Source organism: Vicia villosa, linkage group LG4, assembly GCF_029867415.1.
Source record: "Vicia villosa cultivar HV-30 ecotype Madison, WI linkage group LG4, Vvil1.0, whole genome shotgun sequence".
Lineage (NCBI taxonomy): Eukaryota > Viridiplantae > Streptophyta > Magnoliopsida > Fabales > Fabaceae > Vicia > Vicia villosa.
The window spans coordinates 101,681,063-101,753,151 of NC_081183.1; the positions used below are offsets into that span (position 1 = coordinate 101,681,063).

Here is a 72,089-nt window from a genome sequence, read left to right on the forward strand (position 1 = left end):
TTTAGGCCTTTGATTCATTGATATACATCAATAACATCATTCCAATAGTGATTTTGATTTCAAAATATGCTTTGAACATTGCATTAAGGTTACCAGTCTTGAATGAACATTTTATTTGCAAGTAAGCACTCATCTTTTAGGAAGTTCAAACAGTTAAGAAACTTGATCAATGATCCTATCAGGGGCACGTTACTTCAAGATCATGTTTTTTAAAAGGTATATTGGGGGCAAGTATTCCCAAATTTCATTTCAAGGAATGAAGCAACGATCAGGTAACAATCAGCCAGTCAGGGGCATTCTTCTCTAACGATCCCCAAGCAGTTTAGCAGTCCTTCCCAGAAGGAGCATCGATGTTACAAAACCATGTTGGCAATGTGCTTGTGTTGAGGAATCAGAATTCCAATCTTCCCTTACAAAAGAGTCTACCTCAGCTCTCATAACCGATTGCATTACATTCATCATTCACATATCATGCATAGAAAATTCAAAAATCATGCATCTAAACAAAATTCATACTCATTTACATCTTTACCTTGAGATCAAAGCCCAACTTACTTGGCATCTACCAAATGTTGTTTGTCCTTTCATTCAAAGCTAGTCATTGGATTCATAATCTTTCTTTCGTCTGAAGCCTGTTATCAGATGACATAAATCTTCATTGTCATCCAAAGCCTGTTATCGGATGTCATTGCCATCTGAAGCCTGTTATCAGCTGTCATAATCTTTCATTGCCATCTGAAGCCTGTTATTAGATGTCATAAATCTTCATTGTCATCCAAAGCCTGTTATCGGATGTCATTGCCATCCAAAGCCTGTTATTGGATGTCATAGTCCTTCATTGCCATTCGAAGCCTGTTATCGGATGTCATAATCTTTCATCGCCATTCGAAGCCTGTTATCGGATGTCATAATCTTTCATTGCCATCCAAAGCCTGTTATTGGATGTCATAGTCCTTCATTGCCATTCGAAGCCTGTTATCGGATGTCATAACCTTTCACTGCCATCCGAAGCCTGTTATCGGATATCATAACCTTTCATTGCCATCCGAAGCCTGTTATTGGATGTCATAATCTTTCATTACCATCTGAAGCCTGTTATCAGATGTCATAATCTCTCATTGTCATCCAAAGACTGTTATCGGATGTCATAACCTTTCACCGCCATTCAAAGCCAGTCATCTAATGTCATGTTTTTGTTGTCATCCAAAAGCGAGTAATTGGATGTCACAATCCCCAGTAAAGTGTTTTCACCTCATTCAACGTCGCTCTTGAATTCATCTGATTATTGACGTCGTCTAATGCCACCCTTAGACATTCATACTATCCTTCTACCCAGAGTTTTTATCCTTTGTTTAAAAGTCTCTCCATCCTTAATTTGTCTCTTGCGACACCATATTCCCCACATAATTCAGAGTGTCTCATATCATATTGCATTTAAAAAAAAAAAAAAAAGTTCATTGCATTCATGTCATAAGCATCGTTGCAGCATATTAAGACAAAAATTGTGTACTTTATATTTAAGTCTCTTCATATCTTCGATAGAAGAAACTTAAATAGGGGCATCTGTAGTACCCCAATTTTTGACCCGCATATTTTATTCATCTTCAGTTTGTCACATTCATACTTTGCATGCGTTCATCGTTTAACTGTCGCGTCTTTGCGTATTTAAAAGATAGCTTTGCATCCAAGTTTCATTTTATTCTTAGACAATAAAAGATTGTTTATTTTTATTAAAAAAATTTAGTTGTAGATGATTTAGATTAATTTGCATTTTTATTTTAGTTAAAAAGTATGTAACAAAAAAAAAGTTTTGACATTTAGGGTCCAATTGCACCTTTTGTTTTTTATAAAGCCCATCTTTTAATTTATTTCTTTGTTATTACACCACAAGTAAAGATAATAATAAAAAAAAGAAGAAGAAGTCAAAACGTTGCAGCCAAGTCTTGCCACGCTTCTGCTCCACCACTTCTGCCCCACCAACTTGCTGCAACAACAGTCCAAAATTTGCATCAAAATGGATAAACATATCTGCATACAAAGAAAGCAACAAAATCAGAGCACCAATTTGTTCAAACGTTTCAATTTCCCCCCCAATTTTCATCAAAACCCTAATCTACTATTCTATATAAACACCAAGAATCAGCACACACAAGGGGAGAAAATCGGCCACAAAATCACCTCTCAAACAAACCAAGAAAAACCACTCTAACCCCTGCAAAACACTTCTGCAGAAATCTCTCCTTAACCTTCAACCAAACACACTCATACCCTCAGCCACTCATCTTTACCATCACTCATCATCAATACACACAAACTTCAACCTCACCTCAATCTGAACCGCAAACCTCCCTACATACCAACCTTCCCTAACCATCCTTCACTCAGCCTAGACAACAACACAAATCCACAACAACAACTCACGCAACAACCTCACTCGACTCACAACCTACAACCTCAAAACACCTGCCTAGTGTCCCTCGCGACCACACATCCTACACTATAAACAGAACCACAAGCATCGTTTCAGCAACGTACAAATAGAAGTATACAACACAACACACAGAAGCAACAGAGTGCGTATCAGAAGAAGAAGAAGTTTGAATCAAACGTGAAGAAGAGAATACCTGGGTTTGCTTTCGTTCGTCACTGCTTTATTTCCGTTGATTTTAGATTATGCTTCATCATTGTATGTGAAATCGATAAAATCTAATGAAATCTGGGTATTGGGATGTTGTTGGGTTTGGGGTTTCTTACTGCCTAGTTGTTTGACATGCCTGCTTTGCTTGTTCAATCGCGAAATCGGTGAAGAGAGGGAGGTTTAGATGAGATCGCGAGAGATGCGAGAGAGAAAGAGAGTTACGTTTCTGCTTGTAACCCAGCTGCCGTTTTGGAGAAGGTGAGGGCCATGTGGACTCGGTTCAACCGCTCCAGCCCAAGGATCCTTGTGGGCAGATTGCTTATGCGCTTGGGCCACATCCCACCGACCCATTTGATTTTTGTAAATCTTTCTTCTCTCAATTTTTTTTTAAAAATATTAAAAAGTTTGTTTCAAATTTAAAGTTTCCTTTAATTAGTTATTATTTTCATAAAAAGACAAAAAACATATATATTCTTTTGTACATATATAATTTCTTTCCAAATATTTTTAAACGATATAAAAATAGTTTCTTAATCGAGTCGAGTTTTGAGTTTTAATGGATGAATCAAGGAGGGTTCGTACGTACTTGTACTATTTGTCCTAAAAGTATTTGGGTGATGGCCGTTAAGCTTTTATTCGAATACTTGGATTCCATTAAACGCTCCATAAAACTCGATTTAATTCACCATTTTCTTTAAAAAAAAACACTTTCATTTAATCAAATCATTTTATCTATAATGGAAAGAAGAGTTTGTACGTACTTGTACAATTTGTTCTTTAAACATTTAGACGATGGCCGTTAAGCCTTTGTTTGGATGTTTAAACTCCATTAAAGACTTTATAAAAATCAATTTAACAAACACTCTTTCAAGTATCTTAAGCGATGACCGTTAAGCTTTTGTTTAAATACTTGGATCCAATTAAATGTCTTTCAACTCATCAAATCATCTTCATCCCCTACGAGGAGGTTGTACGTACTTGTACAATTTTCTCTTTCAAACATTTGAGCGATGGCCGTTAAGCTTTTGTTTAAATGTTTGACTTCTTCTAACAAACAAACTTTCAATTCATTCATACCCTTTTACATTCTAAAACACTTTTTTTCATAAAACGAGACACTTATTCAATTTCAATACGAACATACTTCCACATGTGAAGATCTAACATCATCCACTCGAATGCGATGATGGCCAAAATCATGTCTTATCTTGATTTAGTTATCCATTCTTGTAGTGATATCATATCCATGTGCGCGTAGTATTTCCATTTGAAAGCGATCGAGTACCTCTCGCTAAAATCAATCAACAAAACATTTCGTAGTTTTAGCCCGAACTACGATTGCTCTGACTTTCCCATTGCATTAGGGAATACGTAGGCACAAGATACAAATGTCTTGGCGAGCACAATAATAAAAAGTCTTTTTTTGTTTCTTCATTCTTTCCAACCTAATAAATAACGCAAGTAGATATAAGCTAACAATCAATCACAAGATTAACTAAATGGGTCCCATCGAGTACGATGGAGGTGAGGGGTGCTAATACCTTCCCCTTGCTTAACCGACTCCCGAACCTAAATTTGGTTGCGACGACCATCTTATCCATTTCTCTTTTTTTATTAGTGGGTTTTATCGATATTTTCCCTTTCCTTCTTGGAATAAATAAAGTTCGGTGGCGACTCTGTTGTACTTCGAATGCGCGAAAACGGTCGAGTCACATTTTTGCCGCTACACTAGTGCGTAAAATAAAAGCTAAGGAAAGAAACGGTTGAAAGATATAAAAACACTTAGAAAGGGGAGGTTTGAATAAGTGTAGCTTTAAAACTAGTAAGATAAAAACTATTTGCACAATGATTTTTATCCTGGTTCGTTGTTAACTAAACTACTCCAGTCCACCCCCTTGGAGTGATTTACCTCACCTGAGGATTTAATCCACTAATCACACTTGATTACAATGGTTTTCCACTTAGAAACACTCTAAGTCTTCTAGAGTATCCTGATCACAACTTGATCACTCTAGGAACAAACTGCTTAGTCAACTGCCAAGACTTGCTAGAGTATACTGATCAACAACCTGATCACTCTAGTTCTTACAACTTAATGTAAACAAATTCTTTTAAGAGTTACAATGCTTCTTATAAAGCTATTATCACAACTGTGATTTTCTCTTAAGTTTAAGCTTAAATCTCACTAAGATATTACAACAGAAATGTAGTGAGATTGATGATGAAGTTTGAGAGCTTTTGAATTTGACAGCGTTTCTGTATAATGCCCAAGTGTTGTGTTTATCTTCTCATCAGAACTTCATATTTATAGGCACTTGAAAAGATGACCGTTGGGAGCATTTAATGCTTTGCGTAATCCGTACAGCATAGCATTTAATGTTTCACTCTTTTGTCAACTACCTCGAGCCTTGTTTCCGCTGTGTCTACTGACGTAGCCTTTAATAGCTTCTAGCGTTCCTTTTGTCAATCAGCGTAGCCTGCCATCTTGTACTTGCTTCTGATCTGATGTTTGTGTAAACAACGTTTGAATATCATCAGAGTCAAACAGCTTGGTGCAGAGCATCTTCTTGTCTTCTGACCTTGAAGTGCTTCTGAGCGTGATACCATGAGAACTTCAGTGCTTCTGCTTCTGATCTCAAGTTCTTCTGATGCTTCCATAGACCCATGCTCTGATTCTGCTTGACCATCTTCTGAGGTCCTGCCAGACCATGTTCTGATGTTGCATGCTGAACCTTCTGAGTCAGTGCTTCTTGTGCTGATTTTGTGCATACTCTTTATATAATTCCTGAAATGGAAATTGCATAGTATTAGAGTACCACATTATCTCATACAAAATTCATATGCTTGTTATCATCAAAACTAAGAATATTGATCAGAACAAATCTTATTCTAACAATCTCCCCCTTTTTGATGATGACAAAAACATACATAAATGATATGAATTTGCAATCAGAATAACAGACGGCTAAAGACAATTACACAGCTATAGCATAAGCATATAGACATTGTGTGCGAATATGTCTCCCCCTGAGATTAACAGTCTCCCCCTGAGATAAATAGTCTCCCCCTGAAATAAATACTAAAAGAATTTTATAAATTAAAAGACTTCCGTGAGTATTTCAGTTGAGACGTTCACATATGCTTAGATCTTCAGAACATTCATAGCTTCTGATTTTTGCTTCCATAGGACAGCTTCAGAACTTGAATTTCTTTGATTTTCAGAATATTCATAGCTTCTGATTCTTGCTTCCATTGGACAGCTTCAGAGCTTGAATTTCTTCTTGAATCATTGCATGCTAGATTGTATCAGAACATTGTTGAATGTACCAGAGCATCATCAGAGCATCTCTACATCCTGAAATGTTACAGAACAAACTAAACGACAAAAGTCAGCATGAATGAATCAGAACATAAAATATGTATCAGAACATATAGTATGTATCAGAACAAACAATCAGTAATGTTACAGAGCATATTTTATAACTAAAAACATGCATCAGAACATATAAGCAATAAGAATGATTTAGAGCATATTCTATCATCAGAATATCAGAACATTCTTCCTTCTTGCTTCTGATTCTCGAAGCTTTATAGCACTCAGCCTGCTTCAATTTCCATGAGCTTGTTTCTATATAGAATTTCTTTTCCCCATGTCTTTGCTTCTCATGTTGAGCTTTAAAGAAGATCTTCAATTCCTGAAAAACAACACTCAAAGACATAGAACTTTGCAAGTTCTGTTAGAAATGTGGAGCCTTTCTCCCAGCAACTGATAAAATAAATCAGATCACTTATCACATTTTTCTCCCCCTTTTTGTCATAACATCAAAAACATAAAAGATTCAGATTTAAAACAAGACAAATAATATGAGAGAAGAAAAAAGATAGTTTCATTGATAGCACAGAAAAAGTTATCAGAAGTACAAGAGGGCAAGAAGATGCATAGAAAACAGATGCAGCAAACAAAAGAAAACTACTAAGACTCAATGACTAAGATGACCCTAGCTTTGACATGATCTTGGCCAGCATATCATGAATCCCAGTGTTACTCTCAGTCTGCCTCTCCATGAAAGCACGAAACTCAGCATTGATTGATCTTTGCTCATTCTGGTTCTTCTGAATGACTTCTAGTGTCCTTGCAAGACGAGAAGGTTCATCAGAAGAAGCTTCACAACTTCTTTCCAGAGGGATGGCATTCTGATTCGCAGCTTCCATAGTCAGATCATTTGCAGGATTTTCCTCAATAGGAATAGTTTCAGCAACATGATCTTCAGCATCTGCTTCTTCCATAGAAGCATCTCCATACTCTGCAGCAGGAACCTCAGAATCTCCATTCTTAAGAGCTTGAAGAATGGCAGCCAGATTCCTAGGAGCAAAAGGACCTTCAACTTCTGGTGGGTCAACAACTTCTGGAATGACCAAGCTTGGGTCTTCCTCAGAAGGATTTTCCCTCAGAAAGTCAAAGAGTGACTTGAAATATCCAAGCAGAACTGGATATTGAGGTCTCCAGACCACAATCTCCCTGCAAGGGTTTGCTTCCATTGCAGCAGCAATTCTTCCTTCCTCAAGTTCACCAATGAACAGCTTCTCCTCAAAGATATATCTCCCTCCGAGACGAGCGAACCAAAAGTCTTCATAACTTCTCAGAAATCCACAAGGCCGTGGAGCAGCTTCTACACAAATTTCCTGAAGTTCTTCAAAACAAGCATCTGCTTTTCTTCGGAAGATTCTCCAGAACTTTCGCATAGCAACATCGTTCATGCCAAAACTTTCATCGATTCTGAAAGTATCAAAGACTCTTCTGAGATTCCTCTTTACTAATTCAAAAATTACACCAATAGGGTATTCTTGGCGGGATTTTATTTTGGTTATTGGAGAGTCAGGGTTAGGGACAGAATAGGGTTGAGGTTCTCTATCCAACCTAAAAGATGATTCTGCTTCGTTCTCAGAATCTAACACTACCATTTCATCTTCAGGACGAGGCTTGGGAGTGTAATTGCAGTCACGGAGCAATTGCTCATGTGATGCAGTATCTGGAAGATCAGAACCACATGGGTTGTTTTGAGAGGTGGAAGGAATGGGTTCAGAGTTTGCATGAGGAGGTGGTTGAGAAGTGGATATATTAGTGTGAGGTGGAAAGAGAGTTTGTAGGGGTGGTATATCAAGAACAGTGTTTTCAAGGGCCAGGTCAGAAACAAGGTTGGTTGCGGGTGGAGAAGGAGTGGGAACATCTGGAATGGGTGAAGGAGGAGGAGTAAGGGTTTTGGTTACAGGAGAAGAGGGAGGTGTGAGAACATGAACTTTTATGGGTGATTCTGATGGGGCTTTATCTGGTTGATTTACTGGTTCAGGGGTTTGGGCAACAGCTATTGGTGCAACTTCTGAACGTAAAGCAGGAACAGAATCAGGTTCAGAGAGATGTATACCTTTGGATACCTTCTGAACAACTTCGAACACAACCTCAAGCTTCTTCCGCTTCTTACTCTTCTGCTCTACCACAATCTTTGCCTTTCCACGAGAGATTTCTCTCCTTCTGGCAGATTCCAGAGCTTTCTTCTCATTAACAGCAACCTTCTGACCTTCAACTGCTTGAGTTGTTGGTCCTTGAGAGATTTTAACTTGCTGATTCACAGCTTCTGCTTGCTGATTCACAGCTTCTTGAACATCCTCATCTTCATCAGAGGCATTAATTATTAACTTCCTTTTTCTGATCTTCTTCTTCTCAACCGCTTTAACATTTTCAACATTTTTATTTGACTTCTTCTTCTTCTTCTTCTTTTCAGCAGCCTCCTTCTTATTCTTTTCAAATTCAATTGAAACAGCCTGAACAACTTCAGCAATAACTTCTTCTGGAACAACTTTTTCAACAGTAGCAGCAGCTACATTCTGAACTACCTTCACCTGATTATCAGAAGGATGATCAAATTTTCTTTTGGTCCTTCTTTCCTTCTTTTCAGCTGCTTCAGGAGCAGCTTCTGAAACATCTTCCGAGGCAACAACCCTAGAAGTAGAAGTTTTCTTGCGACCCTTTTTAGCAGGAGCACCTTTTTCTTGATCTTTTAATCCTTCATCTTCCTTGAGTGACTTCAGATATCTAGCTCTGACTCCTGGTACCTCACTTCTGAAGAAGGGTTCAAAGTCAGCAAGAATAGGATCTCTTCTGCTTCTTGCTCCAGGAAGAGGTTGAGGGGTTTTGATAATAGCATCAATGACACTCATCTTTCTCAAAGTGAGAGCATTCAAGCAACTTCCCGTGGTAATGACAAGGTCTTTGATGGTACCTTCAGCTTCCAGGTTCTCAACAATCTTGGAGTGAACCAGAAGGTTTGTAATGATTCTTCCAAAAGGAATGATAGTACAATTCTTCACTCTGAAGGCATTTCTGGAATCCCTCACCGCATTCCACATGTGATTGAAGATTATGTAGATAACGTCAACCTTCTTTTGAGTAGCAATGCAATACATAATGTATTTCTGCTCATTGTTGACAAAATCTGCAGCATGTTTTCCTTTCCTGTGATAGAAACAACCCAGAAGAATCTTGGTCCAGATTTTATAAAGATCCCTCATGTCCTTGACACGTTTTGTCTCCTTTACGTCTGTGTAAAGAGTAGACAACACATCATCCCAATCAGCCCTTTGATCAATTTCAAAAGCACCCTCAGGGTTTCTTAGATCGAACATCATTCTAAGGATGTTCTCAGTAACGACCACGAACTTCCCAAGGACGAAAGACAGAATAGATTTAGGAGCGACAACTGCATGCACCCAAAATTCCTTTACAAGATCTGGGTAAACAGGTCCACAGAACTCAGCAAACAGTGAAGCCCACCCTTGAAAAATGATATCTTCCTTAAGACGAAAGTTATGTTCTTCAAGACTATCAAAGTCTATCATGAGTTCACAGATAACTTCCAAATCCTTCTTGGGAATAGAACAGGCAATAACCGGAGTGATTTGCTGATTTACTTCTTCTTGAAGATGGAGAGGGACAGATGAGCTAACATTGTGAGATGATGAAGCAACTAATAAACAGAACTAAAAAATGAAGAACAATTTCTGGGTTTGCGCTTAGGGTTTGAGAAGAGACTGAAAAGGTTGCAAAAATGCATGCAAGAAGAAAGAGAGAATGGGAGCGAAAAAGATAAACGTTATGATTTAAAATGTATTTATAGAGACGGATTTGAAAAATAATGCAATAAAATTTTAAGAATGAACAGTTACAGAATCAAAAGAAATCAATTGCATTAAATGATGAGTGACGTTAGGTGAGAGATCGTGGTAAATGAAATGATTTAACACAGTTACCTAGGGCGGCGTCCCATCAGATTCTTCACGCTTTTTACTCACCGTACAGACACGTGTTCACCATCAGAAACTACTTGATGACAGGTGTGTTGTTCTGAATAGAACTTTACACCTTCTGATTCTGATCACTGCTTCTGATTGATATTCTTTAGAAATGATCTAGTTCTGATAGGATCATCTTTCTTTCCAAGGATCACATCTTCTGAATGAGATGAGGTGAGTCTAGAAGATCTTCTGACTGTTGGCTCTTCAGAAATTCTAAGATTCTCTAAAGAAGCAGCAACTTGATCTTCTGATCCACTGCTTTTGAGACTTTCAGCTTCTGGAGCTTTGCTTCTTGGTTCTACAGCTTCTGATATGTCAATATCTATATCTGCAAAATTCTCAAACTGCTTTGGCTTTTTACGACCAAGCTTATCATCAAATCTGATATTGATTGATTCTTCTACAACCAATGTTTCAGTATTGTATACTCTGTAGCCTTTAGAGCGTTCAGAATATCCAAGAAGAAAACATTTTTCTGCCTTAGAATCAAACTTACCAAGATGATCTTTAGTATTCAGAATAAAACACACACATCCAAAAGGATGAAAATATGAAATGTTAGGCTTTCTGTTCTTCCACAATTGATAAGGAGTCTTATTTAGAATAGGTCTTATAGAGATTATATTCTGAATATAACATGCAGTGTTTATTGCTTTTGCCCAGAAGTGCTTAGCCATATTGGTCTCATTGATCATGGTTCTGGCCATTTCTTGCAGAGTCCTATTCTTTCGCTCTACAACTCCATTTTGCTGTGGAGTTCTAGGGCAAGAGAAATCATGGGCAATACCACTTCCTTTGAAGAACTCCTCAAAGAATCTGTTCTCAAATTCGCCACCATGATCACTTCTAACCTTTATGATTTTGCACTCCTTCTCAGATTGGATCTGAGTGCAGAATTCAAAGAACACTGAATGAGACTCATCCTTGTGTTTTAAGAACTTTACCCATGTCCAGCGGCTATAATCATCTACGATGACTAATCCATATTTCTTCCCTCTGATAGATGCTGTTTTGACTGGTCCAAACAGATCAATATGCAGAAGTTCTAACGGCCTTGAGGAAGAGACAACATTCTTAGATTTGAATGCATGTTTGGAGAACTTGCCCTTCTGACATGCTTCACAAAGAGCATCTGATTTGTATTTCAGATTTGGGAGTCCTCTGACCAGATTTAGTTGGTTAATCTGAGAAATCTTTCTCAAACTAGCATGTCCTAATCTTCTGTGCCGGACCCATTGCTCTTCAGAAACAGACATAAGGCAAGTCACCTTCTACTTCTCAAGATCTGAAAGATCAATCTTATAAATGTTGTTCTTTCTCTTGCCTGTAAATAGGGTTGACCCATCCTTCTGACTTACAGCCTTGCAAGACTTTTGATTAAAGATTATATCATAACCATTGTCACTTAATTGACTTATGGACAATAAGTTATGCGTTAATCCTTCTACAAGAAGTACATTAGTTATGGAAGGAGAGTTACCAATACTTATGGTTCCAGAGCCAATAATCTTGCCCTTCTAATCTCCTCCAAAATTGACTTCACCACCAGGTTTAAGCACCGGGTCTTGGAACATAGACCTTCTTCCCGTCATGTGTCGCGAGCACCCAGAGTCCAGGTACCATGACATTTTGTGCTTTGACTTCTTTGCTGCTAAGGATATCTGCAATAGAAATGATCTTCTCCTTAGGTACCCACAATTTCTTGGGTTCTTTCTTGTTAGTCTTCCTCAAGTTCTGATTGAACTTGGGTTTAGCATAATAGTTAACAGGGGGAACAATATGATATTCTTTAGGTTTGACATCATGATATTTCTTAGGTTGTGTCACATGCTTCTTGGTGTGTGTAGTGTTAAAACTCTGTGCATGTGATGTGAGCCTAATATCATGTGCGTGGCCATATTTGAACTGATCATACAATGGCTTGTATGTGATTTTCAAATCATCAACAGGTTCAAATTTATGTGAGGTATCACCCTCATATCCAAAACCAAACCTTCTGTTTCCAGAAACACCATATATCATAGAAGCAAAATGACTTCTGCCAATACTTCTAGATAGGAACTTTCTGAAGCTCGAGTCATATTCTTTCAGAATATGATTGAGACTAGGAATGGATTTTTCTTATTCGGAAGGAGATCCACTATCTTTGGATAATTTTAAAACTTTTTCCTTCAGTTCAGAATTTTCCAATTCCATCTTCTTAGTTTCAAATTCAAATTGCTTTTTCAGCTTTTTGTATTTGATACAAAGATGAGCCTTGAGTTCCAGAAGTTCAGTTAAACTGAAAACTAACTCATCTCTAGATAGTTCAGAAAATACCTCTTCAGAATCTGATTCTGATGTAGATTATGATCCATCATCCACTGTGGCCATCAGTGCAAAGTTGGCTTGCTCTCCTTCAGAGTCTGATTCTGATTCTGATTCAGAGTCATCCCATGTTGCCATAAGACCTTTCTTCTTATGAAACTTCTTCTTGGGATTCTCCTTCTGAAGTTTTGGACATTCATTCTTGAAGTGTCCAGGCTCATTGCACTCATAGCAGACGACCTGCTTCTTGTCAGATCTTCTGCCACCAGAAGATTCTCCTCGTTCAAGTTTCTTTGAACTTCTGAAGCTCTTGAACTTCCTTTGCTTGCTCTTCCAGAGTTGGTTTACCCTTCTGGAGATCATGGACCGTTCATCTTCTTCTTCTGATTCTGATTCTTCAGAATCTACTTCTTCAGCCTGAAAAGCGTTAGTGCATTTTTTAAAATTAGATTTTAATGCAATAGACTTACCTTTCTTCTGAGGCTCATTTGCATCCAGCTCTATTTCATGGCTTCTCAAGGAACTAATTAGCTCTTCCAAAGAAACCTCATTCAGATTCTTTGCAATCTTGAATGCATTCACCATTGGGCCCCATCTTCTGGGCAAGCTTCTGATGATCTTCTTTACATGATCAGCCTTGATGTAGCCTTTGTCCGGAACTCTTAATCCAGCAGTTAGCGTTTGAAATCTTGAGAACATCTTCTCAATATCTTCATCATCCTCCATCTTGAAGGCTTCATATTTCTGGATTAGAGCAAGAGCTTTAGTCTCTTTGACTTGAGCATTTCCTTCATGGGTCATCTTCAATGACTCATATATACCATAGGCGGTTTCCATGTTAGATATCTTCTCATACTCAGCATGAGAGATAGCATTCAGCAAAACAGTCCTACATTTATGATGATTCTTGAAAAGCTTCTTTTGATCATCATTCATTTCTTGTTTGGTAAGCCTTACGCCAGTAGCTTTCACTTGATGTTTGTAACCATCCTGTCGCGGGGAAAAATCGTTGTCTTTTTTTTGGGATGAGACACCTGATGCCTTCTTTGGGCTCGAGTGCTCAAAAAAATGATTTTTCTTTTGTACGGACCAAACTTTTTATTGTTTCCAAAAGAGGAAAAGGAAAAAAGTTGCAATAACCTTAAAAGTGGGGGAGAGATCTTGGGTAAGAGGGTTGGTTATACGAAGGGAAGGTATTAGCACCCAACGTATCTATAGTACTCTATAGGTTTCTTTGTTTTATTTATTCCATTCTTGAGAGGTTCTTGTGAAATAGGTGGGACCTAAGGTGTTTGTTTGATTATGCTCGCAAAGATCATCGCGATCCTCTGCATACATATCCCTTAGAGGGAATCAGAGCATCTGTAGCTCGGGGTCTACGGGTGCTAAGGTTTGAATGGTTTTTTTTTGTTTTATTTTTGCTCGCCAAGGATCGACCTTGTGCCTACGTATTCTCAAAGGGATGTTGAGAAAGTCAGAGCAATCGTAGTTCCCACTTATGCTAGTGGAAGCAAAGGAAAATAGACAAATGTCGTCTAAATGCTAGATGTATCTAATCTATATCATCACATACATCTGTTTGATTTTGTTTGAAAATCTTTTCATTATAAGCCCGGGGCCATGCCACTTAGGGTGCTTAGAATGATAAAGATGTTTTTGTTGTTTAACCAGCCTTGTGGCAAAAACTTTCAATGAAGTCAGCCTTGTGACAAAAACTTTGATTAATCAGCCAGCCTTGTGGCAAAAGTTTCAATGAAGTCAGCCTTGTGACAAAAACTTTGATTAATCATCCAGTACGGTGGTAAAACAGTTTGATTGATTAGCCAGCCTTGTGGCAAAAAGAAAGTTGGATTGATTAGCCAGCCTTGTGGCAAAAAAGTTTGATTGATTGATTGATTGTTTGTGATGATATAGAAGAGATACTCCTATCATAGAGATGATAAATGTCTAATCTCCTAGGGTATTTGATTTGGATATTGGGGATGCTTATAAGAAGCCCGTGGGTCCTTGTACGAAGCCCAAGAGGAGGCTATCCGAGGGTCCTTGCATTGTAAGCCCAAGAGGAGGCTATGGGAGGGACAATCGAGGGTCCTTGCATTGTAAGCCCAAGAGGAGGCTATGGGAGGGTCACTCGTTTGTACAAAGCCCAAGGGGAGGCATGGTATAGTTGGTCTGAGCTCTTAGAGCGATTTCACCGGGAAACCATACTCTATGTCCTAACCTAAACTAGTGGAGATTCTTTGCACGAAGCCCAATAGGAGGCTATGGGGAACCTAGTGTTGTACTAAGTTGAACAAGCACACATATCACACATATGAACAAACATGAACAAGTATGAACAAACATGAACAGGTATGAACAATTATATATATATGACAAAGTGTGTGTATATAATGGAGTTTATGAAGGAAATATACCTGTAAGCATGATCCATTTGTATACACAGGGGCTCGGGACTCATACTCGAGGAGAGGTCCACTTGAATTTATTCAAAGCTATGTAAACAGGTATTTACAAAAAGGGCTTGGGACTTATACCTACATGGAGGCCCATGGTATATTTTTGGGAAGATTTAAAGAAACCTTCATTTTTGGTTTGTTATTCAAAGTTAAAAATCAAACTGATCGAGATATGTACAAAAGGCGTACAATGAAATACCTAATTTCATGTACTGGAATGGGTATGTACGAAAGGGCTCGGGACTTATACCTACATGGAGGCCCGTGGTATTTACAAAACATCGTTGATTGTTTTATTAACAGAGCGCGAGGTTTCGCTTTTGAAAAACTGTTTGAAGATTTGTTTGAAAAGTTTATTCTGTTTGAAGAAAAACTGTACAAAAAAGAAAAGAAATGGGACTTACACTCTCTAATATTCGAGAGGCCCCTGTTTTATTTTCATAAAACAGGGTGGATGGTTTTGAAAAAAAAGATGGTGAGATTTATTGTTTTAAAAACTGTTTGGAAGTAATTTGGAAAAAGTTTTCTGTTTAAAAAACTGTACAAAAGGAAAAGAAATGGGACTTACACTCTCTAATATTCGAGAGGCCCCTCTTCGTTTTGAAAATCATTTGATCAATTAAAAAAGTTTAATCAAAAGTTTCAAAAAGAAATGGTTTATCGTTTTTGAGAAGAAATGCGATCGCTTGTTTTAAAACGATTTCAATTTTGAAAGAAGTCAATTTAATCAAGATAAACAAAAGATTATCCTCAATTAACACTTAAATGATTAGGGTTTGCTTCAAAAAATATTTACAAGTGATTAACTTTGAAAATCAAATGAAAAATAATATTTAAAAGTATTAAAATTTCTTAAAACAAGTCATTTTAAAACTATTAAAAAATGTATCAAATAAATATTTTTTGATGATTTTTTTTGATATTCTTAAAATATGTATATTAAATAAGAAGTGTTTAAAAAATGAAGAAAAAATAAGTTGATTTGATGGGTTAAATTAATTGGTGAAGTTGTGAAGAAAATAGAGAAAAATAGTGTCAAAAAATAAGGTTTTGTCTTCACTAGGGCTTGAACCCACGCCCTGAGGTTCACTACTCAAAACAACAACCAACTGAGCTGCGCGTGCAGCTTGTTTATGATACGCTTCCATTCAATTATATTTTCAAACAAATATTTGAAATTTCCAAACCAAAAACGCGCCAAGAACACAACCCTAACTGAATTTTGAATTTCATCAAATCTGTGTTGTTTTGATCAGGTAAAGGGTCTATTCCACTTGGTTTTTCACGACGAACATGATGATGACCTTTAATTTCATTTATTTTTGCTCTAAGATGATTAATTCTCTGATGAACACGAAGAACCCTAATATGACAAATCTTTGTGAAATCGTGTATGATCATGATATGATGCAATTGATTGAGGGTTATTATTCAGTGATGGTGCAGAAACAAGATAGTATGGCAGTTTTTCATTTATGATGCATGTATGATAGAGTTTGAAGTTCAAGAGAGCTTACCTTAAAAATGTCAAAACTGGAAATCGAATTCTGCAAATGAGGGATTCCAGATGTTGTTTCTTGATCTGAACACCTTCAGTGGACCTTATGGAACATGTTTGAAGTCTTGGAATGAACTGAGAACCTCTTGATCAGTTTGTGGCACCCGATCTGCAGAGCTATGGTGTGAGAATCGAATCTGATGATTTTGATGTTACAGATCATATGTGAGTGTTTGGATCATTCATATGAAGTATATGGAAGGTGTTAGAAGTGATAGTTTGAACAGAAATGGCCTGGATTTGATTTTGGCATGATAAGGCTAGTGTTATGCATATTGGGGAAGTGAGGTAGTGATTCTGAGTTTTAGGTGTTTTTGGGGTGTATGGATGGATCAAACACATCCCATATGATGTTTGTGGCTTGTTAGAACCCTCACTTTGCTCAGAAATTGCAAGAGATGGAAATTGCAATTCTTCCTCTTTGAAACTCATGAAACTTGCAACTTAAGAAAGAAGAAAGAAAACCTATGATTATGAGGTTTTGGTGTGATTTGAAGAGTGGAAATGACCTCTATTTATAGGCCAAAGAGTCTGAATGAAGAGCTTTGCAACTTGCTTCAAGAAGTGATGATTTGGCTTAAGGGATAAAGTGGAATCTTTCACATTAAATGCAAATGGTTAAAGTAACTAAACCATGGTTATTTTGGCCAAGCTTCTTATCTCTTTCCTATCTGATCTTAAACCAGAAAATATCTCTCAATTATTGCTTCTATGCATCATTACTTGGTCCATTTGGCAATTTGGTTCATAACTTAGTGAAAATGTCTTGAAATTTCAAGTGAAAATGATCACTAAATGCATAATTCAAAACCATAGCTACACTCCATATTTTTTCATGCTCTTGGACATTTTGGAAAGCTCATGTTACACACTTCAAAACCCTAGTTGAAAGTTTCTTCAAGACCTTTAAGGAAATGGGTGAAAAAGATCCATGAACTTTGAAGAAAATGAGATTTCAAGTGAAGTTTTCAAAAAGTACCAACTTTGAAGCACCATATCTCTTAAATGGTTGATCTTATGGAAAAATTTTATATGTGTCAAAGTTGTTTATTGGATCAAAATCTACAACTTTCATGTTGGAAGTTTTTTTCAGTTTGTAGGTGAAATTTTGAGAAATTCCCTTCCAAAGTTTGGAAAAAACTATTGAAAAACACTTAGAAAATTTTCTAAGTATGAAAAGTCAAACTTTTGACTTTTGATTCTTGATTGATTTTCTTGATTTTCCTTGATCAAATGACTTCTCATATCATATATTGATGATTTAAAACTTCAAAAGTCATGGTTGACCAAAATTCCCCAAAAGTCAATGGTGATCTTGTACAGTTGACTTTTTCAGACGAATCGCGTTTCTGGAGATTTCAAGTGAAACAAGCTATCCTCATCAAATGAATAGTATGAATGGATCATATTGAGGTATTAGAGGATATTGAGCCATGGTTTGAGTTGTGGCACCATGTCCTGATTAAAAAGTCAGTTGTTCAGTGAATTAGGTCAAAAACCCTAATTGTCGACCTGATGAAATTGATGCCTGTAGGTCTTGAATTGAGATGTAATTTCCATTGTATATTGTCATAGGGATTATTTGAGGATGATTGAAACCTTTGATTGACTTCCTGGGGGTTTTTAGGGTTTCCCAAATGTGATCCCTGATTTCAGTCCCTGATAGTTCAAAAACCCTGATCTGAGGATTTGTCTGATCAATCTTTGTATAGGAGATGTTCTGAGCCAATGGATTAGGTCAAAATGATGCACTTGGGGTCTTGAGGTCATGTCCCAAGTCATTAGGTCAAATTCTGAGCAAAAGTCAGGAGTATGCTGTCTTCAGTCAAAACCTTAATTCAGTCGATTCAAAGTCTTTGAGCTTGTTGAAATGAATCTCTGAGGACCAAATGTTGATTGTTGATGAAGATAGTTCTTTTGAGATGAAGGGAGAACAAAACCCTAATTGATTGTTACTTGTACTGATGAGTGGTTTCCTGATTAAACCCTGCTAAGCACAAGTAGCAAACACAAGCTATGCAATTTGTTAGAGATGCAAATGATGCATATGCAATGATATGAGGTGGTATCTTAGGTCAAAAATTGGGGTATGACAGATGCCCCTATTTAAGTTTCTTCAACCTGAGACATGAAGATTGAAAATCTTTGTTTTGATAGGGTGGAAGAGACTTAAATATCAGAAGACGCAAATTTTGGACCTAAGATACCAAAATTGCGAATGATGCAAGGATATCTTTACCGAGGGAATATCAAGAACTGACTCCACTGGGGAAAAGATATTGAGAAGGATGCCTCAATCTGTTTTAAGGAAGAGAATCCATTTTTGTTCTTTTCGGGAAAGCAAGTGTATGCTTCACCGAAGAATGATAGCTTTGTAAGAAAAGCTTACCTATCGACATTATCGACTATCAGCATGGGGATAGACTTGTTTAATAATGCGAAGGTGAAAGGTATGAAATTGTGTTACCGACTATCAGCATGGTGATAGACTTGACAAGGTAAAAGAGTTTCAATGTTTGGTTAATATTACCGACTATCAGCCTTATGATAGACATGTTTAATAATATAACCAGAACAAAAGGTTACCGACTACCAGCCTTGTGATAGTGGTTTTGAAGACATGATCCATTATCAGCCGAGTGATAAAATGATTCTGGAGACTTTGCTAGGGAAATTACTGGTTATTCAGCCTTGTGAACAGTAATGAGGCCCTGATTGTCAAGTGGTCTTCATGATTGATTTCCTTGAGAGGAAAAAAGCTTTTGGAAGAGACATAAGCTACTCAGATGATGAGGCTATTGCTTATTGTCTGTTTTTCACGACTCTGTTTGAGGAATCGGAATTTGAATCTCTGGTAAAGACAGGATTCTATCCAAGAATGAATTGGAAAGAAATAGTCAAACAAGACTTTGCACCCATGAGGAATGAACTCAACTGGGGATTTCCTCCTTTGTTTTGAAAGGAGAAACTAAAGCAACCTTCTTCCACGAGGAATTATCTCAGTGGGGAACTGGAGAAAGAAGATGTTCTTTTCTGCTTATGGGTGACCACCTACTTGGAGAGATGACACGCCCATACCTGTTTCTTTTTCTTTTTCTTTTTTTTCTCTTTCTTCTTTTTTTTTTCTCTTTTTTTTCGAGGATAGATATATCCTGAACAAGTGATTTTAAAGCAATCATTGAAAAACGCAAGAATGCATAAATGATGCAAATATGATGAATGTCATGAATGTAGCATGCATGCTGACGATACTGACAGACAAAGAAGTATATACTGGAGATGGACCAACGTCGCAATACAACCAGATACTTGGCAAATGTTCTTCAACACGGTGTAGATAACACGGGTGATGAATGGTGTTGCGTGTTTTAAACTTCTCTGGGGAAGATAAGCATCTTTACTGAGATGGAAGAGCTTCTTTACAGGAGATTGGAAATCTTCGTCACTGGGGATAAAAGACCTTCTTCACTGGGGATAGAAGAGCTTTTTCACTGGGGATAGAAGAGCTTCTTCCTATGGAGATAGCTGTTGATGTTCCTTCCGTTGTTCACAACTCAAAGGAAAATTTCGCTTTTATTTTGAAAAAGAAAAGTGAAGTAAATTCATTTTAAAACTTATTTTTTCTTTTTTCAAAAGTGAATAACACAATTAAAGCGTCATTTTGCAAGCTAAAAGAAATTAGAGATTGCAAACAAAGGGGCACAAGGCTCAAATTTATTTAATAGGATGGTAATCAGCTAAAGGCGTGATTCCATAGAGTATTTACAAAAGTTGGAAATGGTAATTATGCGGAAAAGGCTACATTGAAAGCAATAACCACTATCCCCTTAACAACTTTGAGTTCCAACTGTGCTTGTTGCTTCAGATTGATAATGATTTGATCGAAGATCCTTTGATGGAAAAAGACTCCTCAGGTGACGAAGTACAGACTGATGCAGTTACTTTGTCATAAATCCCTAATTTTTGCCTAGATTGCCCTTTCAGGTTTTCAATCTACCAGGATGAATTTTTTTGTTTATTGTCTCTAATTTTTGCCTGGACCGCCCTTTCAGGTTTTCAGTCCACCGAGACGCTCATTTTTGCCTAAGTCGCCCTTTGCGGGTTTTCAACTTACCGAGCTGTTTTTTTTGTATTTTTAGACAAAGTATTTCTTGACTGCATCAGCATTCACAGGATATGGGAGTTCATCACCATCCATGGTTGCAAGAGTCATTGCGCCGCCAGAAAATGTTCTTTTGACAACGTACGGGCCTTCGTAATTAGGAGACCATTTGCCCCTAGAATCTGGTTGAAAAGACAAGATCTTTTTAAGCACGAGGTCGCCTTCTCGAAATTCACGAGGTCGAACCTTTTTGTTGAAGGCTTGTTTCATCCTTGCTTGGTATAACTGTCCATGGCATAGAGCAGTCATACGTTTTTCTTCGATTAAGTTCAACTGATCGTATCTGTTTTGACACCATTCCGCCTCTGATAACTTAGTTTCCATGAGGACTCTCATTGATGGGATTTCAACTTCTACGGGGAGTACAGCTTCCATGCCGTATACTAGAGAAAAGGGAGTTGCCCCTGTTGAAGTACGCACTGAAGTACGGTATCCATGTAAAGCAAATGGCAGCATTTCATGCCAGTCTTTGTAAGTGACGACCATTTTCTGGACGATCTTCTTAATGTTCTTGTTAGCAGCTTCGACGGCGCCGTTCATTTTTGGCCTGTAAGGAGAAGAGTTATGATGCTCAATCTTGAATTCCTCACACAATTCTTTCATCATTTTGTTGTTCAAGTTTGAACCATTGTCAGTAATGATCTTGCTGGGAACACCATATCGGCAAATGATGTTATTCTTGATAAACCTTACAACCACTTGTCTTGTAACATTGGCATAAGACGCTGCTTCGACCCATTTAGTGAAGTAATCAATTGCTACCAAGATGAAACGATGACCGTTTGAAGCTTTTGGTTCGATCATTCCAATCATGTCGATACCCCACATGGAGAAAGGCCACGGAGATGAGAGAACGTTGAGTAGAGTCGGCGGTACATGGATCTTATCTGCGTAGATCTGGCACTTGTGACACCTCTTCACGTGTTTGTAACAGTCAGATTCCATTGTCAACCAATAGTATCCTGCTCTTAAGATCTTTTTGGACATTGCATGCCCATTTGAATGAGTTCCAAAGGACCCTTCATGCACTTCATGCATTAACATGTCTGCTTCGTGTCTGTCCACGCATCTGAGCAAAACCATGTCGAAATTTCTTTTGTATAGCACGTCTCCGTTCAGGAAGAAACTGCCAGAAAGTCTCCTTAGAGTCTTCTTGTCTTTGTTTGATGCCCCAAGCGGGTACTCTTGAGTTTGAAGGAAGCGTTTGATATCGTGGAACCACGGTTTATCATCGATGACTGCTTCAGTTGCAAACACATAGGCGGGCCTTTCAAGACGCGTAATTCTGACTGTAGGCATATCGTTCCAATGATTGACTTTGAACATGGAAGATAAAGTAGCCAAGGCGTCTGCCATTCGATTCTGATCTCGAGGTATATGATGCAATTCAACCTTGTTGAAGAAAGTCAACAGACGTCTTGCATAATCTCTATAAGGAATCAAGCCAGGGTGATAAGTTTCCCACTTGTCTTTGATTTGGTTGATCACGAGGGCTGAATCTCCATATATGTCGAGGATCTTGATCCTTAAGTCAATGGCTTCTTCGAGACCCATGATACAAGCTTCATATTCTGCGATGTTGTTGGTGCACTCAAATAGCAATCTGGCGGAGAACGGGATATGAGTACCCTTGGGAGTGATGATGATTGCCCCAATTCCATTGCCAAAAGCGTTTACTGCTCCATCAAAAATTAGGCCCCATCTTGATCCGGGTTCAGGACCTTCTTCAGGTAACGGTTCGTCACAATCTTTCATCTTCAAGTACAAGACATCTTCATCAGGAAAGTCAAACTTGAGAGATTGATATTCATTAATTGGTTGATGCGCCAAATGATCGGCGAGAATGCTTCCTTTGACCGCTTTTTGAGCACGGTATTCAATGTCATATTCGGATAACAGCATTTGCCATCGGGCAATCCTTCCTGTTAAGGCAGGCTTTTCAAAGACATACTTGATCGGATCCATTTTGGAGATTAACCAAGTTGTATTGTTGATCATGTATTGGCGTAGACGTTTTGAAGCCCAAGCCAAAGCACAACATGTTTTTTCGAGCATGGAGTAACGAGACTCACAGTCTGTGAATTTCTTACTCAGGTAATATATGGCATGCTCCTTCTTACCGGTTTCATCTTGCTGTCCAAGCATACAGCCCATGGATTCTTCCAACACGGTAAGGTACATGATTAGTGGTCTTCCTTCAACCGGAGGAATCAATATTGGTGGTTCTAACAAGTACTCTTTGATACTGTCGAACGCTTTCTGGCAATCTTCAGTCCATACAACCCCTTGATCTTTGCGGAGAAGCTTGAAAATCGGCCCACAAGTAGCAGTCATTTGAGAGATAAATCTGGAGATATAGTTCAATCGTCCGAGAAATCCTCTTACTTGCTTTTCAGTTTTTGGTGCAGGCATCTCATGAATAGCTCTGACTTTGTCGGGATCTACTTCGATACCTCTTTGGCTGACAATGAACCCCAAGAGTTTTCCAGATCTAACCCCAAAAGTACATTTGTTAGGATTCAAGCGAAGCTGATATTTCCTTAGTCGTTGAAACAACTTCAAAAGGTATTCAATATGTTCTTCTTCTGTGCTGGACTTGGCTATCATGTCGTCCACATAAACTTCAATTTCTTTATGCATCATGTCATGAAAGAGAGTAGTCATTGCTCTTTGGTAAGTTGCGCCTGCATTCTTTAATCCAAATGGCATCACTTTGTAGCAAAAGGTACCCCATGGGGTGATGAAAGATGTCTTCTCCATGTCTTCAGGAGCCATCTTGATCTGATTATAACCGGAGAACCCGTCCATGAAGGAAAAGACGTTGAACTTAGCGGTGTTATCAACCAACATGTCAATATGTGGTAATGGAAAGTCATCTTTTGGACTGGCCTTGTTCAAGTCACGGTAGTCAACACACATTCTGACTTTGCCATCTTTCTTTGGAACTGGCACTATGTTGGCTAACCATTGAGGATACTCAGAGGTGACAAGAAAACCTGCGTCGAGTTGCTTTTGAACTTCCACTTTGATCTTATTAGCCATATCAGGGTGAGTCCTTCGCAATTTCTGCTTAACCGGCGGACATTCTGGCTTCAATGGCAAGTAATGCTGAACAATATTGGTATCCAACCCAGGCATGTCTTGGTAGGACCAGGCAAACACGTCAACATATTCTTTGAGGAGGTCTGTCAACTTACTCTTGACATCAGTATCAAGGAGCGATCCAATGGTCACTTCTTTTTTGTCTTCTTCAGAACCCAAGTTGATCTTTTCTAAAGGCTCTTTGTGAGGCAGAATGACTCTTTCCTCGTGCTTAAGTAATCGAGAAATCTCATTCGGGATCTCCTCTTCTTCCTCTTCTTCGGCTTCGAACACAGGAAACTCAAAGTTGGGAGAGGGCATAGGGTTATTGCATTCAATGGGTTTATCAATAGTTAATCTGCACATGTGATTTATATTTATTTCAGAAAATTTATGAATGCAAGAGTGTATGCAGATTTTTTGAAAAGTTTTTTATTTTGGTTTTTTAGGATTACCATTTCCAGAAAAAAAGCAAAAATAAAACACATAATGTAGGGAATTCAAAATGACACTTTATTTATGATTCATTTTTGAAACAAAGCCCTAAACACAAACTCATTTGTCTTGGGCAGGACAAAGAGGGAAACTTTTAAAACAAAGCCCTATACACAAAGTTATTTGGGCGGAACATTTAAAAGCAAAGCCCTATAACATCTCTCTGCTTTGGGCAAGGCAGGAGGTCAAAATAACAGCGAGGTGATTACTTTGAGCGGCGAACAACATTCGGAACGTCGACAGCTTTCCAGTAGCAACGAACTCCTCTGTGTATTATGTATTCAGGAAAATTCTCCCCAGAATTATCTTCAGTATTGACATTGACCGCTGGTCGAGCAGGATTTGAAGGTCCTGGTTTGTCACCCTTGTTCTTTGTAGAGTTGAAACGGTCTTCTTCTACTTCTTGAAGAGCATAAGACGAGTCACAATCTTCAGAATTTTCAGGATGTATTTCCCAATCTTCAGGATGAAGAGACTCATTGTCGGCGACACTTTCTAAGTCAACTGCGGGATCATCTTCCCCTTCATCTTCAAAAATGGCATTTATGTGATAATAACCATCTTCAGGATTATCAATCTTGGCAGATGCGTTAAATCCGAAATCTTCAGTAATTTCAGGTTGCTGAGAAAATTGACAGGGCTGATAAACCTCTTCTGGTTGACTATCATATTCAAAGGAATCTCCCCATCCAGTTGGTTGGATATCTTCAATCGCAATCTTTGAACTTTCAGGTGCAGTGTATTTCACCATATAATCAAATTTTCCACTTGGTTGTCCCAAGGTGTCCCAGATTTCTGCAGGAACAGGTTCAGTTTCATTGCCTTTGGATTTCTCTGAAGGAGGATGTGGTTCTTCCTGAGATATGTATCCCGAGTCATTGAGATAACATTTCCATTCTTCTTCAGGATCAGGTAGACCTTCTTCGATACATTCTTCGATAAGGACATTAACCTCTTGAGGAATTGGGTTAAGGAACCCTCCACTAATGAATGTTTCTTTGATTGGACGAAGGGTTTCATCTTTCTTGGTGCAGTTTGAGAATGTTGGTGAACATCCGAGACCTGCTCTGGTTTCATTTTTGATAGGGATCACAACTTGCCCCCAGCCAGTGGTAGTTCCATCTTTCACTACTTTTACCGCCTCTTTGTAAGAAGAGATCGATGCTTTCTTTTTGGAAGATTCGTCTTCTAAAGAGAGACCTTGGAACTGCGTTCCTTCCACATCATCGGCACTTATGAAAGAGAAATTGGATAAATGGCTCACCATCAAGGCTTGTTCTCCACTTATCGTTACCAATTTTCCATTTGTTACAAATTTTAACTTTTGATGGAGCGTAGAAGTTACTGCCCCTGCTTCATGGATCCATGGTCGTCCTAACAGACAGCTATAAGCAGCTTGTATGTCCATGACCTGGAAGGTGATTTGGAATGTATGTGGACCAATTGTCATGGGAAGGTTGACTTCGCCGATAACAGATTTTCGCGATCCATCAAATGCTTTGACAACTACACCACTGAACTTCATAGGCATTCCTTGGTAAGACAAACGAGCAAGAGTCGTCTTTGGCATCACATTCAAGGAAGATCCGGTGTCTACCAACACATTGGACAAAGAGTCTGACTGACAGTTCATAGAAATGTGTAAAGCAAGATTGTGATTTCTACCCTCCTCGGGGAGTTCTTCATCACAGAAGCTTAAATTGTTGCAAGCTGTTATGTTGGCTATTATCCCATCAAAGTGATCAACAGTCACATCATGATCTACAAAAGCTTGATCCAAAACTCTCATCAGGGCTTCCCTGTGGGCTTCTGAATTCAACAGCAATGAAAGTATTGAGATTTTTGAAGGAGTCTGCATAAGCTGATCCACAATCTTGTATTCACTTCTTTTGATAAGCTTCAAAATTTCATCAAAGTCAGGATTGACATTGGTTCCACTGGATTGACCAACATCAGTGTTTGTATTACTGACAGGAGTTTCCACAGGATTTCCTACTGGAACATTGGCAGGATTTTGTCCGGTCGCAGGGGCAACAGGTTGCTTCGGAGGTAATGGAGTATACACACGTCCACTTCTTGTTACTCGACTCACATCAGCGATGTTCACGACAGATGAAAGAGTAGGTAAAGGAACTTCTTGTCCATTCTTTATCATTGTGGCATTGTAGTTGTATGGAACTGCCTTGTCAGAGTCATAGGGAACAGGTCCAGGTAGACAAATGATCAAAGGAGCAACAGGAACCTTCGGCTTGTTATAAGTAACTTCCATGCGCTCAGGCATGTTGAAATGAGGAACGATGACGTTAACTGTAGGCATTTCCGAGTTGATATCTGAGACTAAAAGCTCATGCGGATAGCATCCTATCATGTTAACTTCATTTTCATTCCTATTTCTGTAGATCTCAATAGTACCATTATCCAACAGTACTTGGAGATCTCTTCTCACAATCGAACATCCGTGAGGATCTACACAACATATTCTACAGGAACCATATTGATGCTGGCGAAAATTCTGCCCCCGACAAAGAGTGGCGTGCATTTGTACCAAATCTGCTCTTGAGAAGTTGATATTACAGACTCGGTATTGGCCAGGACATCCATATACCATGTTTACAACATGCCCTCCATGATTGGGCAGTGGATTTGCTTGCACATTAGGATTCAAATTTCTGAAAGAGAGGAGATTAGATCTTACCAACCTCTGAACTTCATGTTTCAAAGCTATGCAATGCTCAAGATCATGGCCAGGTGCTCCTTGATGATAAGGGCATGAGACCTCAGCTTTGTACCACCATGGTAGTTTCTCAGGTACGGGTGGTGGTGCTTTAGTCTGAACAAGACCCCTTTCAATCAAAGAAGGGTACAATTCTGTGTAAGTCATTGGAATCGGATCAAACTGTGGAGCTCTTTGTACACGATTCTGATTATTGTTAAACTGCTGAGCCTGTTGTCGAGGCTGTTGTTGTTGAAACTGCGGAGTAAATCCCGGATTCGGTGTTGTATTAACATTAACGGCTGGTGCGATAGCAGCTACCTGTCGTTGACGATTGACATTTCCTCTTGGCTTTCCTTGGGATACCATGTCAACACTTTGTTCTTTCTTCTTTGGGAAACCACTTCCAAACTTTTTGGTTCCGCTTGAAGATCCACCTTCTTTAGTTAGACGTCCGGTTCGGACTCCTTCTTCTAGACGCATCCCCATGTTTACCATTTCGGTGAAATCACCTGGAGCACTAGCAATCATGCGTTCATAGTAAAACGGACTGAGAGTATTCAAGAAGATCTTTGTCATCTCTTTTTCTTTTAATGGTGGATTAATCTGAGCAGCAGTTTCTCTCCATCGTTGGGCATACTCTTTGAAAGTTTCATGGTCTTTCTGAGCCATGGATCGAAGCTGATCTCTGTCTGGAGCCATATCTGAGTTATACTTGTATTGTCGGACAAAGGCCTCACCTAAGTCATTGAAAGTTCGAATATTGGTGCTATCCAAACCTGTGTACCACTTCAGTGCGGCACCAGTCAAACTGTCTTGAAAGTAATGGATAAGCAACTGATGATTATCTGCATAAGTAGACATCTTCCTGGCATACATCACAAGATGACTTTGTGGGCAAGAACTTCCTTTGTATTTCTCAAAGTCTGGGACCTTGAACTTGGCTGGTATTTGTACACTGGGAACCAAACATAGCTCCTGGGCATTCTTTCCAAACAAATCTTTTCCACGAATAGCTTTGACTTCCAGCTGAATCTTGTTGAACTGCTCTTGGAGATCTCCTACAAGATTACGCTGATTTGTGCTATCACCTTGATCATGATAAATCTCATTGCCATCATAAGGAACAGTGTGGACCGTAGGAGTCGGAACTGTCATAGTGGGCTGAGAAAGTGCCATAGTGACTTGAGAAAAAGTTACCCCCTGATTTGGAGTAAACTGTGAACTTTGTGCAGCAGGCGCTTCAGTTGTAGCTGTTTGAACCCCAGAGAAATTATGGCGAAATCCTGTACCAAAGCTGAAAGGCGTGCCCCAACCTTCTGGCATGGAGAAAGATGGAATGCCGAATGCAACCGTAGAAACTGGAGTAGTGACCTCAGATGTTACTGTTGCTTGACTGTTGGGTGGCGGCGGCTGATTCTGTGCGGCCATTAAGGAGTCAACCAGAGTAGTGAGACTTTCCAACTTTTCCTGAAGGGTGGTCACCGTACCACGAAGCTCAATATTCTCTTGTTCAGAGTGTTCCATTACTCTTCTTCTGTTTGAACGAGTATTGTATCTGTGATCTGATTGTGAGCGTGGTCGAGACACTTTGAGACGCGACAGCTTGACGATCTATTGGAGAAAGATCCAAAAGATAAGACTCTAGACAACAGACTCGATATGCAGAATGATGTATGCAAAAAGAAGTTTATGATTTTTCCAAACATTTTAAAGATTATTTCCTTTGCAAACATTTGAACACAAACTATTCTTTTATTCATTCATTTTTTATTACAATAATGGGAAATGTTACAACATTGGAGCGTAGCTCCTTACAGAATCAAATGATACATGAAAATTTAAATAAATCCTAAGCATCTTCATCAGACGAAGAACCAAATGCATTGTGCAACTTGAGCTTCATGATTTCTTTCCCATAGCGAGCTTTCAACTCGGCCTTTTCAGCTCTCAGCTTGTCAACCACATTCTTCCAATTGTCAGGTATCGGAGCGTTGCTTGTTGAGCCTTCAAGCTTTTTCTTGCTTTCTTTGATGTATCTTCTGATTGCGGCATCTTTCCGACGGATCTTCTCATCTTTGTTCATGAGCCATCCATCCTGATAATAGAGAGTTTCTTCGTGTTCTTTCACTTGTTTCTTCAACTTTCTATTTTCCACATCAGTTCTTCGAAACTTTTCTTCCCAAGCATCTTTTTCTATCCTCATCTTGGTCAAAGTGTCTTGGTATTCCTCCATAGTGGGAATGTTGGGTCGTTGAGGCACCACAGGGAACATGGGTTTTTCATAATCATAAGGCATTTGAAACTCCCTTGCTCTTTTCCTTACCCAACAGGTGTAGGCGCTCGTAGCGATACAGTTCTTTGTCTCACCTTTTTCTTTCCATCGGATGTCGTACCAGGCTTTCACCATTTTTGTTTTCAACCCCTGGGGATCATTTCCTTCCTGATAAAAGTAACTTTCCACTGTAGGGCCAATGGGTTTAGTTGAATTTTCATACCCGAGTTGTCGTCGGGCTAGGACCGGATTGTAGTTAATTCCTCCTTGTGTACCAATGAGGGGTACGTTGGCGAATTCTCCACAGCTTTCAATGGTTTCTGTACCGCAGCGAGCCAAGGTATACCACTGAATATCATTATTAGTAAGAGACATAAGTCTTTGAGACCATCGCAAACCTTCCCGGTTTTCCGTGAAAATGGGAGACTTAGGTAAGTGCGAAACAATCCATTTAAACAACAGAGGTGCACAACATACAATAATTCCACCACCTTGGTGATTCCTATGATAGACGGAGAAATACATGTCACCAAGCAGAGTCGGAACGGGATTTCCATTCAAAAAGACCTTTATGGCATTGATATCAACGAAGTCGTCGATATTGGGAAACAGAACCAACCCATAGATGAGCAAGGCTAGTACAGCTTCAAAAGCTATCATGCTACCAGTCTCGATGAAATCAAAGGCTTTCTTTACTAGGAAGTGTGAAGTTAAACCCGGGAGGTTTCCTTTGGTAGTCCAATTACTCTCTACTTCAGACTTCTTCATGTGGATACTTGCTGCAATGACGTGTGATTTAGGAATGGCTTCCAAACCATTGAAGGGTATCTTGTCAGACACAGGAATACCTAAAAGATTGGCATATTCTTCCAAGGTCGGTACCAACTGATAGTCTGGAAAGGTAAAACACCGGTAGACGGGATCATAAAACTGAACCAGAGTTTTGAGAAGTCCTTCATCAACATGAGTGTTCAAAATAGGCAAAAGCTTTCCATGGCTTTTCCTAAAATCAGAAGGATCTTGTACAAAAGATGCTAACTCTTTCAGTCTTTCCACATTAGGCTCTTTGAAACCGTACCTCTTGGTATACCTCTTTTCCATAACTTAACCCTATAATGTTTGCAAAGAAAATTCTCTAAATTTTTGGAAAAATCATGTTTTTTTATGGAAAAAGATGGGTTTTTTAATGAATGTATGAATGCATGGATGCGTGGATGCCACATATTCAAACATGGTGAAACAAACATGGTAACGCAAACAGGGTGACGCGAACATGGTAACGCATACATGGTAACACAAACATGGTAACACAAACATGGTAACGCATAGGTTCAAAGGTCCAAAGTCACGAGCATGAGGTCAGAGAACCAAAAATGGGATAGTTCTAGTTAATCACCTGCACAACATGTTCTACTGATACGTCAGAGTCTACATTTTTCTTTCGGATATTACCGGCTTTCCACAATTAAACTCATGAGCCAGTAATATTCTCAAGAAAAACTCGTCTGAGTGTGGTTCTCCGCATGACAACTAATCCAAGTCTTCACCTGAATAGTTTCTGCACCACAACCTAATAAGGCCAGGATGGGTTGGGGTTCTACGGTCTCTCAGCTTCTACAGTTCAATGAAAGCAATAATGTCTTCGCAATTAACTCGCTAAACATATATTACAAACAAGGAACCTCCACTGAGCGGAAGGATTCTCACGTGCGCCTGCACATGACTATACCCTCCACCTAATTTCTTATGTGTACTTAATCCGGGTTAGGATTTGTCCATAATGTATCACTTGTAACAGAATCCACACAAGTAACAGAACCAAAGAATCAAACAAGAACATAATAAAAATAAAACAGATAGAAATAACCCTTTCTTTGGAAACAATAAAAAGATTTTCCCCAGTGAAGTCGCCATTTTTCTGTCGCGGGGAAAAATCGTTGTCTTTTTTTTGGGATGAGACACCTGATGCCTTCTTTGGGCTCGAGTGCTCAAAAAAATGATTTTTCTTTTGTACGGACCAAACTTTTTATTGTTTCCAAAAGAGGAAAAGGAAAAAAGTTGCAATAACCTTAAAAGTGGGGGAGAGATCTTGGGTAAGAGGGTTGGTTATACGAAGGGAAGGTATTAGCACCCAACGTATCTATAGTACTCTATAGGTTTCTTTGTTTTATTTATTCCATTCTTGAGAGGTTCTTGTGAAATAGGTGGGACCTAAGGTGTTTGTTTGATTATGCTCGCAAAGATCATCGCGATCCTCTCCATACATATCCCTTAGAGGGAATCAGAGCATCTATAGCTCGGGGTCTACGGGTGCTAAGGTTTGAATGGTTTTTTTTTGTTTTATTTTTGCTCGCCAAGGATCGACCTTGTGCCTACGTATTCTCAAAGGGATGTTGAGAAAGTCAGAGCAATCGTAGTTCCCACTTATGCTAGTGGAAGCAAAGGAAAATAGACAAATGTCGTCTAAATGCTAGATGTATCTAATCTATATCATCACATACATCTGTTTGATTTTGTTTGAAAATCTTTTCATTATAAGCCCGGGGCCATGCCACTTAGGGTGCTTAGAATGATAAAGATGTTTTTGTTGTTTAACCAGCCTTGTGGCAAAAACTTTCAATGAAGTCAGCCTTGTGACAAAAACTTTGATTAATCAGCCAGCCTTGTGGCAAAAGTTTCAATGAAGTCAGCCTTGTGACAAAAACTTTGATTAATCATCCAGTACGGTGGTAAAACAGTTTGATTGATTAGCCAGCCTTGTGGCAAAAAGAAAGTTGGATTGATTAGCCAGCCTTGTGGCAAAAAAGTTTGATTGATTGATTGATTGTTTGTGATGATATAGAAGAGATACTCCTATCATAGAGATGATAAATGTCTAATCTCCTAGGGTATTTGATTTGGATATTGGGGATGCTTATAAGAAGCCCGTGGGTCCTTGTACGAAGCCCAAGAGGAGGCTATCCGAGGGTCCTTGCATTGTAAGCCCAAGAGGAGGCTATGGGAGGGACAATCGAGGGTCCTTGCATTGTAAGCCCAAGAGGAGGCTATGGGAGGGTCACTCGTTTGTACAAAGCCCAAGGGGAGGCATGGTATAGTTGGTCTGAGCTCTTAGAGCGATTTCACCGGGAAACCATACTCTATGTCCTAACCTAAACTAGTGGAGATTCTTTGCACGAAGCCCAATAGGAGGCTATGGGGAACCTAGTGTTGTACTAAGTTGAACAAGCACACATATCACACATATGAACAAACATGAACAAGTATGAACAAACATGAACAGGTATGAACAATTATATATATATGACAAAGTGTGTGTATATAATGGAGTTTATGAAGGAAATATACCTGTAAGCATGATCCATTTGTATACACAGGGGCTCGGGACTCATACTCGAGGAGAGGTCCACTTGAATTTATTCAAAGCTATGTAAACAGGTATTTACAAAAAGGGCTTGGGACTTATACCTACATGGAGGCCCATGGTATATTTTTGGGAAGATTTAAAGAAACCTTCATTTTTGGTTTGTTATTCAAAGTTAAAAATCAAACTGATCGAGATATGTACAAAAGGCGTACAATGAAATACCTAATTTCATGTACTGGAATGGGTATGTACGAAAGGGCTCGGGACTTATACCTACATGGAGGCCCGTGGTATTTACAAAACATCGTTGATTGTTTTATTAACAGAGCGCGAGGTTTCGCTTTTGAAAAACTGTTTGAAGATTTGTTTGAAAAGTTTATTCTGTTTGAAGAAAAACTGTACAAAAAAGAAAAGAAATGGGACTTACACTCTCTAATATTCGAGAGGCCCCTGTTTTATTTTCATAAAACAGGGTGGATGGTTTTGAAAAAAAAGATGGTGAGATTTATTGTTTTAAAAACTGTTTGGAAGTAATTTGGAAAAAGTTTTCTGTTTAAAAAACTGTACAAAAGGAAAAGAAATGGGACTTACACTCTCTAATATTCGAGAGGCCCCTCTTCGTTTTGAAAATCATTTGATCAATTAAAAAAGTTTAATCAAAAGTTTCAAAAAGAAATGGTTTATCGTTTTTGAGAAGAAATGCGATCGCTTGTTTTAAAACGATTTGAATTTTGAAAGAAGTCAATTTAATCAAGATAAACAAAAGATTATCCTCAATTAACACTTAAATGATTAGGGTTTGCTTCAAAAAATATTTACAAGTGATTAACTTTGAAAATCAAATGAAAAATAATATTTAAAAGTATTAAAATTTCTTAAAACAAGTCATTTTAAAACTATTAAAAAATGTATCAAATAAATATTTTTTGATGATTTTTTTTGATATTCTTAAAATATGTATATTAAATAAGAAGTGTTTAAAAAATGAAGAAAAAATAAGTTGATTTGATGGGTTAAATTAATTGGTGAAGTTGTGAAGAAAATAGAGAAAAATAGTGTCAAAAAATAAGGTTTTGTCTTCACTAGGGCTTGAACCCACGCCCTGAGGTTCACTACTCAAAACAACAACCAACTGAGCTGCGCGTGCAGCTTGTTTATGATACGCTTCCATTCAATTATATTTTCAAACAAATATTTGAAATTTCCAAACCAAAAACGCGCCAAGAACACAACCCTAACTGAATTTTGAATTTCATCAAATCTGTGTTGTTTTGATCAGGTAAAGGGTCTATTCCACTTGGTTTTTCACGACGAACATGATGATGACCTTTAATTTCATTTATTTTTGCTCTAAGATGATTAATTCTCTGATGAACACGAAGAACCCTAATATGACAAATCTTTGTGAAATCGTGTATGATCATGATATGATGCAATTGATTGAGGGTTATTATTCAGTGATGGTGCAGAAACAAGATAGTATGGCAGTTTTTCATTTATGATGCATGTATGATAGAGTTTGAAGTTCAAGAGAGCTTACCTTAAAAATGTCAAAACTGGAAATCGAATTCTGCAAATGAGGGATTCCAGATGTTGTTTCTTGATCTGAACACCTTCAGTGGACCTTATGGAACATGTTTGAAGTCTTGGAATGAACTGAGAACCTCTTGATCAGTTTGTGGCACCCGATCTGCAGAGCTATGGTGTGAGAATCGAATCTGATGATTTTGATGTTACAGATCATATGTGAGTGTTTGGATCATTCATATGAAGTATATGGAAGGTGTTAGAAGTGATAGTTTGAACAGAAATGGCCTGGATTTGATTTTGGCATGATAAGGCTAGTGTTATGCATATTTGGGAAGTGAGGTAGTGATTCTGAGTTTTAGGTGTTTTTGGGGTGTATGGATGGATCAAACACATCCCATATGATGTTTGTGGCTTGTTAGAACCCTCACTTTGCTCAGAAATTGCAAGAGATGGAAATTGCAATTCTTCCTCTTTGAAACTCATGAAACTTGCAACTTAAGAAAGAAGAAAGAAAACCTATGATTATGAGGTTTTGGTGTGATTTGAAGAGTGGAAATGACCTCTATTTATAGGCCAAAGAGTCTGAATGAAGAGCTTTGCAACTTGCTTAAAGAAGTGATGATTTGGCTTAAGGGATAAAGTGGAATCTTTCACATTAAATGCAAATGGTTAAAGTAACTAAACCATGGTTATTTTGGCCAAGCTTCTTATCTCTTTCCTATCTGATCTTAAACCAGAAAATATCTCTCAATTATTGCTTCTATGCATCATTACTTGGTCCATTTGGCAATTTGGTTCATAACTTAGTGAAAATGTCTTGAAATTTCAAGTGAAAATGATCACTAAATGCATAATTCAAAACCATAGCTACACTCCATATTTTTTCATGCTCTTGGACATTTTGGAAAGCTCATGTTACACACTTCAAAACCCTAGTTGAAAGTTTCTTCAAGACCTTTAAGGAAATGGGTGAAAAAGATCCATGAACTTTGAAGAAAATGAGATTTCAAGTGATGTTTTCAAAAAGTACCAACTTTGAAGCACCATATCTCTTAAATGGTTGATCTTATGGAAAAATTTTATATGTGTCAAAGTTGTTTATTGGATCAAAATCTACAACATTCATGTTGGAAGTTTTTTTCAGTTTGTAGGTGAAATTTTGAGAAATTCCCTTCCAAAGTTTGGAAAAAACTATTGAAAAACACTTAGAAAATTTTCTAAGTATGAAAAGTCAAACTTTTGACTTTTGATTCTTGATTGATTTTCTTGATTTTCCTTGATCAAATGACTTCTCATATCATATATTGATGATTTAAAACTTCAAAAGTCATGGTTGACCAAAATTCCCCAAAAGTCAATGGTGATCTTGTACAGTTGACTTTTTCAGACGAATCGCGTTTCTGGAGATTTCAAGTGAAACAAGCTATCCTCATCAAATGAATAGTATGAATGGATCATATTGAGGTATTAGAGGATATTGAGCCATGGTTTGAGTTGTGGCACCATGTCCTGATTAAAAAGTCAGTTGTTCAGTGAATTAGGTCAAAAACCCTAATTGTCGACCTGATGAAATTGATGCCTGTAGGTCTTGAATTGAGATGTAATTTCCATTGTATATTGTCATAGGGATTATTTGAGGATGATTGAAACCTTTGATTGACTTCCTGGGGGTTTTTAGGGTTTCCCAAATGTGATCCCTGATTTCAGTCCCTGATAGTTCAAAAACCCTGATCTGAGGATTTGTCTGATCAATCTTTGTATAGGAGATGTTCTGAGCCAATGGATTAGGTCAAAATGATGCACTTGGGGTCTTGAGGTCATGTCCCAAGTCATTAGGTCAAATTCTGAGCAAAAGTCAGGAGTATGCTGTCTTCAGTCAAAACCCTAATTCAGTCGATTCAAAGTCTTTGAGCTTGTTGAAATGAATCTCTGAGGACCAAATGTTGATTGTTGATGAAGATAGTTCTTTTGAGATGAAGGGAGAACAAAACCCTAATTGATTGTTACTTGTACTGATGAGTGGTTTCCTGATTAAACCCTGCTAAGCACAAGTAGCAAACACAAGCTATGCAATTTGTTAGAGATGCAAATGATGCATATGCAATGATATGAGGTGGTATCTTAGGTCAAAAATTGGGGTATGACACATCCATCAGAAGATCCCATAAGTCACCATCCAGACCAAGGAAGTAACTTTCAAGTTTATCTTTCCAGTATTCAAAGTTTTCACCATCAAATACTGGTGGTCTAGTATAACCATTGTTACCATTTCCATTGTATTGCTCAGCAAATCCAGATGTAGATGTAGGGTTAAGTTCTTCACCAGCCATCTTTTACTGAAGCGTTTTTCTCTTCCTGAATCTTTTCTAAACAAGGTTAAGTGCTTGCACCTTAGAACCGGCGCTCTGATGCCAATTGAAGGATAGAAAAACACTTAGAAAGGGGGGGTTTGAATAAGTGTAGCTTTAAAACTAGTAAGATAAAAACTATTTGCACAATGATTTTTATCCTGGTTCGTTGTTAACTAAACTACTCCAGTCCACCCCCTTGGAGTGATTTACCTCACTTGAGGATTTAATCCACTAATCACACTTGATTACAATTGTTTTCCACTTAGAAACACTCTAAGTCTTCTAGAGTATCCTGATCACAACTTGATCACTCTAGGAACAAACTGCTTAGTCAACTGCTAAGACTTGCTAGAGTATACTGATCAACAACCTGATCACTCTAGTTCTTACAACTTAATGTAAACAAATTCTTTTAAGAATTACAATGCTTCTTATAAAGCTATTATCACAACTGTGATTTTCTCTTAAGTTTAAGCTTAAATCTCACAAAGATATTACAACAACAATGTAGTGAGGTTGATGATGAAGTTTGAGAGCTTTTGAATTTGACAGCATTTCTGTATAATGCGCAAGTGTTGTGTTTAGCTTCTCATCAGAACTTCATATTTATAGGCACTTAAGAAGATGACCGTTGGGAGCATTTAATGCTTTGCGTAATCCGTACAGCATAGCATTTAATGTTTCACTCTTTTGTCAACTACCTCGAGCCTTGTTTCTGCTGTGTCTACTGACGTTGCCTTTAATAGCTTCTAACATTCCTTTTGTCAGTCAGCATAGCCTGCCATCTTGTACTTGCTTCTGATCTGATGTTTGTGTAAACAACGTTTGAATATCATCAGAGTCAAACAGCTTGGTGCAGAGCAACTTCTTGTCTTCTGACCTTGAAGTGCTTCTGAGCGTGATACCATGAGAACTTCAGTGCTTCTGCTTCTGATCTCAAGTTCTTCTGATGCTTCCATAGACCCATGTTCTGATTCTGCTTGACCATCTTCTGATGTCTTGCCAGACCATGTTCTGATGTTGGATGCTGAACCTTCTGAGTCAGTGCTTCTTGCGCTGATTTTGTGCATACTCTTTATATAATTCTTGAAATGGAAATTGCATAGTATTAGAGTACCACATTATCTCATACAAAATTCATATGCTTGTTATCATCAAAACTAAGAATATTGATCAGAACAAATCTTGTTCAAACAACGGTCTAACCGAAGAAGAAACCAACACTTGACATTAAGAGTCAAGGTAGATTTCCCATCCTTTGGACTATCAACACTAAGCCAACACATTACCAATTGGGTATCCAGATGAACTTATTATCTTTAGTACCACGTTGCATTAAGCGCATTAAAATTCTGACGAAAATCGGACAGAGTAATGGCTGTTTTCGGGTAAAATCCTTATCACAACACATTGGAAATAACCATCAAGGCCTTTCAAGGAAATACCTGCACACACAAACAGACAACAATCCAATGCCAGACAGAATAGCGACAGAGTAACAACAGAATAATAGGGTCCAGAGGTACTAAGTCCAAAAGTCCAAGTCTCTAAAATGCTCGGGATAGTAACCAATAGTCCATAGGGCCTTAGGTGTTTTTTAGATTTTTGTTATTTATTCGTGTTTTAGCACAAAAATAGAGTATGGTCCAAGTGGACAAAAAGAAAATAGCAGAAACATAAACAAAACGTCCAAATACACAAAGAGAAAATAACAGAATGTAAACGTCCAAATGGACAAAGAGAAAATGGTGGAAACATAAACATGATGAAATGATAAAATAAAGCATAAAACGAGAAATAAAGAGCAATATAATAAAGTGCGGAAATTAAGGTCAATTGATAGATGTTTAAGATAACCATCTTGAAACTTGTCAAGTATGTTATCAAAGTTAGTAATAAAGATCGATGGTGAGTGAAGGATGTTCTTAGATTTAAATTCAATGGAAATTTATTAGAAGCTTGATAAAATCATAGCGACTACACAATAAACTTTCATAAGTCTTAAATCAACCGCATACAATTCTCTTCCATGTTTAATCTTTTTTTATTCGGGACACGAAAAGAAAATAGGCAGCGATCTAGTCTTTACCAATAATCCATAAGAATTCTCAAGGTATTAAGACTTTCTTCGATCAAAAGAAAAAGAAATAAAAGATGGAACCACATTCAAAAGCTCATTTCATCCATAATTTCAATCACTTAATATTGCGGATTTGGATTCTCATCCTATCGACGCCCTAAGTCCATTAATATTAGAGAGAAATCAGGCCTCTAACTTGTGTTTCATAGAAAATATCAAAAGAATGAAGTAGAAGAAGACTTAGAACCAAAAACAAGTCAAAAATAGAAAGAAAAAAACATTCTGCCTCACTGGAAATCGAATTCCCTCTGTAGGAAATCGATTTCCTGCTTACAGACTTAAAATCTGGCGCCAAAAACAGAGTGGAAATCGATTTCCCTCTGTAGGAAATCGATTTCCTGCACGCAGTTTTCAAAAAAATAGCATATAGAAGCATAAAATCTTGTCTAGGCAAAAACACAAACACCTTATGATCTCATATATCAATGTGCAAGAATTTTCCATCAAATCTTCACCAAATGACACCAATATAGCATCAATGATGCATCACACACAAACACAAAAGAATCACATAGTGAAAGATGAAAAAGGATTTAGAAATTTACCAAATATTGAACAAAACTTGGATCTACTTAAAGAACAACCAACACAAATCTTGATCTCTCAAAAATTGAAGAAAAAAGTGAGATGGATGATGGTTTAGCTCAAAGTTAGTGAGGTTCAAGATGTAACTCACTTACTTTATGAAAGAAAAAGATAGCTTTGAGTGAATTTGGTAGGGATGAGGAGAGAAATTGCAAGAGTTTATTTGGCTATTCAAGCTTGTGAAATGAAGAGGTAGAGGCCTCTATTTATAGAATTGGAGGTGGAGGTATGGGCAATTTGGTCAATGTTCATTTGGTAATTAACTTGTGTTTAATTTGGTAAAGTGGGGTTAAAGTGATGTTAATGAAAGAAATTAATTTATGATGAGGTGGAGTATTGGTAAATGACAAAGAATAATCAAGGAAAATGTATTTAGTGCCAATATGATGTCATGCTTCCCTCTTTTTTCAAATTTCGTTTCTGGAAATCGATTTCCCATATGTGTAAATCGATTTCCACAACCAAATTTTCAAAAATTCCTTTTCTTGCACTGTTTTTATTTTTGCCCGATCTTTTACCTCATGATGTTGATCTTGATTGGTGATTGAAATGCAAATGATGTATGATCTTAGGGTCAAAATTTGGGGTATGACAGATGCCCTTATTTAAGTTTCTTCTATCAAGAGATGTGAGGGTTAAATTCCTTAGTTCGACGTATTTGAAGATGCTTAAATATAAAACACACAATTTTTGAACCTAAGGTATGTTGTGATGCTAATGGATGCATCAAGTATGATTATGAAATAGAGGGAAATATAACACCATTGGTGAGATAAGAAAGGACTCCACTGGGGAAAAGGTATGTGTCATCCAGGAATAAAACTTAGACTTCACAGGAGAAAGAGACAGTCAACAAAAGCTTTCAAGAGTAAAACATGAAGGGAATTCTGGACAGAAAATCAACAGAGACATTCAGAAAGAAATCATAGGAACCCACATAAAAAGTCATTCAAGAGTAAAACGAAAATGAATTTGGAAAGGAAGATGAATCAACAGAAACAGTCAAGGGTAAAACATGATTGAACAACATCATAGGCAATCAAGAATAAAACATGATTGAATAACATCAGGGACAATCAAGACTAAAACATGATTGAACAACATCAGGGACAATCAAGACTAAAACATGATTAAACAACATCATAGACAATAAACACTAAAATATGATTGAATAACATCAGGGACAATCAAGACTAATACATGATTGAACAACATCATAGGCAGTCAAGAATAAAACATGATTGAATAAGATCGGGGACAATCAAGACTAAAACATGATTGAACAGCACAGGCAATCAAGAGTAAAACATGATTGGTCAACATCAAGGGAAATCAAGAGTAAAACATGATTGGGCTCAGAGACATTCAAGAATGACATTGAATGAGGTGAAAATCACTTTAATGGGGATTATGACATCCAATTATTGGTTTTGGATGGAAGGGCAAAAGTTCTGGAAAAACATCAGAACAAGCAAGACATATCCGGGAGAACATCGGATAGATAAAGACAAACTGGATCAAAAGGATAAATCTGCTTTGGTAGGTACCATGTAAGTTGGACTTTGATCTCAAGGTAAGATGTTGATAGCAACAGGACCTCGGAACGACGCAAATGGGCATGAATTTTACTTTTATGCATGTGTTAAATTTTTCTATGCATGATATATGATTAATGCAATGCAATTATTGGTGACAACAGATGGAGACTCTATTGTGAAGCAAGATCGAAACTTTGATTCCTTAACACGAGAACTCTGCCAACTCTGCTTAGGAAGAAGATGATTAAACAAACTTCTATCACATTTGTAGCTGTATCAAACTGATGATCCTTTGAGAAGGACTGATGAAATGCTCGGGGATTGCTGAAGAAGATTGCCCCTGACTCACTAATTGTTGCAAGTCAGCTGATCATGGCTTCAGCTGAACTGTACTGGGGACGACGGATCATGGCTTCAGTTCTTAAATGACTGTTAGGAAAGCTTGCCCCTATATAAGTCTTGAAAGGATATTCTGATCAACAAATCTTGACTGAACATCTGAACAACAGGATCTTGAAATATCATGCCCCTGATAGGATCACTAATCAAGTTTCTCGACTGTTTGAACTTCCTGAAATATGGGTGCTTACTTTCAAATAAAATGTTCATTCAAGAATGGTAATTTTAATGCAATGCTCAAAACATATTTAGCAATCAACATATTTATAGGAAAGATGTTATATATGTAAAGAAAATAGAATCACTGGTCAAAACACAAAGGTTGAGAAATTCAAAGTGAAAGATAAAGCAAAGATATGGTATCAAAACAAATGATTGGAAATCTCATGGGAGTCAGCTTACGCAACATTGTGGTAGTATGCTTTCAAAATAAGCCGTGCTTTAATTATGTCTTTTAAAGGTTGTAACGTGGCCAGGTTCACGGTTTCAGAAACAAAGGATATAAGGCTCAAAATTTGATTGTGCCTGCCCCATCTTCGTGATAATCTCTAGTCCTAATCTCAGTAAATTCAAACTATGCATTTAAGTTCCAAGAGACTTCTGGAATTGCACCTTTTGATATCGTTGATGGCTCACAAGCAAAGAGAACTTTTGAGATGGCAGTCACTTCTTCCTTTTTATTGTCACAACATTTTGTTGTTCAGGAATTTATTGACTTCTCTTTTTTCATCTTTTTTCTTTTCATATCCCTAAGTTTTGCATGAACTGTCTACTTTTGAACTTACAGTCAGCGGGATGCCTTAATTTTTGCCTAAGTCATTTTTTGTTTTGACTTAGCAGGCTTTTCTTTGTATTTTTTTTTGTACATATATTTTTTTTGAAAGATAGTGACTGCCTTGCTTAATGATTGATGAACCATCATTGACTTTTGATTGACATCTCTGACACTTATTTGATGTGTGTGGAGGAACGCTTGTGATTGAAACCTTTGTTGAAAGGTGTACTGAATGATTCTCTTAAAACAGAATGCACATCCAAATTGACTGAGAACTACCCTGCCCCAGGTTTAAAATGCGGGTTTTTTCGTACAGAAAGAAACTCCTACTTCGAAGGCTCAAAGGGGTTGACGAGGGATTAACTTCCTTATTTCTCCAGTGTTTGGGAATTGAAACAATGCCTGTACATCATCAGCAAAGTTTTATTTGAAAGCATACAGTTCAACAACTTGGGTATTTCGATGTCATCATCCTCCCTCCAATCTTTGCGTAAAACACAAGTATGATAGAGAAAGCAAAAGGAAGAAAAAGTTTTGTAAAAGAAAGCATAAACATAAACATAGTAGATGTGAATGAATTCAAAATATGTAATGCTCATTTCATTAAAATCACCATTCAGAAACAAACAAAGTCTAAAAGTAAACAGTACAATAAAAGAAATGCAAATAGTACAGAAACAAGGCCTAGTGACTAATCAGCGACGAGGATGAGCTTTCCTGTTTGATACACTGGCTTTAGGGAGAAAATTTTCTTTGACCTGTCTTTAGCCACTCTGATATGGCAAAGGATTAGTGACAACATTAGGACCAACATCCCTGAAAGAGAGCATCTTTGATCTAACCAACTCTTGAACTCTTACCTTCAAAGGGAAACATCTTTCTAAATCATGGCCTACTACACCTTGATGGAAAGGACAATGAAGATCAGATTTGAAACCTTCTGGGTGAGGATTTCGAGGAGGAGGCATATCTATTGCTGTAATCAACCCCTTCTCAACCAAAGCGGGGTATAGTTCGGTATAAGTCATGGGAATAGGATCAAAGTCGACCTATTACGAACATGATTCTGGTTAGCAGCCTGAGGTTGAGGAGCTTGAACTTGAAACATTTCAGTTAGCTTGGTGATTCCTGACTTCAATTCATACATTTCCATTCTCAATCTGACGTTGGCTCTAGTTCCGTACTTGTGTCGAGGAATCAACTTGATGGTAGACAGACAAACTCTGAAGATGGAGACAAGCAAGGATAAGTTTTCTGGACAACCTAGATGTATGTATGCAAATGATGCAATTGTTTTTGTCACTTTTTATTTATTTGATTTTCAAGGAATTCAAGTTATTAACTTGTAAACATCAAAACATGAAGGAAGACCTATGATCAAGATATTGGATCAAAGCATTGATCAAGTTATCATCAAGATCAATCATCCATTTTGGTGGATTAGGGTTTTCACCCCATCAACACCCAAGATCCATTGAGTTTGATGAAACTTATGATGTTTACAAAGAAAGACCTATGAGTTCCTTGGAAATCAAATGAATGCATGGATGAATGGTTTATGCATCAATCACAATTAGGATCACACATGGCTGCACAAACAAAGTTCAAAGGTTCAACGTTACGAGCATGGAGTCAAGGTTAAGAACCACCCTCAAAGGTATGTACTAGGGAATTTTGTACCTATCGAACGGGTTCTACAAAGGTTCCCAGAGTTTTCAATCTTCTATTGGATACTACCGGCTCGCACAATTGCTCATGGGCGCCAATAATATTCCTAAAAAGACCTCGTCTGAGCAAAGCATCGCATGTCAACAAGCTCAAATTGGTACTCGAACTTGTTTCTGCGCTACATCCTAAAAAGGCTTAGATCGGTTAAAAGGGTTCTAAGCCATTCAGCTTCTACGGACACTCACTATTGAAAGTAATAGCATTCTTACGATGGTTCGTAACAACATCTACCACCTTCCATGAGGTCTCCACTGATTGGGGTTCCGCCATACGATGCTCATGTTAAGGATCGCTCTTAACATGCAACTATTTGTCTTACCACCTCCTATCTCAATTTACTCACAAAAGTCCGGGTTAGGACTTTATCTCATCATCGAGGAACCATCGAGCACCAAAAAGGAAAAAGAAAAACACACAATAATATATACAAATAAAACACACAGATAAACAAAAATAGACTTAACACACTTATAACTGGATCCCCGGTGAAGTCGCCATTTTTTTGTAGCAGGGAAATTCTGAGAACGAAGCCATTAGATTGACTCGGCTCAATATTTCAGTGAAAGTCGCCACCGCGCTTTATTGTTTCCAAAGGAAAAGGCAAAAGAACGAAGAAAACCCAAAGTTTGTTTTTAAAAAAAAAAGAGATCTTAAGTACGGGTGTTGATTATACGAGGGGAATGTTTTAAGCACCCCTCATATTTGTGGCACTCCACAGGAACCTTCTTGAAAATCTGTGTCGTGTGTGCTAAAAAAGGGTTTGTTTTATTTTTAAAATAAGCTCGGTAAGACATTGAGCCTTGTGCCTACATACCTCCTCGGTGCAATGGAGAAGTCAGAGCTAATGTAGTTCCGCTTAAAAGGGAAAACGTTTAAAAACCGAATAAACACTTTATCATCGTCGGAGAGAAATACCCAGCCATTAATCTTGAGCATGAGAACAAATGGATTCTTTGCATCACAAACGAAAGAAGGGCTCCAACTCAGATAAAAATCAACGAGTATGCTACTAGCTCTCTTACGTGGAAAAGATTCCATTATATCAATCAATTTCAAAATCATGGGGTATCACAACTCGTTACAACAATTAATCGTGTCTAAACTTTTGAAGAAAAAGTCGTTAAGGGCAAAAGGTATTTTTAGAAAGATTTTAAAAGAGGTTTTGCAAACATAAGAAGTTTTTGGAAAAAGGGAGAAGATTTTGAAAATCTAAGAAGGGGAGGAGATGAAGAGGTTATCCTAGTGCGTAAAATAAAAGCTAAGGAAAGAAACGGTTTAACCGAAGAAGAAGCCAACACTTGACATTAATTGTCAAGGTAGATTTCCCATCCTTTGGACTATCAACACTAAGCCAACACATTACCACTTAGGGATCCAGATGAACTTATTATCTTTAGTACCACTTTTCATTAAGCGCATTAAAATTCTGACGAAAATCAGGTAGAGTAACGACTGTTTTCGGGTAAAATCCTTATCACAACGCCTTAGAATTAACCATCAAGGGCTTTCAAGGAAATACCTGCACACACAAATAGACAACAATCCAATGCCAGACAGACAGAATAACGACAGAGTAACAACAGAATAATAGGGTCCAGAGGTACTAAGTCCAAAAGTCCAAGTCTCCAAAATGCTCGGGATAGTAACCAATAGTCCATAGGGCCTTAGGTGTTTTTTAGATTTTTGTTATTTATTAGTGGTTTAGCACAAAAATAGAGTATGGTCCAAGTGGACAAAAAGAAAATAGCCAAAAAATAAATAAAACGTCCAAATAGACAAAGAGAAAATAGCGGAATGTAAACGTCCAAATGGACAAAGAGAAAATGGCGGAAACATACACATGATGAAATGATAAAATAAAGCTTAAAGCGAGAAATAAAGAGCAGTATAATAAAGTGCGGAAATTAAGGTCAATTTTTAGATGTTAAAGATAACCATCTTGAAACTTGTCAAGTATGTTATCAAAGTTAGTAATAAAGATCGATGGTGAGTGAAGGATGTTCTCAGATTTAAATTAAATGGAAATTTATCAGAAGCTTGATAAAATCATAGCGACTACAGGATAAAGTTTCATAAGTCTTAAATCAACCGCATACAATTCTCTTCCATGTTTGATCTTTTTTTTATTTGGGACATGAAATATTGCGCTATGTTAAGCATATCGCCAAGTGATTTATATAGAAATCACCAAACAACGAGGCCGGTCAAAACTTTATGTGTTAATGCATGCGAGAGAAGTGATATATAGATCACTCTCCGAAAGCAATACCGCGGAAAAAGAAAATAGATAGCGATGTAGTCTTTACCAAGAATCCATAAGAATTTTCAAGGTATTAAGACTTTCATCGATCAAAAGAAAAAGAAATTAAAGATAGAACCACATTCAAAAGCTCCTTTCATCCATAATTTCAATCACTTAATATTGCGGATTTGGATTCTCATCCTATCGACGCCCTAAGTCCATTGATATTAGAGAGAAATTAGGACTCTAACTTGTGTTTCAAAGAAAATATTAAAAGAATGGAGTAGAAGAAGAGTTAGAACCAAAAACAAGTCAAAAATAGCAAAAAAAGCATTTTGCCTCACTAGAAATCGATTTCCCTCTGTAGGAAATCGATTTCCTGCTTACAGACTTCAAATCTGGTGCAAAAAACAGAGTGGAAATCAATTTCCTTCTGTAGTAAATCGATTTCCTGCACGCAAATTTCAAAAAAATAGCATATAGAAGCATAAAATCTTGTCTAGGCAAAAACACAAACACCTTATGATCTCATATATCAATGTGCACGAATTTTCCATCAAATCTTCACCAAATGTCACCAATATAGCATCAATGATGCATCACACACAAACACAAAAGAATCACATTGTGAAAGATGAAAAAGGATGTAGAAATTTACCAAATCTTGAACAAATAATAATCAAGGAAAATGTGTTTGGTGCCAAAATAATGTCATGCTTCCCTCTTTTTTTCAAATTCCGTTTCAGGAAATCGATTTCCCATATGGGTAAATCGATTTCCACAACCAAATTTTTAAAAATTCATTTTCTTGCACTTTTTTGATTTTTGCCTGATCTTTTACCTCAAGATTGTGATCTTGATTGGTGATTAAAATGCAAATGATGTATGATTTTAGGGTCAAAAATTGGGGTATGACACTGGTGTGTTAGCCGTGCATTCGCACAGGTATTGGTGTGGACTGTGGAATTGTCACCAGTTTGTCATGGAATTTCAAACAAATTAAAAAAATCAAAATATAAATTGATAAAAGAAAGATCTGCGATGGATGAATATATTGCTGTTAATTTTATTTTTCTTTAATTTTAAAAAAATATAATAACTCATACGTTTGCACAGATTTTTGGTATTTTTCTTTAACTATTAACATATATCACAACCATTCAAAAACAGATTAAGATATCAAAAACCAACTCACAATTTCATCATCATCTTTAATTCACACCAGATTCATTACTTCCTTCATCGATTCACGCAATCACTGACGCACCAAACCGATTCAATAACGGATCGCAGAAACAACTCACAACCAATCATAACCGAGCAAAAATCTCCTCAGAACGACGGATCGCAACAAAAAATGACGTCAACTTTCAGCACACAACGGATCGAAGCATATCATATCAACATCACCTCATAACCAACGAACACAACTCAGTAGCAACGCATCTGACTTTGAAGTTTCACAACACCGCACTTCTCTTCAACACAACAACCACCGATGTGAAGATTGGAACCTATGAACAACATATAACAGATCACCAATCGCTTTCGACGAGAAGAGCCAAAAAAGTATGAGATACTCAAGAGTAAAGCATAAGAGATAATGTTAATATGATGGTGGGAACAAATACCTGGTTCCTTCACCTTAACAAATCTGACGAAAATGACTGTTGTTAGCTTAAGAACCCTAACTACAAAATCAGTACCCTAAGTTTATAAGAAAATCAAACAAAACCCATACCTTGTTAGCTTTAAAACTCATCGGTAAAAATTGATCCATTCTATAACCTGAAAATAAACACAAAATCATCAAATCAACCACAAAATTCTTAACTACAAAATCAAAACCATACCTTTCTAACCGATTAACAGAGTTTGATACCCTAAAATCTCAAACCAACCATTTCAGACACCATAAACTGTCGGAGTACATCGGCACCGTCGTAGCGAGAAGGAAGAGGGAGTCGAAGAATGAAGCTGAGAGAGAGACAGAGAGAGAGGAAAATGAATGTGAGAGGGAGAGAGAAAGAGAAGAAGGAAGAGAGGGAGTACGTCGCCACCGGCGTAGGGAGAAGGACGAGGGAGTCGGAGAATGAAGCTGAGAAAGAGAGAGAGAGGGAAAATGAACGTGAGAGAGAGAAGAAGGAAGAGAGTGATGAGAGAGAGAAAGAGGAAAAGGACGGAGAGAGAGAGAGAGAGAGAGAGAGAGAGAGAGAGAGAGAGAGAGAGAGAGAGAGAGAGAGAGTGTGTGAGTGAGAGTGAAGATAGTGAAAATTTTGAAATTTGAATTAAAGTAGACATTTTTTTTTATGGTACGATAAATTCATTCAAACCAAATAACCAAATGGTACAGCAAAAGCAGGAATCATACCTTCTTACATACAGTCTACCTTCCCTATACCCACACCTAGCAAGGTTATGAGCAATAACGTTTTGAGTTCTAGGAATAAAAACAACAGAAGCACAATTAAAACTTTTACATAAGATCCTACAGGCCTCTGCAATTGATTCTAATACAACATTGTTTGAAATGTGATTTATACAGTGAACTGCATGTAAGCAATCAGACTGTAGCAAATTCGTGTCAATGTTCTTGTATTTGGCCAGGTTCAAGCACCATCGGATTGCTAGAATTTCTGCCATTTCCGCTTTTACCTATATAGCTTCTACCTTAGACGACGATAACACTATTCTATCTTCATCTCTAGTAATGCATCCAAAAGCAATGCAGCCCGCTTCGTCTACGCTAGCATCAACCTGGATGGTACAAACTTCCTGCACGTTGCTATCATTACACTCGGGAATTCTGTTTTTGATACGCTCCTCCGGGTTCCATTTGTTGAATTCGAACACAAGCTCCATCGTTATCCTTGCAACTTCCATTGGATTGAGGTCTTTCGACTGAAAAACCTTTAGGTTTCTATCCTGCTACAGATTATAAACCAACAAGCACGTAAGCTGCACAACACCTCTGTCTTTTACTGATAGGATAACTTCCAGCCAAGAATTAAGATCCATACCTGTGTGTATACGGTATCCCAGACTTGAAGAAAAGAACACTTGTCTCACGAAGTTGCAAAATAACAGAAGATGCTCAATAAATTCCACACTATTATTGCAGAAAGGGCACGATGGATCCAGAACCATACTTTTCTTCCTCAAGTTTCCCCGTGTCGGCAATATGTTTTTGAAATCTCTCCATACAAATTTTTTCTCCTTATTACTGATGGGAGGCTTCTATATGAGACTCCAGATTTTCTGATGTTAAGTATTTGAAGGTCCAGGCTGTTTGCTACCTTTCTCTCTCATGCACAAGTGATACGCTGATCTGACTGAATACTCTCCATCTTTCTCAAAATGCCATATCAGTTTGTCTTCCATATTCTGCTGTGAGATTGGAATGCTTAAGATAGACACGCTTTCATGAGGCTCGAAGTTTGTTTCAATGAGATCTTGCTTCAAGCAGCCAGTTTCCTGAACAATCAGATCCCTCACTCTTGTTTCTCCATTCACACTTCCATCATGAGTCAGCACCTTGAAACCCAAATTGTCCGGTATCCATATATCCTTTAGAATAATTACATTCTCCCCGTTTCCAATACGCCATCGAGAGCCCTTCTTAATCAGAGGTCTTGCGCTCAGTATACTGCTCCACGCGTAGCTTGGTGAATAGCTTACAGAACACTCTTCAATGTGGGATCTAGGGAAGTATTTTCCTTGTAGGACTTTCTTCACTAATGAACTCTGATTTTCCAATAGCCTCAAAATTGTTTCCCCAACAGACTTGTATTAAAGGCACTAATTCCCCTAAGTCCTAATCCTCCTTCTCTTTTTTATCTTACAAACTTTTCCCAGCCAAGCCAGTGAAGTGTTTGTTCTCCATTCCTCAATCCCCACCAGAATTTCACAACGAGGCTCTCTATCTCGTCGCATATAGCTTCCGGAAGTTTATAACAACTCATCACATAGCTGGGTATTGCTTGTGCCACTGCTTTGATCAAGACCTTCTTTCCAGCTCGAGAGACGAACTTCTACTTCCATCCTTTAATCTTTTTCCAAACCTTTTCCACAACCATGGCGAACACCTCCTTCTTCGATCTTCCGAAAATAACTGGCAGTCCTAGATACCTGGCATGGCTTTCCACTGTCTTTTCCTTCTTCGCTTACATTTCGACTAAAGGAAGCCTTCGACTTATCAATATTCACCAATTGTCTAGAACTTCATTGGTATTTCTTTAGAATTTCTAGGATATAAGAGGCTTCAGAGAGGTTTGCTCGCGCAAATAAGAGGGAATCGTCTGCAAAAAACAGATGGGAAATGCTAGGGGCTTTCTGCGCAATCTTCAAACCATGGATCTTTCCTTCCTCCACCGCTCGCTTCAACAGGCCAAACAAAACATTTGCATATAAAACAAATAAATAGGGTGAGAGAGGGTCTCTTTGTCAAAGAGACCTGGTTGGTGAAAAACTTTGGCACGACTGACCATTGAGGAGAACTCTATACGAGACTGTGGACACACATTATCAATCAGATTTATGAATTATAGAGGGAAGCCCATAGATGACAGCACTTTAGAAATAAACTTCCACTCCAACCTATCGTATGCTTTCTACATGTTCAGCTTGAGTGCCATGTGACCCTGTTTTCCTTTCACCTTCTTATTTAACCAATGAAAGCATTCTAAAGCTATCAGAGCGTTATCCGTAATTAGGCGGCCTTGGATGAAAGAGCTTTGCTCCTCATCAATGATCTCTGGCAGGATACCTTTGAGTCTGTTTGCTATCGTCTTTGTTACGATTTTCATCACAACGTTACAAAAGCTGATGGGCCTGAATTCCATCGGGGATGTTGGATTTTTGCCTTTGGGGATTAGAACGATATTTGTGGTGTTAATATTGCTTGGATTTCTTCCATTTTTCAAAATATCCAAGACTAAACTGCTCACATCTTTTCCCACTATATCCACAAACTTTTGATGAAAAGGCGTCGGAAAACCATCTGGGACTGGAGCTTTTAGTGGATGCATCTGGGATAAAGCCTCCTTGACCTCCTGCGCCGTGAATGGAGCCTCGCACCATCGCACATGCTCCTGAGATAGCTTGTTTTCTACCACACTGCAGACTTCCTCCATGGAATTTAGATTTGATGATGTGAAGAGATCCTGAAAGTAGTTTGAAAGAATTCTCTCGCAGTTTTCCTCTCCCCTCCACCATTGTCCGTTCTCATCCTTTGGCTTCGATATTCTGTTGATTTTCTTTCTCTGATCAGCTTTCTTATGGAAAAATTTATTTTTCTTATCTCCATGTTTCACCCAAACAGCTCTGCTCTTCTGTCTCCATGCTACTTCTTCTAAGCGTAAAAGGTTGTTCCTTTGATTCATCAGTGCCTCGTGCTGCTTTATAGATTCTTCACTGTCACCCCAAGTGCTGTCTTCCTTCAGCATATTACCCCCTTGAAATATGAAAAGTTTTATGATTTACCCCCTTAGGATCCCCTGTAAACTTGTTTTTTTGATTTACCCCCTTGGTTTTTCACTATTTTTTACACGCTTAGGGGGTACCCTAAAAATACCGGGGGTAATCCAAAAAAATTTAATAGAGGGTAATCCAAATCTTGCCTATATAACAGGGGGATAAATGTGTATTATCCCTATTTTATATTTAAGAAAGTTAAAAACAAATACTATTAATATATTTATAACCCTACTAAGACTATCAATAAAAATTAATTATTTATAGAATTTTAAAATATTCTTAAAAAAATTTATTTAAATATTATATCTTTTTGGCTATGCCTTTTATAAATGTTAAAATTTTAAATTATCATTAATTTTTTAGCATTCAAATACAAATAACAATATCTAGAGTAAAAATAACAATATTGTCAAAAAGATGATGAATTAAATAAGTAGTAGTGTTTAAATAATATTAATTTATTATATAATAAATCTAGAAAAATAATGATGATTCAATTGATATACTTTTTTAATATGGTTTTTATAGAATTACATATATATTTTGACGGGATAGAATTACATATATTTGGTAAATAAATATACCTTTTTCTTAAAAAAGAAAATTTAATTAAAAAATAGATTAAATATATTCTCAAAAAAATTATATTTTAATTTCATCTCTTTTTAGATATTAAATTTTAAAAATCATTAAAATATTAAAACAGACAAAATTTAATAAGTAAATAATATAAGTGTCTCATTAAAAGAGTTTTTAATTTTATCAAAGAAGAATTTTCTAATTAATATTAAAATTTGATGATAATGAATCGAGTAGGAGTATATGAGTTGGCCCTTAGAACCTTTGATTAAAGTGAAAAAACCCTTACCATCTCATTTAAATATCGATTTTGTAAAATATCAATCAGTTTTGTCCTTAACTATATCTATATCAATCAATTTTTTAGTGAGTTTTTTCTTTTCAATTACTTTTTTTTTTCATCTACAAAATTTTATTAGTTATAAATACGAATAAAGAGAAGAAGATGTACTTCACCAAAAAAAAAAACTAAACTAGTGTCATATCGTTTTACAAAATTAGAATTTATATTTTTTTTCCACTATTAGTAATCAATTCACTGGACCGCCTAATTTAATTTAGGGGTCAAATCTGTCATCAAATAGAAGACCATATACTCCAAAATTAATTCTTCTTCCATTTCAACACCTTTTTTCTTATTGTAATGCAAACCACGAATGGATCAAATAAAATGCATACATTTGAAGTATTATTAAACACTAATATATTTTCATTATTAAGATGCATTCATCTGAAGTATTATTAAACACTAATACATCTCCCTTATTACGAAGAACTATAGTCACATTCGCATGCATTAACATCATCAAAGGGATTAGTACATTTTCCAGTACCATTTTTGAAGTTTTGAGAACATCTTTCATTGCAACAAGAGTCATCACAACCGTTGCACTCTCCAAACAAAACATTGCACATTCCCCCGTCGCTACTTGGATCTTTAGGAGAAACATAAAAACATTGGCATATATTACGAAAAAAACACGTTCCCGTTGCTTCATTGTATAATCCTTTACATGTCTTATCACAGTCAATACCTTCACATGTACCCAAATATTGTGAGCAGTTACTTTCTACTACGATCAATTCAACTGCGAATGAGATACCACAAAATAGAAAAAAAAATAATGTTAAGGATAAAATAATTGGTAAAAATAAAATTGAAAAGTAGCATCACATTGGTGGAGAGATTTACTTGTAGAAATTAAAATCAGGATGAGAAAGAAAAATGAAGAACTTGAGATGTGATTTGCCATTAGAGAATAATTTTGTTAAATTTCTTTTGGTTTGATTCTCTTGTGTGGTTTTTGATGTTTGATAAATAAAATGTGTATTTATAAGGCAATGAGATTAGACTAAAGGTGAGAAATACTATGTATTTATTCCTTCGGATATTTTATAATTATATTTAACTTTTGTGGGTTAAAATTTCCTATATATCAAAATTTTCTATATATCAAAATTTTCTATATATCAACATGTATATTAATTTTAATAAAGAAAATACTTAAATTGTTTTATTATGTTTAAACTAGTAAATCACCCTTGCGGCCGCACGGGTACATTTATTTGATATTATATATATATATATATATATATATATATATATATATATATATATATATATATATATATATATATAATTTATTTAGATATTTATAATATTAAATGATAAATATAATTGTATAAAGAATAATGATATTCATGTATTTGTATATGTTAAAATAATTTTGTATGCTAGTTTTATACTCAATGCATATTGAAAGCAATATTTATAAAAAAAATGCGTGAATTTAACTAATTGTGTCTCGTTACAAATTTATATATTATGACATAGATTTTATTTAAATAAACATGTAGATATTTTATTGATTGTCCCGTGAAAAAAATTAAAAACTTTGACATTTGAAAATAAAAATTTTGGTCTCGAATGAAAACAATTGTCGAATAAAATATGTATTTTACAGGCTGTGTGACTCAGGCTGTTTGAATCACATGATTGGTCAAAAGCTATGGTTGGCAAATTTCGACGAGTCGAAGAAGGGCAAGGTAAAACTTCCTAATAATAGTTTGTTGCATGAAGAAGGTACTGGCAACATAATTTTCAAATGAGTAATGGAGGAAAAGCTTTAATCAAAGATGTGCTTTATGTACCTGGAATGAAGTACAACCTGCTAAGTGTTAGAAAACTAGTCGAGAAAGGTTTCTCAATTGTCATAAAAGAAGGAGTTTTAAAATTGTTAGACACCCAGAACAATTTGGTATTGAAATCCCCTCTGTCGAAGAACAAGATGTTTAAGACCATGATTAGTTCGACAAAAGTACTGTTTAAGCACGCATACCGGCAAACAACAAAAGGTTTGAAAATATTTATCCGAGAATTATTGTGTCCACGGAGATGGTGAGAATGCCATTCAACGGTTTATATGGTTTCATACTGGGGTTTGAATGAACAAAAGCATAAAAACGGAAAAGTAAATGTTCTAGACCGACCCAATTATTCCAATTGGGCCAGTCCACTCTTTGGCCCAGGGCACTCTAGTCCACACACGCGGCCGCTTTCCCCTGCCCACTCCGGGAAAGCACAAGAAAATACCGAGCACGCTAGAGCCTCGTGCTCGGCAACGGTCAACTCCTGCATTTTCCGGCCTACCGCCTCGCATAGGTCCTCAAAAGGTGGAGTCCTTTTGCTTAGAACTATCCTATAAATAGCCCTCTAACCCTAGAGGGCAAGGTAATCTCTTTTCCATCCAAAATATCTCACTTTTTTGTTGTACCTTGTTGTCCAAACACTTACTTTGGCATCTGAGTGCCTTGCAGGTACAACCACCCTTTTTCTCCTCCAACCGTTCTGGATTTCGAGCTTCACCGTTGCTGGCCACCTGTTCTGCTTGAAAAGATCAGTGGCGCCGTCTGTGGGAAAATATCATCTCCCCCATTTCTTTTCTTGCACTTCTTGATCATGTCTTGCCCCCTGCAAGAATTCAGAAACCAAAGCTCTAATTCAACCATCATCCATGGTTGGCAACAACGAAGACTTCTCTTCTCTGAACGCAACAGTGATCAACAAGAACGGAATCTCTCTCGTCATTCCTCCACCCAGGAATACCACTTCACATCCTCATGTCGGTCTCACAGTGTGTCCCTCCCCGGGAGACTTTTGTGACAACGCGGTCCATCCCCTCGGAGAAATCAGCGGTAAAGACAACCACGAAGCGGTTCTTGATAACCCTTTCTCCACCAAGGGTCCAACTCCCCCATACCAAACTATGGTTGCCGTCCTGGCCGCCCTTGCGTATATGAACACCTTAATCCAGTAATATAACGACAAAATCGGGGCACTCAAATAGAAGCGTCGCTCTAAGACTCCCCCGGTCACAAACCTCACTCCCAGCGCAAAAACAGTCACCAAGAAACGCCCTCGTTCCCCTTCTCCGAGGGAGCATGCGGGTCCCATTTCCAAGAAAGGGCATAGCGACCACCGCTCCCAGCGTCGTTCGTAGTCTCCCCGACCGAGGAAAAGATCCAAATCTCCTCCCACAAGACACGACGACGACCACAGGCGACACAGGAAAAGCCGCAGCCGGTCCATCACGCTAACCCCTAGTGACGAGGAAGAGGATCGCCGAGGCCCTTTATCCCACGCAATCTTGGAACCACCCCTGCCAACCGGGCATGAGAAGCCCCCTCTGTTGGGCACATACGACGGAACAACCGACCTATACGAGCAAATCGAGAACATCGACGCCCTCCTAGATTATAGAGGAGTATCGGGCTCGATCAAATGCCGATTATTCCCCACCACGTTGTGCAAAGGAGCCATAATATCGTACAAGAGTCTCCCCGAAGAATCCATCACGTCGTGGAAAGTGCTCCGAAAGCTTTTCTCAAGGAACTTCACGGCCTCTCGCAGACATCCGAAGTTGGAAGCCTCCCTGAAATCCATCATCTAGGGGAAAGATGAATCACTTCGGGCCTACATAGAGAGGTTCAACAAAGAGGTCGTACAAGTATCCACAACAGCCCACGTGAAGAATTTCTTGCTCGAACGAGGCCTCCGGCCACATTCATATTTCGCAAAAGCCGTCGGGATCGAGACGCCGGCCACTTTGGACGCATTTTTCCTGAAGGCCCAGGCGTATATATAATATGAGGAAAAAGTGGCCGCTCATGCAGTCCGCAACTCCAGACAAGTAGAAAACACAAAAGGCTCCCGACAAGACGATTCCCGCCAGGGATCCGACAAGAAGAAAGAAGACAAATGTAGAGATCCTAAGGAATACAAAGGCCCAACAGGAAAGTTCCGGGAATACACCCCACTGAACGCATCTAGGGAACGCATATTGAACAAATACGGGAACACCGAATTCCAAAAGGGTAAAGTCCGCTTCCCAAAATCCATGCCGGCACGGCCAAACGCAGACAAATAAAATTTCTACCATTTCCATAAAGGCCACGGGCATAACACCGAAGACTGCATCCACCTGAAAGACGCGATAGAAATATTGATTCGGTAAGGACACCTAAAATAGTATGCAAAGAAAAGGAGGCCGCCAAGGAAGCCAAACTGGTGGTCAAGGAGAAACCAACGGAGGATATGCCCGCCATGCAAGTGGCCATGAGTATCACCAGACCAGAGGAATTTTACCTCCCCGACTAGGCTAGAATGTCTCCCCCCTCTCTTCTCACAGCCCATGGGAATTCTTCCCTTTCGCCATGGTCATCTCCGGAGGAAAGTTTAACAAACGTACCGTCGGGTCTATTAAACGGAAGTTCGACGATCTAATTTCAGAGAATGCAAACAAAGTCGCTACCCTCAACCTCGCCAAAGGCGGCTCCTCCCCCATAGCATTCTACCGGGAAGAACTGTCGGGTGGCGCCCCCAACGCAACCATCCCTCTCTTCATCCCGGCTCGAATGGCCTTCTTCGACGTACGCCGCATTTTGGTCGATCAAGGGAGCTCGGTGGATATTATATACTCCCAACTATTCAAAACGTTGCAACTGGATGACCTCCACCTTAACCCCTACATAGGCTTCGACCTACAAGGTTTCAATGGCACCGTAACGAAACCGTGGGAATTCGTCGAGCTTATTGTCTCAATCGGGTCGACAGTAACCGCGAGGGCCGTCAAAGACTAGTTTCTAGTCATCGATTTCCCCTCGATCTACCAATGCATCTTGGTACGCCCCACGCTGGCCGAACTAATTTTCGTCCTCTCGACCGTGCATCTCAAACTCAAATATTACACAGCTAAAGGGCAAGTCGCCACGCTCCACGGACACATCGAAGCGGCCAGGAGATGTTTCGAGGCCTCTGCCAAAGGTCTCAGTTCGATAAAAATAGCCTCTCAAAACAAAGCAGCGACCAACGCAGGTTTCGAGCCCAACAAGTCAATGCCGCACATTAACACCATCACCCTAGACAGTCGCTTCCGTAAAGAATCTGAGGGAAAAGCAGATACGAAGACATCAGAGGAAGGTCTACGACCAATCCCAGATGGAGATTTCGAGCTGATAACTCTCGGAGCTGATCCAACCATGGGGGTCAAGATAGGGACAAATCTACCCGAACTGGCCAGAAGACAACTCAAAACCTGCCTCCGGGAGAATGCCGACCTATTTTCTTGGAGCGCAGCTGAAATTCTTGGCCTCGACCCAGATATAGCATGTCATTACTTGATAATCGATCCCACTTGCAAAGTCGTTGCTCAGAGGAGAAGGAAGCAGTCCCCAGAAAAAAACGATTACAACCGAATTAGCTGTTAGGGACATCTTAGAGGCTAAATTCATATCGGAAGTCAAGTAAACTACTTGACTCTCTAATGTTGTACTTGTGAAAAAATCTAATGGAAAATGGCGCATGTACATTGACTACACCGATCTTAATAGGGTTTGCCCAAAAGATGCTTAGCCTCTTCCGAACATAGACAAATTAGTCGATAATTCTGCTGGTTTTAAATTACTAACATTTATGGACGCGTATTCTGGATACAATTAAATACCCATGTCTAAAGCGGACAAGAAATATACAGCTTTCATGACCGAATCGGGCAATTATTACTACAACGTAATGCCCATTCGGCCTAAAAAATGTTGGGGAAACGTACCAGCGGATGATGAACAAAGTATTTCAGACGAAAATCGGCGACATGCTCGAAGTATACATGGATGACATGATAGTCAAATCCCAAGAGGAAACCGATCACGCCGTCCGTCTCAAAAACGTCTTCGAGCAGGCCCGGAAATGTAAAATGAGATTTAACCACGAAAAATGCACTTTCGGAGTCCGAGCTGGAAAATTCCTCGGCTTCTACTTAACAAAAAGAGGGATCGAAGAAAATCCGGACAAATGCAGATCCTTCTCAGATTTCCCCGCACCGAACTCGAAAAGATCTATCCAATCCCTGAACGGAATGCTCACGTCACTGTCTAGGTTTGTAGCCAAGTCCGCCCAGCATGCTCTTCCCCTCTTCAAGCTTATGCGAAAGGAAGCTGCATTCGAATGGACTAACAAATGCGAGCACGCCCTCTCCCATCTCAAGAAAGTTTTCTCATTCCCACCTTTCCTCCCGAGGCCCGGCAACGGAGAAACCCTTTACTTATACCTTGTCGTCGCCACCGAAGCCGTCAGCGTCGCCCTCATTCGAGAGACCCCCGAAGGCTAGAGACCCATCTAATTCATGAGCAAAGCCCTCCAAGGCCCCGAAGTCAGATACCAGCAGATCGAGAAAGTCGCGCTCGCACTAATCAACGCGGCCAAAAGACTGAGGCACTACTTTTTAGCACACACCATAGTCGTGTGTACCGAGAAACCCATAAAGCAGATACTCGGACGTCCCAATATGGCCGGTAGGATGCTCCTCTAGTCGCTAGAACTCTCAGAATTCGACATAACATACGAAGGGAGAAAAGCTCTTAAAGCTCAGGTTCTAGCGGACTTCGCGTCCGAGATGGTGTTCCCCGAGACAACGATCTGCGACGTCAAGAAATGGACCTTATATGTGGACGGCGCTTCAAGTTCGTCTGGAAGCGGGACATGTATTATCTTAGAAAATAGAGAGGGAAACCTGATAGAAGTATCGCTTTACCTGTCCTTTCCAACCTCCAACAACCAAGCGGAATTACGAGGCGTTGCTCGCCGGACTACGTCTTGCTAACGACCTGGAAGCCGAGGAGATCGAAGTATTCACCGATTCCCAGCTGGTAGCATCCCACATCTCGGGTGAATATCAAGTCAAAAGCGTCCATCTTGCTAAATACTTCAGCCTCATACGCAACAGAATGACCTGGTTCAAAAACGCTAAAGTAAGGGACATTCCAAGAGAGCACAATTCCATAGCGGATGTTCTATCAAAACTGACAAGCACAAGGAAAAAGGGGGTAATAAGTCAGTGATCCGAGAAATACTACCCAGACCCAACACCGAATCTCCGCCAGGGACAACGCACGTAAACACGGTAGGAGACATGTCCTGCTGGATGACCCCGGTATACAATTATCTGACGAACAAACTCCTACCAGACGACCCTAAAGAAGCCTCTGTGGTCAGAAGAAGAGCTTGCTCGTACATCCTGGTCGAAAAACGATTATATCAATGAGGGTTCTCCATCCCCCTTCTGAAATGCATCGACGAGGGCACAACCCCTCACATACTTCGGGAAATACACGAAGGAATCAACTCCCAACACCTAGGAGGGAGGTCGCTTGCCAGGAAAGCACTCCGAGAAGGATATTATTGGCCCAACATGCAACACGATGCAAAGGAGTACATAAAGAGATGCTACAAATGCCATCGTTTCGGGGACATGCACCTCGTACCCCCTAATGAGCTTAAGTCTTTATCTTCTCCCTAACCGTTCACATGGTGGGGCATGGACCTCCTCGGACCATTCGTAACAGGAAGCAACCAAAACAAGTAGCTCAAAGTCGCCGTCGACTACTTCACCAAATGAATCGAAGCCAAACCATTGGCCAAAATCACATCCCTAAACGTACTACATTTCTATAAAAGAAACATCCTTGCTCGGTTCGAAGTGCCCCTGGCCATCATCACCGACAATTGCACCCAGTTCACCGATAAACGCTTCTAAGAATTCGTCGGAAAGTTGGGAACAAAACAACACTTCGCGTTGGTCGAACATCCCCAGACAAACGGGCAAGCCGAAGCCGCCGAAAGAGTAATCCTAAGAGGGCTCAAAAGGAGATTGGACGAAATTAAAAAAGGATGGGTCGAGGAGCTACACAGCGTCCTCTAGGCTTACCAAACCACCCCACATTCCACCACCGGGGAGACCCCCTTCCGGATTATGTACGAAACAGAGGCCGTGATCCTCGTCGAGGTACACGTGCCCACCAGACGTTCCAAAGAACCCCTCGAGGAGGATACCAACCGAGAGACCGTCCGAGATGAGGTCGATCTGGTCGAAGAAATCCGAACACGTGTCGCTCTGCGCGAAGCTTCGCTCAAACAAAAATTGATCTAAGACATGACACAAGGGTCATTAGATGAGAGTTCTAAGTGGACATTCTAGCGCTCTAAAGAAACCACAAAGATTCCCGCGAAGGAAAGCTAGCCGCGAATTGGGAAGGCCCCTATTGCATCCGAGCAAAAACAAAAAACGAGGCATACTACTTAGAAAACTTACAAGGAGAAGAAATCGCTCGACCTGGAATGCTGAAAAACTCAAGCAATACTAGAGCTGAGAGCCAAAGAAGCTCGAAACACAGGTGCGGCCCGGGTACACGCCTAACACCTCATAATGAAACAAAACAACAGAAGCCCTCTCCCTTAATCGATCGGACTCCTTGTCCTTCGGGGGGCATGAATACCGAACCCTCCCCGTTGTAAGCAAGTACCACGACGGCAGAACACCATGCTCGCGAGGGGACCGTTCATGCCATGAGACTCAGACCTCAGCACAACGAGGCCTGAGACTCACCCTCGTCAGGCACTTGTCCTCGGCTGTCGACCATAGTTCTACACACTCGGCGACCAACACATATAATCGAATAAATCTCCTAACTAATGAACACGCTAGCAAAACTATGGAAACAATACTTTATTCATTACCCAAGCAAATTAAAAAATATAAGTGTTAAGCAAAAGCAAGTAAAAACACATTATTCTTCCCAATGCATGAACTCCTCCGAGTGAAGATACTGATACCAGTCCCCGTCCCACTCTGTCTCAGAGCCATCAGCGTTGGTCACAACCCTCACACCTGAGGACTGAGCCTGCGCATTCAAACCACGAGCCCCATGAGAGCGATAAACAGACTCGAAAGATGCCTTTTTCTTCTTCGCTTCCTTGACTCCGCGAGAACAATATTCTTTGGAAACCTTCTTCCTTTCAGTGCCTCCCATTCCTGCAGAAAAGTGAAGAAGAAGAAGAAGAAGAGGTCCATGAGACCTCCTTTTATAGGAAAAAGAAAGGGAATAAAAGCGCCTGGGAAATCGACAAAAGAGTTAAATAAACACAAGACCCTAGGAAACCAGCGTGCACGCCGTCCAAGGATTTAAAACACATGTGCATAGACTTCAAGAAAAGAACACAGCAAGCAGAAGCGTTGAAAATAAAGTAAAGGAAATTCCAAATTAAAAAAATAACACGCAAACGGCCTGAACATGTGCCCGACTAACGACTACGAAGGCCGAGCCGGTAGATATCCTTACAAAATGAAAACGGGGGGCATTACCCCCGGAATAAAAACCAAAAACAACGAATGGCACGCAGGCCATAATCTTAACAAAAATTTTCAAACACCTTCCTCCATCTGGATCTACTCGGCCCCTTGAGCTACGAATTCCTCCCCTCCGAAAGTGAAATCCGGAGAGACGATCTGATCACCCTCCACACCGTGGTAAGGACCAGTGCCCTCGGTTACGAAATCCACCCTAGGGTTCTTCAACTTAAGCTGGGTCATGGTAGAATTGTAGGTATCCTCGGAGCAGCCACGTAGTCTCCTCCCAAATCCCGTATGTACTGGATTAGATCTGCCCGCGTCAAGAGAGCATTCTCCTCCTTTGTCTCATCCCCAGTAGGGGCCAAAGACCGACGAAGAGAAGCCTCTATGATCGAGGAAGACAACATCACCCCATACAATGTCCGGTAGAACAGAGTGTATTGCCCCTGCACGTCGGCCAAAGCATCCTCCTTAACACCCAACCGAGCCCTCAAATCCGCCAGCTCTTGATCTCGGTCCTTCAGCTCTCCTTGTACCTCCTCCAAGGCAACCACCTTACTCTTGTGATGCTCCTCGAGTAGCCTCACAGCCTCCGCAGACAAAGGCGCTGAACGAGCATACCGAGTTGCCAATTCAAGGATCCTAACGACAACAGCCGCATCTTGCATAAAAAATATATGACAAACAGACAGCTCCAACCCTTCGATATGGAGAGACTCCGTTCGGGGAATAGTCAGAGAAGGCCCACCCTCAAAGAATCGAGGCTGAAGAAAACACGAGGGCAAGGTGAAGGGACCACTAGTCTCCTCTTAGGTTAGATCCACAACTTCAACCCTGGGCCGCTTGTGGCGGACCAAAGCATCTGGATCATGTTGCTGTCGAATGGGAGAAGGATGGACGATGGTAGACCTCAGAGGTTCCCCTTGGTCAGAAGCCCGAAGTGGAGATCCAGCGGCCAACAGGGAGGAAGAGGAAGTGCCCAAACAGTCGCCAGGGTATTCTACATTACTGCTAGCCGATGACCAACACTCTTCTTAATCACCCCATTTGCCTTGCTCACCTGTTTGAATATCCTGTCGTGACGCGCTCAATCCATAGATTCTGAAAAAATAAAACAAACATACAAGAGTCAGCCCGCCATGATAAACATGGTTAAACACATAAAATAAAAAGCAACGAGCATATACCAAGGTAAGGAAGGGCACCCTCGTCTGTCCCACTCGCCAGCAAGTCTTTTATGTTAATGAGACGACGCTCCAAAACAGGCTACCCACCATCATCAATTACGGGCTTCCCTGATCGGTCCAACTTTGCGACCGGAGAAAGGCCCTGCACAAATCCCCGAAGAACAGCATAATCCGCCCATCTGTCTTCATACAGATCCCCTACCCTGGTGATATACTGGTCGGTGCCATATGAAAAATGATCCTGCGACCAGAATAACTTAAACTTTGGTTTTCGAGCAATGACGGGACCCCCTATATCGTTGAGAATCGAACGGCCGTGCACGTCCAGGTTCGACACCCGAGAGAAATAAGAGGCGAGAGCCTCCTTGGACAGGGGACGAATAAGGTAGAAGCGCGTCTTGTAGTTTTTCAGAGAATCAGAAAAGGACTTGAAGATTTTCTTCGACTACTTTAAGGACACCCAATCGAATCGACCATCAACAACCTTTCGTTGCATGCAAAATAAATAAAAAATATTGGTATGGTCGCCGCTATCTTCAAATACGAGCAAGTAAGCTCGAATGCCTTGATGAACACATTCCCGTTAGGGTGAAGCTGGCCGGGCGCCACTTCCAAATGGTTGAACACAGCAATCAGAAGACGACTGTTGTTGGTAAAACGTCACGGCGGAAGGCGCAGTCGGCGACGGAAGGAGAAAGCACAGAGAATGAATTTTGAAAAGTTTGTAAAGAATGGCAGTCCCAAGTATCTATAGGCGCCTAGAGATGTTACGTGCGCCATACACGACCTCTGGGTATGGGACAGTCATCATTAATCCTAGTGCCCTACGGATAGACTAGCCATCATCAGGCATTAAATGCGACATGTATCCCAAACTGTTAACTCCCAAACAACACGCCTCCTAGATCTCGGCCTAACCGTCCCTCTCCCCGCAGTTTCGGGGCAACTCTCCTAAGAGGCATCAGATTTACTTCCCCTGCAGAACTCCTCTGCCTAGTTTCCTCAAAGTCGCCACTCCCACGATCGGAAACATCAACTTGGGAGGCTCTTGTTCTAGACCGGTCCAATTATTCCAATTGGCCTAGTTCACTCTTTGGCCCAAGGCACTCTAGTCCACACACTCGGTCAATTCCCCCTGCCCACTCCGGGAAAGCACAAGACAATACTGAGCACGCTAGAGCCTCGTGCTTGGAAACGGGAAACTCCCGCGTTTTCCGGCCTACCACCTCGCATGGGTCCTCAAAAGGTGGAGTCCTTTTGCATAAAACTATCCTATAAATAGCCCTCTAACCCTAGAGGGCAAGGTAATCTCTTTTCCACCCAAAATCTCTCACTTTTCTGTTGTACCTTGTTTTGCAAACACTTACTTTGGCATCAAAGTGCCTTGCAGGTACAACACCCTTTTTCTCCTCCAACCGTTCCGGATTTCGAGCTTCACCGTTGCTGGCCACCTGTTCTGCTCGGAAAGATCAGTAAATATGAACATAAAAAGAATTTATTCTTCGGAATAATAAGATTTATCAAGAATTGCATATAATATACTTCTCCCAAACTTAAACTTATCGACCAATTATACTCAACCTACGGTACTCTTCCATGTCATCACGTATCTCTCACATCAATGTCTATCTCTAGAGAAGCTCCGAGATCAACTCACAATCAAGGTTATCTCTAACGCAACGTTACGAGAACATCTGTATTCTCGTGTTGACGATATCCCGTGCGCCGCTCAAACACGAAAGCATTAAGGGCAGACACAGAAGTGATTGTCAGCTCTAATTCTATATCTAGAGTTTAGAAACTAACAGATGTTCATCCTAGATAAGGATTTAAGATAAGAGTCAACACTAATTTTTAAAGCAGATTAAATATAAGGCCATGGGCGACAAATATACATGATTTCAAAGTAAATACATACACAAAACCCAACCATGAGAGAAAACACAAAGAGGAAGAGAAATAAATTGAAGATCTCACAGTTTTCTAGCTCCGTTCAATGATCAATCCACCTCCAATCATCTAAATGCAAGCTCCATAGTTGTTTTCTAACCAAAATCTACCAAAGAATGAAGTTGATGGAGTTTGGGACAAAACCCCCCCATAAACCATAACCTAACTATGTTACAAATGAAAAAATATAAAGCAAAATCTACGCAGGCTCACTTAGCGAGCTTAGTTGGCTAAGCGAGATACACTTATTACATAAAATATCTAGTACAATAATGACAATTTCTCTTAGTGAGATGACTTTATTAAGGGAGCTCAAGAAAACTCTACATCTCTATTTTGTGCATATGCAAGCACGCTTGAAGCGCGCTTAGCGAGCTTATGCAGAATTTCTGTTTTATTGCTCCAAAATTGCGAAATCAAAGGCGTGCCTTCAACACTTTATTCCTCGAGGTTCCCATATGCATAAATACCTATAAAATAAAGGAGAAACAATCAAACGATACATAAAACTGATCAAAACTCTAAATACAAGAGTTGAGATTTAATTACAAAAACTATAAGAATAGAATCGATAAGTGCCACAAATATATACTCAAAACAACGACATTTTGATACTTATCAAACTCACCCCAACTTGAGACTTTGTTTGTCCTTAAATTTTTTTAAATAAATCAAAGAATCAAAAGTAATAAATCAAAGAATCGAATCAATAAGTTTCGAAAACCAAAAAAAAAGTATGGATCAACACAAAAATGTATAAACTAAGTAAACAATTACCATTATCTTACAACGACATCATGTAAATGAAACGAATCCTAAATACAAAAATCATGCAAAACATTCTAAAACAATACAAGCTCACATCATGAATCACACCTAGCAAAAATTCATCAATGAATGAAGAACACACAAAGGTAAAGGACTTTTAACACTCATCCAACAATCCTGCTGTAATACGGTGGGAGAACTGACTTCTTAATATGTTGCCGATAGCAAGAGTCGCCGCCGACTTTTATTTTATCCAATTAGGAAAGGCAAAAAGAACAGGAAAGACCTTTTAAAAAGACTTGAGTTCGGGGGTAGGTTATACAAAGGGAAGGTATAAGCACCCTTTATATCCATGGTTATCCCTGGGCTCTTAATTTCTTAGCTCACTTGTTTTTGTTTTGAATTGTTTGAAGGAATGTAGTGTGTGTTTAGAAAAACGATTTAGTTTTGAAAATGTATGAAAAGACAATGTTAAAAATGGGGGTGTGAAAAACATTTGACTTGTTATGAGCAAGCACTTAAGAGTTACCTACCCTAAGTTTGTAAGGTCTATCCTATTCAAAAGAATTTCCTTGAGCGATAGTATTATCCATCCATATAAGGGCAGGTAGTCCTATACATTGGATGTATTCGGGACATCGAGGGTCATCGAATAGTCATAAGGGTCTATCCATACCATAAAAAGGGTAGGAAGTCCTATGCATTGGGTGTGAATAGTCATAAAGGCAACAAGTAAGCATACCTTAGCGTTCAAAGGGACTATCATCGTGTAATCAAAGGCAACATCGAGGGACGAGATCATTTTATCGTAGGAAACTCGAAGAGAATATGATCTTTATTCCGAAGGGACTATGATGATTTTGAATTGTAAGCAGCATATGCTAAGGTATCCCTACACTCGAGGGACTTGACTATTATTCGAAAGGCAACAGAAAAGAGAATTACCCTAAAGGTGAGTGTGTGGAACAAAGTGTTTGATTTATTTTATCCTAAAAATTAGGATTATTCTATGTTGACTTTAGTCTTGCCATGAAATCCTATAAACATACATCTAAACAGTTATATCAGCAGAAAGTAAAAGCCGAAAGATAAAGTCCTACGCTATTACAAGGCTTTGGGGCAGTTACATAATAGTGGAAGAAACGAGCACGAAAATTAAAACCTAAAACTATTACAAGGCTTTAGGGCCATTACATAATAATAAGAAGAAAAGTAAATACGGAAAATAAACCTAATTAAAATTATTACAACCGCGAAACATATACATAATTAAAAATATTTAAACACACGAGGAAAGATCGAAGAACCTATGACAATAGCATGAAATTAGGATTTGAGAAAAATAGGGTTATAAGGTGAAAACCTAATTAAGACTAATTAACCCTAATCCTAAATTGTTAAATTAATTATTGGTTAAAATCTAATTAATTAAATCTGTTAAAAAACCTTAAAGGTCACAAATCCTAATTAACTAGGTTAATTATTTTGGTTAAAAAACCCTATTTATTTAAATTAGTTAAAAATCTAATGGGTTAAAAACCCTATGCGCAGGTTAATGGGCAACACTTACCTAACATACAAGGTTTTATGGTTTACTAAACCTAATTAAATTAATTAAGTTAAATAAATAAAAAAAACTAACCTAAAAACCTTTTCCTAACTAATTGATTGGTTTTATTAAAAAAAGGAGTTAATTAATAACAACGAAGAGAACGAAAAGTAAAAAAGAAAACCAAAAAAGAAAAGATGAAAGGCGGTGGAATAAGGTGTGATGGTCCTCTAAGAGTGCACCATGGAGAAACGTCACGACTGTTGTTGGTAAAATGTCACGGCGGAGGCGCGGTCGGCGACGGAAGGAGAAAGCACAAAGAATGAGTTTTGAAAAGTTTGAAAAGAATGGTAGTCCCAAGTATCTATAGGCCCCTAGAGACGTTACGTGCGCCACACGCGACCTCTGGGAATGGGAGAGTCATCATTAACCCTAGTGACCTACTGATATACTAGCCATCATCACGCATTAAATGCGACATGTATCCCAAACTGTTAACTCCCAAGTGACACGCCTCCTAGATCCCGGCCTAACCGTCCCTCTCCCCGCAGTTTCGGGGCAACTCTCCTCAGAGGCATTAAATCTGCTTCCCTTGATGAACTCCTCTGCCTAGTTTCCTCAAAGTCGCCACTTCCACGATCGAAAGCAACAACTTGGGGGGATCCTGTTCTAGATCGGTCCAATTATTCCAATTGCCCCAGTTCACTCTTTGGCCTAAGGCACTATAGTCCACACACGCGGCCTCTCCCCCCTGCCCACTCCGGGAAAGCACAAGACAGTACCGAGAACACTAGAGCCTCGTGCTTGGAAACGGCCAACTCCCGCATTTTCCGGCCTACCGCCTCGCACGGGTCCTCAAAAGGTGGAGTCCTTTTGCATAAAACTATCCTATAAATAGCCCTCTAACCCTAGAGGGAAAGGTAATCTCTTTTCCACCCAAAATCTCTCATTTTTCTGTTGTACCGTGTTGTCCAAACACTTACTTTAGCATCGGAGTGCCTTGCAGGTATAACCACCCTTTTTCTCCTCCAACCGTTCTGATTTTCGAGCTTCAACGTTGCTGGCCACCTGTTCTGCTCGAAAAGATCAGTAAATATGAACATAAAAAGAATTTATTCTCGGAAAGATAACATTTATCAAGCATTGCATATAATCTACTTCTCACAAACTTAAACTTATCGACCAATTATACTTGACCTACTTTACTTATCCACGTCATCATGTATCTCTCACATCAGTGTCCATATCTAGAGAACCTACGAGATCAACTCACAACCAAGGTTATCTCTAACGCAAAGTCGCGAGAACATCTGTATTCTCGTGTTGACGATATCCCGTGCGCCGCTCAAAGACGAAATCATTAAGGGCAGACACAGAAGTGATTGTCAACTCTAATTCTATCTCTAGAGTCCATAAACTAACAGATGTTCATCCTAGATAAGGATTCAAGAACTTTATCTCTAAAGCATTCCAAACCCCTTGCACAGAGCAAAAATTTAAGGTAACAATTAATACACATTTGTAAAGCAGATTAAATATAATGCCATGAGTAAAAAATATACATGAGTTCAAAGTAAATACATACACAAAACTAAACCATAAGAGAAAACACAAAGAGGAAGACTAATGAACCGAAAATCTCCCTGTTTGTCACCTCCATTCGACGATCAATCCACCTCCAATAACCCAAATGCAAGATCCATAGTTTCCTTTCTAACATAAATCTACCATTGAATGAAGTTGATGGAGTTTGGGACAAAACCCCCCCAAAACCATAACCTAACTATGTTACAAATGAAATAATATAAAGAAAAATCTGCACAGGCTCACTTAGGGAGCTTAGTTGGCTAAGAGAGCTACACTTATTACACAAAATATCTAGTACAATAATGACAATCTCGCTTTGAGAGATGACTTCAATAAGCGAGCTTAGGAAAACTCCACATCCATGTTTTGTGCCTATGCAAGCGTGTTTGAAGTCTACTTAGCGAGCTTCTGCTGAATTTATGTTTCATTGTTCCAAAAATTGCGAAATCGAAGTCATGCCTTCAACATTTCATTCCTCGAGGCTCCGATATGCATAAATACATATAAAACAAAGGAAAAACTGTGAAATGATACATAAAACGAATCAAAACTCAAGTATAAGAATATATACATAAGAGTTAGGATTTTATTGAAAAACTATAAGAATAGAATTGATAAGTGCCACAAATATATATTCAAAATAACGACATTTTGGCACTTATCAAGTAAAATGTCTAAAAATTGTTGTGGACCACAAGGTTAGTTAGTTCCAGCATTTGTGGTTTGGACATTTAAATTTTTGATCACTCGATCAATTGATTCTCATGATATTGTTACTTGTACAATTCTTGAGATGCCTCACAAATTCTGTGAAGGTTGTTTAGTCAAAAAGCAATCCAAAATTACTTTTGCTTCAAATATGCCAATGAGATTATCCTGCATACTTGAAGTGGTACACTCAGATGTATGTGGTCCATTCAAAGAACATACCATTGGTGGACACAAATATTTTATTTCGTTTGTCGGTGAGTTCAGTCGAAAGTTGCGGATCTTTGTGATCCAGAGAAAGGACGAAGTATTTGAAATCTTTAAGAGATTCTATACACATATAAGATGTTTGAAGAATTATATGCAGAACATGATGTTTATCATGAGACAACTGCTCCTTATACGCCTCAACATAATGGAATTGCAGAAAGAAGGAATAGAGACCTGTTAGATATGGCGAGATGCATTCTAAAGCCGAAGAATTTGACAAAATCTTTAAGGAGCGAAGAGCATGCAGGCTATTCAATTCAATTAATAAGAAGATTATGTTAAGTCGAGATATTGTGATTGATGAAAATTATTCCTGGGATTGGAATTTTAGCGATGCAATCAACAAACCATTGATGAACTATGGTTTCTATGAAGAAACTCATGAAGTCGAAGTCGCAGCAAATGTTGACATTCCCGACAATGTCCATGTCGCAAAGGATGTGGCTTGCACAAGCCAAAGAGCTCAAAGAACTAGAATTCTTCCAGTAAGACTTCGAGACTATGAAATGGTTTGTGATGATGAAGTCACACTAGATACAGAATTAGTTCATTTATTTTTACTTGCAGGTGCTGCACCAATTAACTATAGCGAGGCTTTAAAGATTAAACAATGGAAGTGTGCTATGGTCGTAGAGTTACAAGCAATTGAAAGAAATATACATGGGAATTAGTCAAATTTCCAGCACATATAAAAGCTATCGAATTAAAGTGGGTGTTCAATTTGAAACACAATGCTAATGGGTCTATAGAAAGACATAAAGCAACATTAGTAGCTCGAGGTTTTCTTCAAAGAGAAGGAATCGACTACTCTGAAGTATTGGCTCCAATAACAATATTGGAGACTGTTTGACTAGTGGTAACGTTGGCATGCAACCAAGGTTCGTCGGCATTTCATTTAGATGGGTAATCATCATTTCTGAATGGTCCTTTCGATGAAGAGGTCTATTTCACACAACCTCTAGGGTTTTGATTCATAATGAAGTGAGTAAAGTATATAAGTTGCACAAAGCGCTTTATGGTCTTAAGCAGACATCTAGGGCATGGAATAAGAAGATCGACTCAATGTGAACCTGAAGTAAGGCATTGCTCAAGTAAAGTACAATAGAAGATCAACAAATTTCTGACTTTGAGAAAGAAGTTAGGAATAGTTCAGATCGACTATGATTAGCGTAGGATCATGAACTTGGATTATAGAGGGTATATTGTGATATTATTGAGAATTATATATTATTTAGATATTATACATAATATCAAATATAATATACTCTAACAATATCAAATGTAATCCAAGTTGTGTAATATACTCTCCACCTCTCTTTCTCTCTTCTCATTAAAAGTGTCCCACGCACTAACATAATCTTCATCCAACGATTTTTCACATCACATATTGGATCATCCAGTGTTGGTTCTAAATGCAAACCCTACTGTCATGCTCACCTCATCCATTTATTTTCATTCCAATCATTGGTCAATATCACAATCTTGAGGGTTTATCTTTTGTGTTATGCTCACCTCATCTTTAAGGGGGGTCATCAAGCACCTATATTTGTTTAGCTTGTGTGGTGTCGTTTTTTTTACCTCCCCGTTTCACTTGGGAGGACGGTACGCTAGACCCTTCACGCGAAATTTGGAAGGAGAATGCGCCCGTGGTGGGATGAATTTTATTTCAGTTCTTCCTACGATATCACACGAACTTTCTTATTTGTCCTACGAGTAGGAAAGGGGAAAAAAGATCTCAGCTAAACCCTAGGAGTTTGCTAAGTGTGGGGATTCACCTAGACTAGAAATTCTGGAGTCCGGGAGGTCGGTTATACATAGGGAAGTGTTTAAGCACCCTACATATCTGTAGTACTCTACAGGAACCTTCTCTGTGTCTAAATGTGTTTGTGCTGCTAATGATTATTGAGAAAGTTTCTCCTTTGTGTTAGGAGAAGGAATTGAATTGAATTGAATAAAAGAAAGACAGGCAGACAGACAGACTGACTATTTTTGGTATTTTATTAGCTCGCTGAGACTCCTTGTGAACCTCATGCCTACATATCCCTAATGGAAGTCAGAGCTTAATGTAGTTCGGGGAACTAACTGATTATTAATTATTTTTGGGTGCCTTGCTTGAAGCTCAAGGTTGAAGCTTTGAATTAAATCTCTGTTTACAGTAAAGAGACACGAAGTCATCTTTATAGAGAGATATTTCTACTATTCCACCACAAACATTAAAAGAGTGACAGAATAACTGAATTCATTTCATTCAAGAGGGGGACCTTACTTGTGTATGTGCAAGTATACCAGTCAAATGCCTCTTAAATGAAAGAAAGATGCTCATCCAAATTAGGGAAAGTTACCACATGTCTGGGTTTTACTGCCAGCTCATGCCTTTCAAAATCCTAAATGGGAGACTTGATTAAAATGTATTGTTTGTTTGTTTGAATGTGGTGAGATAGAGGAAAGGTCTCTCTATAGAGATAAGCTATGTCTATCTACTGTATAAAAGATTTGATTTTTAACTGGCTTGTATGAGGCCCAAGCTTGAGGCTTTTTGATTGATTAATTATTATTATGACTCTGAGAGAAAACTCCACTAGGGATTAATTACAAGGAATTTTGGTGTTCTGCACAAAGCCCAGAATTGAGGCTGACTCTAAC

At 38.8% G+C, this 72,089-nt stretch overlaps 2 protein-coding genes across 2 annotated transcripts; both read right to left on the minus strand.

The window, feature by feature from the left end:
* Positions 1-1,879: 1,879 nt before the first annotated feature.
* LOC131597582 (uncharacterized) lies at positions 1,880-48,333 on the minus strand. Its single transcript, XM_058870272.1, has 3 exons — positions 48,081-48,333; positions 21,461-22,783; positions 1,880-2,028 (listed from the first exon to the last, which is right to left on the minus strand). Exons 1-3 carry the CDS (start codon positions 48,331-48,333, stop codon positions 1,880-1,882), a joined length of 1,725 nt encoding a protein of 574 aa, XP_058726255.1.
* A 12-nt stretch (positions 48,334-48,345) lies between these two features.
* On the minus strand, positions 48,346-49,652 carry LOC131597583 (uncharacterized). The gene is made up of 3 exons (XM_058870273.1): positions 49,533-49,652; positions 49,024-49,434; positions 48,346-48,618 (listed from the first exon to the last, which is right to left on the minus strand). Exons 1-3 carry the CDS (start codon positions 49,650-49,652, stop codon positions 48,346-48,348), a joined length of 804 nt encoding a protein of 267 aa, XP_058726256.1.
* Between the last annotated feature and the right edge of the window lie 22,437 nt (positions 49,653-72,089).

Excerpts from the sequence above, each read along its gene's own strand:
- LOC131597582 (XM_058870272.1), bottom strand. The coding sequence starts at position 48,333 with ATGGCAGAAATTCTAGCAATCCGATGGTGCTTGAACCTGGCCAAATAC. Across the intron at positions 22,784-48,080 it reads TAGGTGTGGGTATAGGGAAG|TCAAGCTTCTCCGCAAAGAT; the intron begins GTAGACTGTATG and ends GTGGGCCGATTT. Across the intron at positions 2,029-21,460 it reads TCATTCAAATGGGCATGCAA|ATATGTTTATCCATTTTGAT; the intron begins TGTCCAAAAAGA and ends CTTTGTATGCAG.
- LOC131597583 (XM_058870273.1), bottom strand. The coding sequence starts at position 49,652 with ATGAGTTGTTATAAACTTCCGGAAGCTATATGCGACGAGATAGAGAGC. Across the intron at positions 49,435-49,532 it reads GGCTTGGCTGGGAAAAGTTT|AGTTCATTAGTGAAGAAAGT; the intron begins GTAAGATAAAAA and ends TTGGAAAATCAG. Across the intron at positions 48,619-49,023 it reads AGAAAGATGGAGAGTATTCA|CAGGATAGAAACCTAAAGGT; the intron begins GTCAGATCAGCG and ends TATAATCTGTAG.